Genomic DNA, 67,236 nt, shown 5'->3' on the forward strand with positions numbered 1-67,236 from the left:
CACGAGGATGTTCTGAGAGCGAGCTCAGCCAAGCCAGCAGCACAGCTGCACCCAAAGCCTGTCCCTGATCACAGCACCAGGGAAGGGGCAGTGCTCTGCCCTTTCCAGGTCACCAGAGGGAAAACCAGTATCATTTCATAAAGGTTACTCAGAGGTGCCCCAGAACAAACAAGGAGTTAGAAACACCTGGGGTTACACTGAGGGCACATTCAGGTCTGCCATTTCCAACCCGCATCTTGATCCAAAACACCTGGCAAAGTATATTTCTAGCCCAAAACAACATGTTGCAAAACAGCTTCACCCATGCTCCCATTTGCCAGCAAACAGCCCTACGCAGCTTTGTTTTTGGTATCTGGGCTGCACACAGACTCACAGCTGAGCACACCGCAGGCAAGAGTTTAATCAGAGCCATGAGCTGTGGCCACGGGGCTGCCCACCTCCACCCTGTGACCACGATCACATCCCTGCTGCTGCTACTGCCCACCTGCCCCAGCAGCTGGAAACCAAAACTGCAACCACACTCCTTCCTCCCATCAAAGAGCGGGGTGCTGGTTTGTGCCCTGGTTATGCCTGCCCACACACAGCAACACGCTGCAAGGAGAGCTCAGGTCATGGGACTCTGCTTCGCCATCTAAGGTGCTGATGCAGCTGGGAGCCCTTGGAGTGGGGGAGAAAACCAAATTTCAAGGAAAAATAATTCTCCAGCTGTGTAGTGAGCTTTGACCCAGTTGATGCTTAATATCAAGTGAGCAGCTTGGTTTTATCCTTGACTTTCTTTCAAGGCCTTACTAGGAATTTCAAAAGAAACAGCCCGAAGCATATGCTTGAGCCAAAGGCAGTCTCTGAAAGCTGGAGAACACCTGGTAGGCCATTCCTCCCAGGGCTTTGCAAACAGTCTGTCTTTGGGGCGATTCTGTGTCCAAAATGATATGCAGAGGTAAGTTACGGAGTGTGGACTGCCTGGCTTTGCTGAAAGGTCAGCTTCCAAACGGCACTGCAGAGGGTGGGTGAGATTCTCCTCTCACCTGGCACAAGCATCCCAGAGGATATGTGCAAAGCCCTGGCATTAGCCTTGTGTCTTCACGTAGTCCAAGATATCCAGCATCTCTCCTGCACTTACTACAAAAATTCTTTCATTATTCTTCCCTAATGCGCTTTACTCACTCTCTTCACACAGCAGGCAAACACATGAACATTTCCCAGCTATGGACAATCAAAACTCATAGCCAAGCCAGGGTTTAACCTACAATTATTGAAAACCTGTTGTTATGGGATGCAAGAGCCATCAGCCAGCTATCCACATTCATCACTGAGGTACAAGGTACGCATTGGTTAACCATATCGTCGCGTTACTAATAATTTGTGTGACCTTCATGTTGTTGCCCAAAGACACCAGAACAACACGCTTTCTTTCTGGGCAGCATGTCCCATGACAGTCCCCAAAAAGATCCTGACCTGCACATTGTGTATCACTGCAAAGTATGTGGAAGACAAGGTATCCACCTTTAACGCCATGCTGCTGACAAGAGCCACACAGATACCTCTCCGGAGTTAAGGTGATGGCGTAGATGAGAGGGAGAAGGGAGGCCAAGACAGGAGTCAGGGAAGCCGGAATCAGATCAAACATAAGGGCTCCTGGGGCTGGACCAGTCTGGAAGCACTCAACTGGAACCGTCCTCCTTTTCTGGTTCACCTCCACCTCAGAGGGACAGGAGACAACCATCCCCAAAGGGCAGCACAGAGGCAGTAACCACATCAGCATTTAGGAAGAGATTATCTGCATCATTACAGAGGACAAGTGCTGACCTCCAGTTAAACACACACATCCTCACCACACAGTGTAGGTAGTCTTTGCCCTGAAGGATGAGACAGATTCAGGACTAAACATGTGAAATTGGTCACTTTAAATTCCCATCAACTAGAGCTAGACAGGTGTCAGGTTCTGGCCCTTTCCAGAGTCCCTGACAGGGATTCCTCTTATTTGGGCCAAAGGAGCACATGCTATGCCAAACCGTACCCCAGCACCATCACTGGTTACAGGAAGAGCAGGAGGAAGAGGCTTGGGGGACAGCTATATCCTAGGCTGCCTTTTAGAGACACACACCATCCTCATCTCAAATAAAACTTGGCATCACTGAAAAAAGAGCCTTCCTCTTCCCACATTAGGGCTTTTATAGCTCAGCTGAGGTACACAGCTCACTTGTAGAATATAAACACAGTCCCTCTCCCAACAGAACACCCCAATTGTTCTTTGCCATAGCTTGCACAGCTTCCTTTGTCCATCACAGCCAAAACCTTTCTCCACTCACGCTACACATTTTAGTCTGGATGCCAGTTTTCCTCTCTAAACTGGATTAGACAGATGATTTTCACATGTTTTTCCACTGTAACAGGAAAGAGAAGTAACTTCCAATGCAGACAAAAAGAAGATCAAGTACATCACTGCGTCTATGCAGCTGAACATTCATGCTTTAGGTGATTTCCTAACCTAGTTGGAGGCCTACATAATTGCTCAGTGACACAGCCTGTGTCATAGAACCATAGAATCATTTAGGTTGGAAAAGACCTTTAAGATCATTGAGTCCAACCAGTAGCATTCAGGCCAGGTGTTAAGAAACCACATGCTCGAACTGGATGTGGATTACTGGCATGGGCTGGGGGCGGTTGCTCTTCTTATGACTACATAAGCCACAATGAGAGACCATCTTTCCATAAGAGTTCACATGGTGTCTGCTTTCATCAGTACCCATTATGCAGAGCAGTGCCGTAAAGACCTCATCAGCACGCTAACAGATGTGACCTGAAGAACTCTCCGAAAGGTCCCAAAGCACTTCAAAGTATCTGGCAGCCACTTGTCCACAGTAAGCCTTTGTAGTGCATACGATTATCTGTACTAAGCACTTAAACCCTGTGAAATGAAGAAGAGTCAGCAATATGTCAGGAGAAAAACCATTTCAGTCTAAACAAGACTTAAGTACTTGCTGTACCAGTGATATACTAGCAGAAGCTCCCTATGCCTAGATGGAGGAAGACTTATTTGTTCCAGCATATGAATCCTCTCTCTTTTAGGTCTAAAAACTATCCCATAGGCCTAAAATTAGGCCAATGGTCATATTCTGTTTGTCTTCTAGAATGACAGGAGACAGAATAGGGAGTATAATCTGCCAGACTACACAAACATGCCTGGGAGGTTACTGAATGCCCATGAGTCACATATGCTCTTTCCTCTAAAATAGCTATTATTCTTCAGATCAGATTAGCAGTAAGCAAATCCTGCACACAGCACAAAAAGCAGCTTAGCGTTTGAGCAGTTCTGCATCCACACTCATCGCATCCTACTTTAGGGATGGACTGGAGTAAGGTAGAAGACAACTCAGAAAATAGGATAGGGTTTTTCCCTGAGAAAACAAGCACATAAAATTATCTTCAAAAGTTCAGTATGACATAACATGGTTAACAATTGTATTTCCCAGCCAACTACACTATTTCAGAAGTGGGATGTGAAGATTTTTGGCCAGAGTCCTCATGTGAACTTTGTCTGTCAACATACCACGTTGACAGAAAGTCTAAGTAGATTCCTCTTCCTTCCCCTGAAATCCAAAGTGTTCCAACCAGAGATTGTGGGTTTGGCTCATCATCAGTTCTTGTTCACATCTGTGAGGCTGTTATATGTTAAATGCTTTGTTATAAAGCAAAACTCCTTATTTCCTAAAGTTTATGTTGTGCTGAGAGATTTTACTAAGAAAACTAGAGGTCAACAATGAAATATTCTGAACAGCCAGCCAACAACCACAACATTCATGGCAAGTGAAGGAACACTGTGAGAGATTAGAGAGCAACTATTGAGCTATGCTGTGCTAGGTCATTAAAGCTTTTAGGAAAAAATCTTGCAATTCCTATAGCTACCTGCTATAACTGTTCACACAAAGCTTATTTACAAGACCAGATGCTCCTCTTATTTCAGTATCATTAACAACCAGAGCTCAACAAGTCTCTGCCTGGGCAAGCCAAGACTTCTCTCTTCAACCAGTTGTGTATGTTCAACTGAAAAAATAGAACTGTAATCAATACATGTACTTACATGCTGTATCTAAATGATTAAACAAAGCAACAACCATTAAGTTCATAAATTCCTCACATGTAAAATTCAGGGGCACATGAACATATACTGCTAAGTCACATTGCTTCATTACCAATACAATAAATTGCTGACATCTGTTACACCTAATATGTAAAACCCTTGTTTCACAAGTCTTTCCTAGGAGGACAGCAGGTGCATTGCTTCTAATCCTGCCTGACAGTTCTTTTAAACATCCCCTCATTCTAGCTCATTCAGTCTTTGCAAAGCATAGGGCAATGAAGAAATACAAAGGAAACCAATGTTTGTCATATGACACTTGTGACTGCAACTGGATGTTTCAGTGTAATTTAAATTACTTTCATTTTCTCAAGCCATGCCCCTACCAGAAACAGCCAGTGAGAGGTCTGAAGTCAATCCACCCTGCAAAGTGACATATTGATACAACAGTCTGGTAGTAACAGCAATTTTCTATATTTCTGAAACATTTGCCTATTTCTCTAACTTCGCTTTTTTTTTTTTTTAAGCAATTAACTGTAATTCCTTCTGAAATTAATTCAGAAATGGGATTTCTTTTCTATTGTGGACAACACTGTCCTCCATGTGTTGGCTTGTGGCCATTACACACATGCTAACAAAGCAAAAAGACAAAGGTGAATCTGAATCCTTGTGTTCAAAGGGCATGATTATTCCCAGCCTGTCTGCAGGGCAAGACAAAACCCTGCTCCAGTCTACAAAAGTAGATTAAGATTTGCTTGCAAGCCATCCTACTGACTTCAACAGGTGTTGAGCTCTGCAGATCAGGTGCTCCTGGGGTAAAAATGCTGTGTTTCATCAGCAGAGATGCCTACTTTTAGAATCAAGAATTGTCAAGACTGTTGAAAGTCTTGAAAGGCTTCAGATTTTTGTAACTGCTTGCATCAAAAATAGATAGTATCCCACAGAAGCAAAGTTAACATCACAGGGAAAGGCTTCTCCTAAGTGTAATACTGAGATCACAGTTGCCACTGGCCCAAAATGTGCAGCCTGTCTGCTCCCAGGATACATTATAGTTTCAATACATGAATTAAACCTTTCCAGCTTCAGCAGAAAGTGCAACAGTTCTGTGTCATGTGCTGGAGCCTTAAATAAAACACTGTCCAAAACCATGATGTATTTTTTACAGAAAAAGGGCAACAAAGCAACAGGCCCTCAAAGGAAAAAGTAAATGCCCATTGCTCCCTAAAACCAAGCACTGGTATACCTAATTAAGGACACAGAATAGAGAATCACTTTATGGAAAGAACATTTATTTTTGTTTCAAAACTTGTGATCCATAGAAATACAATAAAATCAACATGTACACAAAACTTTAAAAAAACACTTTGGTTCAAAGAAATATTTAACATCTAAATCTTCTGAGGTACAGAAGGCACAAGACCAGGCACCCAAACATACTGAATCGCCCACAGCACTGTTCGCACCACTACTACAGAGAAAGCTGGGAGGGCAGAAGGGAGGTCAGAGGATGGCAGGGGGAACATGGAAATAACAGCAACCAAAACACAAGTATGTGTACAATGCCATTTACTTTCTTTCACAGGTGTTACATATTTTGTTGTCCTTTTTGGGTAAAGTGCCAGGACTCTTGGAGAAAAAGATGGATCATTTCTTAGAAATGAACTGGAAGAACGAACAGTAGAAAAGGAGACAGAGAAACAAAGGCCTGCAGCAGGTTGGGTTTCAGTCAACCTCTGTTCTCCCACAGGGTCTTAAGAATTCATTTCCTCTTTCGTGAAACCATTTGTTTGAAACTGTGGAACAAGGATGTGAAATTAGTTACCACCACGTACCCAGTGCGTGTATCACCACAAGCCAGACAGTTACTTCAAGTAAAATCTCATCTCTCAGTCTGAGGATCCCTGCTTATACTTCTCTACTCATCCAATGGGAAACACATAGAAAGAAGCAAAGGGCTGGGGAAGAAAGGATCTTTCCAATTGCACAATTCTGAGGCCAACGTAAAAGAGCAGTATATTATGGGTCTGGTATCATTTATAGATCGCTATACTCTGGCGCTCCAGGGGAATACCTTGGAGGCTGAGGGACATAGGTATGGGGATGGATGACACAGATCTTCAGAAGTTTTCAGCAGCTAGCAGAAACTCCCAGTGTCCAGACACTCACATTTAACTTACAAGGAGCTCTCCTCCTTTTGCAGTTAAAACTACGCACAAATCTTTGTAGGAACAGACCTGATTCTAGTCAAGTGATAATTCAAGTCATCCTGATGCTGATACACCACACAAACCCAGTGATGTTCTTACACGCTTTGTACTGTCATTGACACAAACCAAACTCACTAGAAAAGCTACAGCTGAACAATGTAGCTGCTTAATACTACAGGATATTGATGGTGGGAATTTTCATCATGGCCAAATGACTCCAGTAGTTAAAATGGCAACACCCAGGTTATTAAATGCTGTTATAGGGGTTCAGTATATCACCAGCTTTGCATACATGAGCCTTCCTTCAGGTTTTGATCCTAAAGGAATATTACTTACCCCATTTACACCCTACTAGTACTGGACAAGCTGCATGCCTTGTTCTATAATCACCCTCGCCACTTCTGAAAAGATTGTACCAAAACACCGCTGTTCCCTGGAAAGTAAAATCGGATCCGGATTAGTCAGAACCTAGTCAATATAATTATTCAGGTTACAGTAAGGGGGTGGAAATGCCTATGAATTCAGCTGCAGGCTCTTATGAAGCACTTTAACAAAGGCCACCACTGACAGCACGTGAAAAAAAAACCCTTTAGTCCCACCATTAATTCAGCCATGTTTCAAGATTAGAGAGGAGTTCTACCTGAACACAAGTTGGTTTTGTTAATAACAGCTCTACACAAACTGCTCACTTTATACGTTGTAAAACAAAGGAAGCAGCCCTGCAGACTACAAGCTCAGCTACAGCTGCCTTGATACACAGCAGCCTGTCAATCAAGTTGCAATGAACAGCACTTTGTCACATTAACTGACTTGTAAATGGATGCAGGACTGTACTGAGGAAGAGACAGTAACAGGAGAGAGAAGAAATCAAGCAAAACACAAACACTTTACCTTCTTGGGCCATATTGCTGCTCCAAAGTCTGGGAAAACTGTAGCTCCTCCAGCTTCTACATCACTCATCTGAGAAAACAAAGTCCGCAAACTGTCCATTTACAACACTTTTTGTACATGCAGTCCCACAAGCTAAACTGCCCCAAGCCCTAACAGAGAGATTTCTACTTGCACCTCTGAGGGGCACTGATGAGGAAAGGATGCACTTCAACCAGCACAAATTGCAAAAGTAACAGTACCTGCTATTGAAGGCTTTTATTTCAGCTGAAGCCTTTTGTTCAGCACTTTGTCTAGATTATACATATCTATTGCACAAACAATTAGCCATAAGAAGTTGTGTACCTACAGTGTTAATAAGCTAGTACTCTAGAACAAGGGAGAGGACTTCAGAGTAAATCAGTTTCAAGAATTTCATTCCAGTTTATGATCCAATTAGGAAAACAAGTAAGTGTCTGTTAAACCACATGTTTCCTCATAAATTGAAACCACGTTTTTAGAACTGATTTTCATTATTTAGTTTATGCATCTTGGTCAACCACTTCAAAAACTATACAAACTATTAGAAAACCTCACTTTCTGCACTGTTTCTACGCTGTTCACCAGTGATGTTACACCATTTCAAGCGCCTTATGCATCTCAAGCTTTAATACACACAGTTATGTGACTAAAGAAAAGCATGTATCTTTATGCTTTGCCCTTCTACGCTGGAATGAATTTAACCCTATTGAATTCATCAGCAATGATGGATTCACTATAAATTCTAGACTTGATTCAAAACCCACCAAAGTTCGTGGAAACACTCCCATTAAAACTAGAAAGTCTTTCCATTGATTTCAGTAAGTTTTTGACCAGATTCTAACTAAAAGAAATAAACGAGTCAGATCCAGCTCCCACCAAATTTAAGCAGCAGAATCACTATTAATACACTCCCCAGGTCCCCACATTCTCTATTGTAACTTGGATTTCTGTTTAAAGCAGATGTTATTACCACTCTGGTGTCCTCCTGCTTGGTACCTACAATAAAAGGGCATAAGATGCCATAGGTACACAGGTTTTTGCCCCTTCCAACTAGAAAGCATGTGCATGCAACTTTGCAAGTTAATACCTACGTCTTAGCAATACAACCACTCTTTTTAGTAAGGGTGTTGGTACACATATGATATGTTCTACACAGGACAGACAAGGGTAAGTTGCCTTTGACCATGTACAACTGGCAGAGAATAAGGTACATATCATTCACTCTAAATCAAGGCTTGTCCAAAAGTCAGAGAAGCAAACAAAATACAGATTGAGACAATTTAAAATTAAAGCCTCTTAGCAACAGACTATTTCACAGCTACCTATCTTATTCTGATTCTTGTTTGGGAGATTTCCTCCCCCTGCCATATCAAGTGGAAAGTATTTCTGGTTCTGTTTTGAGCTGCATTTTACACTCAAAATACCAGCTCAGTCGTAAATATTTCATCACAGAATTTTAAATCTGAAGTTGTATCACTCAAAAGTTAGACATAGAAGATTAGGTGATCCTAACTACTGATATAGTAAGTAAGGTTGATAGATAAAATGTTGTCAGAAGACTACTGTGAAAAATTTAGGCCACTAGTATCGGTGGCAGTTATATTCATGATTCCAGTGTACATGGTCTGTAGGCTGTGTAATGCATGCAACTAATGAATCTTTTCAATTCTGCATTTGTAACCCAGTTGCACCAAGTTTATTAGCTATGTCTCCTCCATTTGCAACAGCTGTGCCAGAGGAACTCTAGCTTTGACAAACAGCTAAAATGGAGGCTGACAGACCACAACATCAAGTGCTGTCAAACAGTGGTGGAAGAACATGACTGTCTCACAGTAAATGGCCAATAATCAAGTTCTCAAACAGCATACCACATGAGTACCCCAAGCACTCACTCGCCTTTGAGAAATAAGCCAAATTCTCCTCTCCCACCAACAGGAATCCAATGAAGTCAAAAGATAGAGTGGCCAAAAGGGGAAGCTGGGCCCTATATTCAAATTTTCTTCTCTGAGGTTAAATACCACCAGAATTCCATAAACTCAGATGGGACAGCACCTGATGCTGCAAGAATAATGAAATCCCTACTTTGAGATGCCAGGGAATCTCTACAAATAACCAACTGCACAAGCTGTAAACAAGATGCTGCTAAAGTTACACTCAATGCATAAAGGATCATCATACTTACATAGTTTAAAAAAGTGGCCACACGATTTCCAGTCCCTAACCGCTTGAAAGCATCTGGCTCATCTTTCTATAAAATTAAATGAGAATAACTGCAAACTTCAAGCTCACAGACAGCAGACAAACAGAGGTACTTACATAGTTAAGAAACGTCGCTAGCCTATTTCCTTCCGATTTGAGTGTGCTGTCAAAGGGTCGCTGTAACAGACAACAACTTTAACCCAAGTTCCAAACAGGCTCACACTAGAGTTACATATGTGTAGCTCTGCAGAGAGATCCTTAAGCCCAATTTAAAGATTTGGAATAGAAAGGGGATGATCGATACAGGGCAACATTAAAGCCATTACAAATTGCAGCCAGGGTGCATAACTGCATGCACATAGCACTCAGATGCTAAAAGGAGAAGTAGCACTGAAGCAATTCTTAGGGCAGAGTAGAAGCAATGTTTTCAGGGCCTGTGGCACAGATGTTATCCAAGTAAAGTTAACAGGCCATTGTTGTACTGGACACCGATCCAAAGTCAACAACTGAGGTGAATATGAAAAACTCATCTTCAGTGGGCTTTAGATAACACACTAGATTCTCATAAATGTAGTAGTGACTCAAAGAAACACTGTCACGAGAAGAGAAAATGCATTTTTTGCCAGCAGGTAAAATTGAAGAATAGCAATAATCAACTTCTTTCAGGTGGTTGCCTATCTAGGACTAAGGACCACATCAAAAAGATCAAATTATCTTTACTCTGTAGGAAACATTTTGGGTTTTGTTTGTTGAAGTACGAGAGCACGTTGGTGCCAGTTTAGAAGCGGAAAGAACATCTAGAATACCAATGTGTCTTTCCTCCCTTAAAAAAAAAGCAATTAAAAGTTTATTTACATTGCTAATAGTCAGGAAATCATTTCAGCCAGGAGACATTAAGGTGGACTCTTCTCACAAAACCAGATATCTTTAACATTTAAAGAAAATAAGAAATAGGTATTAGAAAAGACAAACAGCAAGGAAAACCACAGCCACCATCTCTAAGACATTATAGTTAAATCTACTTGAAGTATATTTCAAGGAATAAAAAGTCTTTCCTGAAATGGGGTCATAAAAAAACCCCAAGACTCTTGCATCTGCATATGCAAATTCAGTCCAAAAGAGCCAATATAAGAGCATGAGATATAGGGGATTCCCTGGTTTCTGCCACTGCTGCCAAATCCAGGTCCAGCCATACATTTCTGAACTTCACTATCAAAAGATTTCTCAAACTTTTGAGCAACCAATAAAATCTCAAAACTGTAATATGCAACTATTAATGTATCCCTATTTGAGAACTGCAAGGGAACAAAAAGCTGCAAGGCTGATCAGAAGATGGGGAGACACAGCAGTATCTCTGTATTTCAATACTGGAATCTGCGATGCACAGAGAGCCTGGAGGACCAGTCCAAAACTATGGCAAATTCTGCAATTGCCTTGCCTTAGCTGATGACTGCAGCCAAGGTTACATTCCAAGTGGAGCTCTGCCCTGGCTGCCTAATCCAAAAGTAAAGTCCACACTGGCTAATTTGATGGCTGGGTCCTTGAGTTCAAAGGCTTTGAAGAGAATTTAAGAGTATGTGCTTGACTCAGGAAACAAAGCAGTCTTAAAGTTAACAGGAAAATTCTCTCAACAGGCCAAAGCTAACGAATATGAGCTTCCACAGTGCTGAAGTTGAGGATTTTTTTTTGTTTTTATTTTTTTTAACAGTGCTAAGTTGGGTGACTTCAATTCTGCACTCAATTATTGGGTTGCGCTCTGGCTGCAACAATCCCTTCTACCTGGTAAAGCCACGAGGACAGCCTAAATTAAGCCGGATTCCATTGAAACGCCACGATTCTACTGAAAACCAAGGCATCAGGTGGATTTTATATTTGAAATTACCAGTCACCATAGCTCTTCAGTATGATTAGCATGTTCATAAACTTTTAGGGTAACAATTAAGAATCTGCCTTTTCTCCCCACTTGCAGCAAACCAGAACTGTTACCTGCCAGGTAGAGCCCTCTAGTGCCTAGTGCGGATCCAGCACCCACCCACCAGTTGTGAGTTCCTCTGCTCGCTGTGAAACTGCCCCCCTGAACACCAACCCAAGAAACCCTCTTCGGACCCTGTAGCTGCAGCCACACTAAGGGTTTTCCCAGAAGGACTGTATGCCCCATGAAGATTTCCATAATGGCTACTTTTTTGGAGGGAGGTGGAAGCCTGTCTCCTTCACAGCCAGCTCCTGCAAAGTGCTTTAAAGTATCCACCAAAGGAGGACTCATACAACCTTGCTGAACGTAATGGAACAACGCAGACTCACTACCCAGGGCTTGCAGACCTCAGTTTCCAAACGAAGTAATGGAAAGAGCATGTTTGAGTGCTGCATGACTATCTTTTAGTGTGTCTATACTGTGCAAGGAACCAAGGTGACAAAGATAAGCAGACAGATTTGTTCATTGTTCTCTTGAATGAGCTTTCAGCATCAGAGAAGGCAGTGCGAAGGCTTTTCAAAAGTCATAATCCATACATGCAACAGGGCTATACATTGTTTTAACAGAAAACAGTTTCAACAGTTTTCTCTCAAACTGTTTGCCCCTCCCCACGCCATTAAGAAATAATTGAAAGTGTGATCTTACCCTAGAAAAATCAAAGTGTGGCTCATACTGCCCTCCCATTCCGTAGTTGGCAACCTACAGCATGGAAGAAGGAAGCACAAACATGCATTGAACTGCAAGTGACTGCTACAGAAGATAGCATTTGCTCTCAGAAATCCAAAACATGCTTTGAGAAAGAGCACTTTGTGGCAAGATCGTTATCTATAGCACACTTAAATTCTCTTTAGAGTGCCAGAAATGAGGTACACAGATGAGAAGCAACTTAAGTGCTCTTTCCCCTTCATAGTTGAAGGGTTTCGCTGAAAATATTTCTCATTACCAAATGTTTCTCAATGGCAGCACTCTACTTATCACTACAACAGCCTGTTTAACACAAATTAGCAGCAATATTTTTACCACACTCTTGCTCCCTCCTCTGAAGAGGAGGGAGCTGAGTGCATGTAGTTCTCTAGTACATGTTTCCAAGCTAGGAGATAGAATTAGATTCTGTATCACACATGTATGATCCGTTACACACACGCGCGCATCTAGGAACACAGAAGGCTCAAAGTAGCTTAAAAACACCACTTTGCTTACTTTATCTGAAGATCACAGAACATGTGATTTAGTTACTCTGAGGCTGCACTTAACATGTCTCCCAGACCACTACACAATTACCTGGTTTCTGTGGATAGCCAGTAATCAACAGTACTTCAACCAGGCTCTAAAACAGGAATTCAAGGAGCATGGAGGAAGAGAAGCAGTAAACAGGGTAAGGTGCAGCCACTCTGGCAGTGCTGTACCACTTCTACTCTCCCTGCTCTCCCCAACAGTCAGCCAAAGATCAGAATTCGTATGAGAATGTACCAGGACTATGAAAAATATTTGGATCTTTGAAAGGTTCAACTAGGAAGGAGGTTCAACTTTTGCAGACTTGAAAATAAGTGGCAGGCATTTCCCTCAAAACAAACTGGTAAGTCACAGATTCCTGCACAAAGTTATCTTCTATTTCTTTGATATCTCCACCCTTCTCTGCCTGGCACACAAAGGAAAAACATCTACCTGCCAGGTCCTTACAGCTAGCAGCAGCTGGGAACACCCCCCCACTCTTCATAAACACCTTACCTACTCCGTGTGTGTAGCCAGCAGACAACAGAATCCCTAAGAGGGTCTGGTTAAGAGCCAGCCTATGTTTGTATCTGCATAAGCACCAAACCACCCTGACAAGCAGCTAATTCTACCAGGATTAAGTCTGACAAGACAAGTGTACCAACCTGCAATAGTTCAGCTGTTTTCACTGTTAACCCTGTGATCTGCTGCATTCGTTGATTCACCTTGGCCACAACAGGATCATCATCTTCCTCCAACCACGAGCTAGAATAAAGGAAGGATTAGAACATGTTATTTTGGAATACCAACCACAACAACCCATTTCCCAAGGCAGAAGGATTCTTCTGCCCCCGGTCAGATGGCTGAAAGAGCCATTTACTGTGCATTTACTTATTTATTGTAGGCAAGCTTTTGCTACATGCAAAGCAGTTCAAGTTTTCAGCTGTAGGTAACAGATGACAGCTGTTAAGCACAAAAATCTTAAAGCTAAACTCTTCTCTATGCTTACCTTTTTGATACCCTGTAGCTAGCCACTGTAAGGACACCGGTTTTGGGATCACGTACTGTGGCTCGTGCCAGCTGTGTCAAAAAAATCCCAAGGGGGAAGAAACACATCAACTACAGGTTAGGAAAAAATCTTCTCTCATCTTAACCAAAATCAACACCTGATTTGTCCAACTTCAATATATCATTGGATGAAAGTTATAGCTCCAGCCTAGAGTTTGTTCCAATTTCATGCTAGAACAGTACATGCAGAAACACAAGTGCAATCCATCACCTGCATTTGATCCTGGAAAAAGAAATTGACTGACTGCACAAGCCATGATATTCATTAAATCCATGAGTACTGTTTGCTGAACAGGTTTTGAAGGTACATTTTAAACAGCTGGAGTCAATATTAACAAGAGGGAACAACAACAAAAGCTAACAACATATGAAGCCCAAGTTCTTGGCCAAGAGAAAATCATTGGATACTCCATAAATTTAATCAACCTGCTCCTCATGTGGACTGAAAAAAACCCAACCTCATTCTCAGATGAAAAATAACAAGTGAAAACTTTTACAGAATGAGTTACAAATTATGGGGCAGGCAAACCCACAGAGGTAAAAAAACTCCTGAGGGCAACTCTCAACATTACTGTGCTCAGATTTTCCAGTTGGAAGATGCCTGGAACATCTAATTCACAGAGACAGTTTGAGATATGTTATTGCATTATAAAGGTAGCTCTGCAAAAGCACAGTACACCTATACATTTTAAACAGCAAGTAATGCATCATCACCATTAGGCCACATCACCATATTTGTAGGAAAAATTTGGAACTTGGCAAAACTGATCAGGTTTGCTGTGGTGTCAAAGTGATAGACTACTGCTAGCATAACGCAACAGGTCACTTTGGTTTTATACTTGCAGCTGAGAACAAGAACTGGGACACTTTTCTTTGACTGTAAACTCAGGCCACACTTAAATTTAACTCCTGCAAACCACAAACACTTTAAATCATGTCTCCTTCCTTCCACTTAATTATAGGTCACAGAAAGCCTTTTTATTTGCATTTTCTTCAGAGCATGCAGTCATTATTTCCTTCATTTTTCCTCAAATAAGTCTCCAGCCAGCTTTACAATCCATGTCAGCTGTCTTGTCCCTATACAAGAGTTCTTGGCACAGCTATTCCTGTAATTCTGACTCACTGTTATTTTGTTCCAGATTTCTCCTGCATAAATCACAACAGAAGAGCCAGGCTGACTGACTGTTGTTCTTCACTTGTACAACGAAGCATAGCTTTTGGGATATAATTTAGCTCCCCAAACTTTTCATTCTGCTGCCACTTTCAAGCTTGAATATGCTTGCTTGTTTCTGCACCTAGCATTTGATCAGATAAATAAATCGGATCTAAAATAAGCCTGACTACATTCATATTCCATATCTCCTCTTCTCTTTCTGATAGGTAGGCTTCTTCATTTAAGACATACAATCTATACCTTACTTGGTATAACTGACTGATAAATGTGAGGCTTCCTGTCTCAGGGTGGAGAGAGACTTATAACAAGCATTTGCTGGGCTTTGAAGAATCGTAACACACAGGATTGGTCAGAAGCTTCATCCAGTCTTCCTCTTAGAGTCTGCGTTTAGTTTAACATGTACTGCATTGGCTTTTCCTTCTGAAATGCTGCACTGCTGAAATCCTATAGCACTGAGTTCAAAGATATTAATGTGTCGCCCCCCATGCCGTATTTTTGCCTGTTCAGGCACAGCCCTATTGCCTGTAACATTCAGAATTTTGGGAATAAAGTTCTCATACTTTCACGGCAGACCTGTCCCAATGCTATCCACACCTATGAAGTTAATTTTCTTGACCCTTCCCAGTCAGCTCTGATGTATTGCCTGAAATGTTGAAACTACTTTTTGGAATTGGAGTAAAAGTGATTGCATTTTGCAAAACAAGCATGAAAACCAACTTGAATACAGCTACTCTCAATCACGTCCAGATGTTGTTTCTCTACAAACCAAAAAGTACTGGCAAGTGTAAACTGCAGATAATGCTAAAGTGCTTAGACCCAAAAGTAGAAATTTCTTGCAAATGCATTTTAGAACAAAGGAAGCGCTCATCTTTCTGAGCCCAAAACTAACACACTACTTCAGAGTTCTGTCTGAAAGCTTCCATGATTACTAACTAAAATTTCCTGGCTGAAATTAAGCTATATTTATTAAGGACCATCTCATCACAGGACTTGCATTTTCCACTCTTTCAGTAGTACTGCAGAATTTAAAGTTATTCCTGCAGCTGAGCTATAGACAGATTTAGAAAAAACAAGCTATAAGAAAATGGTTGCTTTTTTTTTTTTTAATTGAAAACTTTCATCTGGAACCTTGAGACTACAATATCTACCTACTTTTACAGGGACTAATCCCAGTTCTACACTACATAAATTATATGAAGAATTCCTGACATTAGTAATACAAGCAAAACTCAGTGAACAAAACTTGAGACTTTCCGTAAAACTTTGAACAAAAAGGGAAAACCAAACAAAAAAATTAATAGCTGCCTTATTTAGAATGTGCATAATTTGATAAAATGGATTAAGTGATATGCTGTATTTGAATGTTTCCATTTTATCTGAAGCTCTTGAAGTTTTATAGTATGATGTAATAGGAAAAAGTCTCCATTTATGGAGGTGAGAGTCCTCACTGAGACAGGAGTGTTCTGCCAACACTCCCACAGCTGGCTGGTAGTCATAGAAGTCTAGCTTCACAAACATCCCAAATTATTTATGTTCTTAGGAAGCATCAGTTTCTCAATCTGTTTCTAACTATGTTTACATTTAGAAATACATACAGAAGGGTAATTCTTGACTGGAATTGTAGTACCACATTTCATAGCAGTAGCTAGGAGAGCGCTAAAATGAACCATTCATCTATAAAAATAGAAGTGTTTAGTTTTACATGCTTGTCACACCTGACAGAAAACTAAGGTGTAGCATCTACTACTGACATCACACTGCCACACTTCTTTTTGCCAGAAAGGAAACAGACAGGAAATTCTACCTCCAGAAAAATCCGATGAGATAATTACTAGCTTTGCATTAGGTAGCTGCTTTTTTATTGTGTGCAGAGTCACGAGAATTCACACCATGGGTAACAGGTATTGCATCAAAACTAGGGTTCCCACTCAAAGTTGCTGCCTTTGAGTTGGATCTACACTTAGCATACTGAAGCTGTCACATCTGTTTTTCTGCTGCCCAAGACAGCTATTGAGGTGGAAAAGTCAGATCTGAAGTGCTCTGAGAGAATGACTGCATTATGCATTCATCCTTACAAGTACTCTGTCTTTCCCAAGTCCCAGACTGGGAATTACTTAAGAGCACAAATGATTTCTCCACTCTGTGTTAACTGTATCACATCATTCCCAACGAGCTGTGTGTGGCTTCAGGAGAACACCACAGTTCCACTCATGGATACACCATGGCATCTAAAGCGCCTGCCTCTGGGCAAGTCTAGACTATGGTTTAAAACAGCAGCAGTGGATTCCAGGTTACCCGAAGCAAAAAACCCAAACCTCTAGATGTGCTTCTAGCACAGCTTAAAAAAAAATACCCCATTGTTTCTTCCCACTTCTGTTCAGATTTGGCCTTTTTTAATTTTGCTTTGTAGTTTGGCTCCATTTCAAAAGGCAGACTTAAGGTATATTGGACACCCAGTCCTATCACTCTAAGCCAGTCAGTCATCTACCTTTTCAGGTCTACTCCCTAGTTTCCTAAAAGGTTTCTAAGCCATTTACTGAGAACTTTGCATAATTAAGTGCAACAATGCATAAATACCTTCAGGAGCCTGGGCTTTATGGTCCTACATCACCAGGCAGTTTCGAAATCGTTCCCCTTAGGCTCACAGCTGCAGTGTATCATCTGTAGTATGAAACCAAATCTTTCAAATCCTTTGCCTAGTCTTTGCCAATAGAGATTAAAGCGTGGAATTAGCACTCATTAGTGAGATGGAAAAGGGGAAAACTTACCCTTGGCTTAGCTAGTTGTTTAATTTTCTCAATTTCTTCATCAGACATGACATCATAATATCGTACAATATGAGGGCTATCCCATTCATCTTCTTCCTTAAAGGGAGCTATGAGCAGGTGAGGGTTTCTGTTTCCATCATGGTACCTACAAAACAGCCTTTTCTGTCTTCGAGGTGTCTGAAACAAAACACCAAACAAAACATTGTGCAACCACTTTTCATGAACTTAAAACAGGCAAGACAAAACAAAATGGGGTTCATTCCACAAACACTGGAAAAGCCATCAGCTGACTAGCAAATTTAAGAGGTAAGCATGAGTGATTCTGTATTTTACTGCAAATAAAAAAGCCAAGATGCCACTCAAGATATCACTGAGTAACATCTGAAACACTAACCTTTAGGAGAGTTAAACCATAATACGTTACAGATTAAGCAAATAACTACACAAACAGCCAGCTGTAAAAAAAAAAGTCTGGTTCTTATCATTAAGACTATGCAGATGGAATAAATGGATTCCTTTCCCTCCACTGAGAGTTAAAACCATGTTTGTTGAGAGGTACTGGAGACTGGTTGGTCAAAACAGTCACCTCAGAAGGACATGTCTTTAAGATGCAAAAGGGAAGGAATAATGTGATTCTGTAAGTGTGGCAAAGCATAACCAGCTCAGTGGAAAAAGCCTCCTAGTATATCAATACAACTGGCATTTCAAATGGCTGAGTAGACAGACTGCAGAGAATCAATTTTCAACAACCTTTAAGAGGTACAGTTGAGAGCTGTTTTTCTGTCTAGGATTAACATCTAAAGATAGAGAGGCCAAGACATAAGGTAAAAATCTCAGCCTGGACAGAACTACATTTAATTTTTTCTTAAAAAACCAGTTTCACAGAAGGGAAAAATTAACACCTCCCAGCATGCTTGATCACCCTTATGCATAGGCAGCATAGTCAGGAAATTCTTGCCCTTCCCTTACCATTTTTACCCCTTCACCTCTGCAAAGGGCCTCATAGATGTCACGCTCCGGCAAGTAGTCGAGAGGCCTCTCATAAGCACCACCTTGCACCACTGGTTCTGTTGTTGTCATGGTCTTGTTTATTGATTTCTCTTTCTCCTCCTCCTCTCTCTCCTTCTCCAGCAACTTCTCAAAGTACCGCAGATTACTGCCTGCTCTCTCATGAGTACTGTCTTCATTGAGAGAAAAAACAGACAGAACCAGTGATTTATGCAATCTCAGGAACTGTTAATACAAACAAGTCTTTGTATCAAGACACAGCAATAATTCTCCCCTTCATAAAACATTATCAGGCAACCAAAGACATTGTCTCCAGTCTGCACTGAAAACCAGTACTGGGAACTTCATCTCTGCAGAGGAATGGTAGGCATAGTCTGTGAAAGACTTGTTTCTGGAAGAACCTATCACAAAACTTGTATTTCAGGACAAAAGAGTAGGAGTTTTTGGTCTTCACATTCTTCCTTTTCTCTCAACTTTTCTGCCCAGTTCTACCCAAGATAAGCAGATCATAGAGCTCATCAGCAGAGATCAAGCTAGTCTACTTGTTGCACCCCTCCTCTCCACCATGCTCCTCATCTGCACTGCACAAGCATGCTTTAACCAAGGACTGCGGTGGAGTCCCAGCCACAGACTTCAGTTCCAAAGACTTCCTCCAAAGTTGGGAAGCTCAGAGGTATACGTTACCACTTAACAGCTAAAGCATCCACATCTAGATATTTGTAACAGGTTTATATGGGAGGTATCCTGGATCACTAGCATCATTGGACCTATCATTAGTGATTAATTAATGATGTTGGTATGAATCAATAAACATCACCAGTAGATCTTTACCCAGCATAACTAAGAAGGAACAATTCCGTGTTCACCACAAAGTGTTTCTAGACACAAGCACCTAGAACAGTTTCTTTCCCTTCTGACCATCCCAAACTTATTGTATTTCTCTTAGTTAACTAACCCAGAAGGCCACAGAAGTAATCACTCATTAGGAGCATAGGCTAAAAGTGGCCAGATAAGGAAGCTGAGCCCAGAGCAGAGGAAGCTGCTGCTCCCAAAAGGGACTGCCAAGTCTGTTCCACTGTTTGGTGCTGATAAGGATTTGCATTCTGCTATCAGTGCTAAGCCATACTATTGCAAAGGGAGCTAGATTCAATACATATTCATATTCTCGTAAATTTTAATCTATTAATTCCAGTGTCTGCAGAAATTAGACTGATAGATATTTTTCAATAGCAAGGCTTCACCCACTCTCAGGATGCCGCTAACATCTAAACTAAGAGCCACAGCTGATTAAAAAACCATACAAATACATAATGCAGTAGGTGTTAATTCTAATTGGAGAGGATAAACCTTCCCAGTGCAGGAAGTAGGCAAAGTTGGATAAGCAGCAATGCTTATTTGCTTACTCAAGAGAAAGCTAGAAACAGACCAGAGTTAAAAGGAGGCTTTGAGAAACTCAATCTGTTCTGAATATTCAGAAATAAATACTTCAGGATCTCAGGCAAAGTATTCTTCTGGCATCAAAAAGTACCTGCACTGAGGAATAAAGAGGAATATGTGAAGTCAGTAGGACTTTACAGATCTGCCTAAGTCCGTGGTAGCCTTGATGTCCACTTGAGACAACCCAGGCTTTAACCATTACCAAACACGACATCTCAGTACACTGAAGCAAAGCACACAGGTACTGCAGTCACACATACATTTGGTCATTGGGTAATAACAGCATGGACTATAAGACATCTTGTTAAAGATACTTCATATACAAGTAGACTTTTTTTTTCCAGGACCCATGTCTATTACAAGTCATCTGGCAGGATATCTTTCCAGTCAGCTCACCAATATGTATGGGCCATGACTGTTCTTGGCTCTGTTGCTGGCAACACTCCCCAATGCTAGAATAGCAGGGTTTTTGTTCTTACCAAGGGATATCAGACGTCTAGTAAGTTCCATGGCTCTGTGTAAATCCCCAAACTGGAAAACAGCATAGCTGAGATAATCTAGGATCTCCACTTTGCTGACTGTTGTATCCTCCCCCTCATCATGTTGTTTTAAAGCTTGTTCCATCCACAGTACTGTGTGATAGTAGTCTCCATCATTGTAAGCAGTCTTCCCCATACCAAAGCAGTCACCTACTGTCAAAGATGATCTATATTTTGTTCCTAAAACCAAAAAGATAGCTTTAAGTAATCCACACAGAAGCATCTTTGCCTTCAAACACATGGGACACATTGAGGAGTAACTGTAAATACACACTTCTATCATCCACAAAGGCTTCTGAAGACAACGCTTAGACAATATTTTAGGTTCTGTAGCAAACTGATCATCTTCAGAATTAAAGATTACATTATATCATAATTCTGTGGCATTAATTCCTTCAGAAACAAAGAGAAGTTTAACATAGAAATTAGTGTTAAGCTATTGTGTTTTCTGTTGTAGACAAAGGCAGAGCAGACTGACAGCTTAACAGATTTTACACAACCTACAAGTTAACACTGTTAGATGAGAGAAACCGACCATATGCAGAGCTAGCTTGTTTGCTGTTTACTGGAGATGTATATTAACCATCAGCCTGCTTATGCACTATTTAGACAAACTGGGTATCCATTTGACTGTAACTGTGCTCTAATTTCCAGTTGTTCCAGCCCAGCAGATGCACAGATAAGAGTTAATTTTAAGTTCATTGTTAATAACCTACATATAATAACTAAACTGTTTTGTCAGCTTGTCTACCCACATTCTATGAAGCCTATTCAGTTTGTAAACAGCATCCCGCTAGCAACCATAACCTGTTTCAGGAAGTCTCTCATAAGCAGCAGCAGCAAACATTTATCAGGACTCAGCTGCCAAAACACTGAAACATCCCAATATATCTACATACCTTCCAAAACATCTGTGGCAAAAGCTGTTAGTCCTCATTTCACAGAAGAAACACAAGCAAAGTGATTCAACCAAAGCCTTACTGGAAGACCATAGCAAACAAGAACAGAGCCAAGCTTTGTAAGAGCCATCAGAGCAAAGAATTACAGAGCAGCTCCTTCGCTTGGATCATAAGTTATAGGGGACAGGAAGTACCCACAGTATTTGCTTACACAGTAACCAGCACAAGAAAGTATGTCATCCTTTGTTGGTTTAGTATAGCGATTATAAAAAAAATCCAAAACAAAACCCAGCATTTTCTTTTAAAATAGTACTAATTAAAAAATGCTACTTGAGCTGGTCACTGCAGACCATGGCGCCTTGGCTTGGGTAGGAACAACCTCAAGGTTGTTCTCAAAGTGCCAAAGTAGATATGTCCTCAAACATCTAAGCCACATGGACTCTCAGCACCGTGGTCCTTCCTCATTACTGAAAAAGGACTTTTGGAGAGAGTTTGAGGATGTTACTACTTCCTTTTAAAGCAGATAAGACCTTTGTGCACTTACCTGGTAAGTTTCCTCGAGAGAGAGTTTCAGGATCCAGTTTGTATGTGTCCTGCAGGCGCATCAGAGCCTTCGCAGCTCCAGTCTCATCTTCTTCAGTTGGAAAAAACTGACGCTGAATTGTAAGATTTGCAATAAAGCCTTTGCAGTAAAAGGGAAAGATGTTACTTCCAGAGTTTGAATAAATATCAGTACCAGATTAACACAGAAGATGAAACATCTGCTTTGTTTTGGGAATTGAGATTCAAATAATCCAGATTTAAAGCCTCTTACTAGGCTCTCAAATTATAAAAACATTTTTTTCTGTCCCATTTTAAGAAATACAGCTCACAAGCAAAAGATAAAGGATAAATAACTAAGCCTCTCAGTCTTGTGCCACACAATTACTGAAGTACAACGTGAATCTAATGACCTTCATTTTCCTGTAATTTCTCTTTCTAGCATGAAAACTTAATAGCTTTCATCAGTTCTCTTGCAATATCCACAGAGACAACTGCAGATCATAGTACTGGACAACTATTTCAGACTCTTTACTCCAACCTGTAAAGCCATAAGAGGTTTTCAAATCTCAGCTCAAGGGACAGAGACCCTGAATCCAGGATCCCCTCAGTAGGGGTAGGACCTGACTCAGTAAGAGGCTTTTAAACCTGACAAGTAAACCAGGTGACATTTAGAAGTAAAATTAAATGCACTACACAAACATATCAAGGTTACACAGCAGGCTGGTTGGGCAGAAGTGGGGGCAATCAAATGAAGGAAGACAACCCAGCCTTTTCCAGTCATGCAGCAAGCAGAACTGGAAAAGGAAGCCTTTAGAAAAAGAACTAATGACAGAAGTACTCAATAGAATTGAGTATTTTATTTCCATCTAGGATGACTGTTCCAAAAGGCAATAAAAAATCTTGGCTGGAAAAAGCTTCCAAATGCCTAAACTTTAGCATATGCAGAGTAGAAAGGGAAAACATGCAGCGTTCTGCCTGAAAAACATAGCCTCTTCTCCCTTACTTTCAAGGAGGCCAGTAAAAATAAACCCATATTTAAAAGAAAAGCTATGGAAGCAAATTCAGGCAGATACTTTGACAATATGATGCAAACCCAAAGATTAGTACTGGAAACATTTGATTTAGAAGGATAGGTTTACAAGTAGCAATTGTATGTTATCCTGTTATCAACAAACTGACTGTAACATCTGCCAACTGTTAATGCTGGGGCTGATATGAATTCCTTCACCAGTTCAGTATGGGTCTCATTTTGATTCTTAAATCTTATCTACTGATCAACATGGTCAAAAAACAATGATCACCAAGAGAAGCAGCAGACTGGGAAAGCAGATGAGTAAGTTTTTATATAAAGGAACATAAAGCTAAAGACTAGACGTAAAACAATAGCTGCCAACACAGGCGACAACTTCAGTATATCCTCTTCGCCCCTTTTCCCCAAGCAGCACAAACCAAACAAAATGTAGCAGGCCTAAGACAGATAACAGTTTCTTTGAGTCTTGCCTGATATGTGTTTCAGTGGCAAGTTTCATGCACTTGGGTAACCAGTAAATGAGAGGCCAGTCATTAGTTTGTTTCAAACAAACTTAGCAATAATATTTGAACCACAGCTGAGTTTGCAGCTTTCCCGAATATAAGGAGGATAAGCAACTGTGCTGTAAGGCTACCTCCTGATATCTTCTCCCCTGTAACTCCTTACCATTTGTTGTATCCTGAAGAACTAGGTTTTCCAATTCCAGCCAGTCAGTATTTAAACGCTTCACCAGCTTATATGCATTTACAGGATGTGCCAGATACCCTTCTGGATCAGAGGCTGATTTGCTAGTCAGTATATCCATTTTTTCAGCCCAGCTGGAACGAGAATCATATGCCTCAGTCTGAGAACAATTTATGAATGCATGTCTTCCTTCTTAAGTCATTCTAATTACACAGCTAGACTCAATCTATTGCTGCTTTTGCCATCATAACCAGTTTTCAAGCTTTCAACTTCACAAGGATAAAATGAAGTACAACTGATTTTTTTTTTCAATTACAATAGTCTTTCTTTTAAAAGGATTTGTTTCCCTGCTTACTATTTTAAGCTTTACTCCAGTAAGCATGCATCTCACTTTCAATGAGTCTTAGCCATCAATTTTCAGCATACTGCACTTCAGAAAATAATGATATATAAGTACACAATCACTGTGAGTGTCATTTATCTATCTCTTAGTAGAAATACAAGCATAAATAAAACTCCAAGAGCTTTTTAGCTTTATGGAAACTAAACCATAAGCTTTGATTTTCAGACTGGAAACCCTCAGACAGTACGGTGGCAGTGCTGTCAGTCACCTAGATTGCACTGTTGGTGAACTTCAAAGCAGTAGTGGGAAACTTCATCCTCTGTGTTCCAGTATATTTGAACTGCCAACTACATTGCTGATGCTACAGTGAGAATTTCTTCTGTTGCCCTTCATATTATCCCTTAACACAAGCATCTGGCCAAGCTGTGTGTTCCTCTCTCCAGTACACAATAGGAAGAAAACAATTTGCTGAGAGATGCTAATAACTGAACATAAGAAATTCCCTTTGAGCCTGTAATCTCAAACTCAGTAAGCCATGAATGAACTATGGTTACAAACAACTCTATGTAAACACAGGTAAAAATTGTCAGACTACCTGGCTTCCCTATACTATGATGTTGCAACAGAACAAAAGATGGCTTTTCCAGAGATCCTTTGCAAGGATATCAGATTAACAACATATATTAAAGTCAGTCTCACCTGCACCCTCTTTTTAATTTAGACTTTCACTACTTCTAATACGTGTTTTGCAAGTAGTAAATACTGTCAAGTTCTAGTCTCTTTACACACATCACAATGTGCTTTTGAATCATAAACATATCTCTGGAACTAATAGACAGAGTGCTGAAAAGTGTTACCATATTCAGATGATAAAATCTAGTACCTCTGTTACAAAGCATATGCCTCAAACATGAGCAGGGCATGAGGGCTCAAATATTGACACAGTGGCAGAATATCTTGCTTACAAATACACCAAAATATGAGTCAACTGAAAATTTAACACATGAAAAAAACCTTATATATGTCAGTCCATGAAAAAAGACTTCTTTTTTTGAAAGAAGACCAGTTTATACATAGATTGAACTGACCTTCTCTTTAACAATACTTGAAGAGGAGACTGCTTTTCCTCAAAAGGGCAGCTTTTCAAGAAATGAACATTTGTGTATACAAATGACAAGGAGTTCCTATCATTTCACTACTCCATAGCCCTATCCCCACCCTATATCCCCAAAGGGAGATCAAACTGCCACATATAGCCTGGAGTTCAGAAATTCTTTGGAAAGCATGGCTCTATTTAGAGGCACTCAGCTCTTCTGAACCTGGACCTCATTTAGACTATTCTAGTGTCACGCCCTATTAGATATTACTTTCAGCTAGATGAGTATTAACAGTCTTCCTGAGGGACACAGAAAACATCAGTTGTCAGCAAGAGCCTTTCGAGTGAACTAAGCAATCATGATAATGTCCGAGATGTGCTGTAGCCAGGTCGGCAACTGAAGAGAACAAGGCAGGAAAGCTGTCCCTGAGGGCAAAGCCAACACAGGAAGGAAGGCAGGGATTTGGCAGCTGGCACACTTTGCCATTGTAAGCAGTGCTGATGCCAGGAAACAACAGGTAGCACACAGCACTGGCACCCAGAGGCATTAAACTCACATGGACAAGACTCCTCTGACATGAGTAGCGTCTTCTCCACAGAAGCACTGTGATGGTACAGGGACAAGGAAAAGTGGGAAGAGCCTAGCAGACAACAGTTTCTAAACAAGCAAAGTCTAAACGATATCTGAAGCAGGACTCCCTCTCTGCAGGTTCATGGGAATACGTTACAGCCAATTTAGTACCTATGGTCTCACTGTGATTACCTATTGAGGAAATACTAACAAGATCTAGCAGCAAGGAGTGGTGACAGAAAGGTGCGGTTTAATTGAACACAGATAAGCCATTTTGTCACTCTTCATTATGCAAACCTCTCCTCCTACCTTCTAATCTGAGAGAGCTTGTTCTCTTCTGCTCGGATATACTCCTTTAAAGATTGTACCAAGTCTTTCTCCGCATAAATCAGGTCTGTCATCTGACCTAAAAGCAGAGTATGAGCAAATATTAATCAGACCTAAAAATGTAACAATTTCCAACAGCACAGAAGGCAGACCTCAGATGCTCTAGGGCTATTAAAACCACCACAAAGAACAGACAAATTAAGGGCGTGCACTTCAATGCCTGTAAACCACAAAAGCTATTATACATACAGGTCTGGCATTCAAATGCTTCAAGGGGCTTTTAAAATCCCAACTTCAATGGCTCATGTAGCTTTGCTGCGACCCTTCCACTGCCTCTGAATTACTTTTAGTATTATAATTATACGCAAAACAATCAAAAGAATGGTTTGACATTAATACAGCTACTGAGTCAAAAGCAACAAAAGATCCAAACAGTTGCCAAAGCATCTGTTCTACATATGGATACAGATTACGTCACACTAATAAATTATTAGTCTAACCACTGGCATCACTTGAGATTACAGCTTTTCAATATGGGTAACTGTGGAAACACAACCTAACATTAAGTACAGAGGAATTTCAGACTAATGTTTATAGACTGACACACACACTCTCTCCTGATTAGCATTAGTGGAAATTGCTAGCATGTCAATCCTAATTGCTATGACAAACTTTTCAAAGACCAAACACTGAAAGACCGGATGAGATTTATAAATGCAGCCACAGCTTTAGTTTCAGCATTCCGAAGTAATTATTAATGAGGCATGATTAAACAGATGGAAGTCAGCAGGCTGTGCTGTTTTCAGTTAGGAAAGGTTCAGAAATAGTAAGTGTAAAGAAAAGGTGATCCTTCACAGTAACTTTATACAAAAAGCTACTTAACTTAGGGGAAAAAAGAGAACCAAATAATACACATGTAGTTAAATACTGTTTAGCCAACTCCAGAGCACAGGAGCACATGCTGGAGTTTGGTAGTGAAACACCACTCTGCCTTGCTCTGGCTGAGCAGTTCCACACCATGGTGCAAAATAAACCATTGAGAGTTTTGAGTTTTACCATTCAGAAACATAGCTCCACTGAGCTCAAAGCATATTCTGGAAAACAGCCAGTTGTAGTTATTCTCTAATATCCTTAGTGGGGGAAACTCCCAACACCATCCCACAGGAAAACATTAGACCAAGTCACAGCAGAAAACTCAGTTTGTGCTTATTTTTAGGCTCTACCACAATCACACATGGCTGTATCACAGCTATTAGAGCACAAGAACTAAGTTGTCATAAAAATAAATTTATTTTCAGGACTTATAACAATGTGAATTCTTCAGGATTTACTCAGATCTTACAAAACACACATAAGGTAAGGAGTATATTAAATTTTCCTTCCAACACCTGACTCCAGCTTTTTGAGTAGACAGGAGATTTCAGGTTCTGTGAAAGAAAATATTTCACATATTTATCACTTAAATTCTTTTCATAAATCATAAATTCAGGACTAAGCTTTTTAGCATAAGGTTCAGGCTGTGTTCAAGATGACAACAGGTGCACAATTCTTAATAAAACACAGGCACTGTCTTATTTTACTGAGAGGGCCCCCAGAGAATCTTGCATCATGTTGGCCACAGTGTGCTAAGTTACCCAACTGCAAACAAATTGCACTATGCAAGGCTTGCAATGCAGAATAGCATCAAGGTTGCAGAAGATTAGCTTTTCCTAATGTGGACAGTGCTTGATAGAGCCGTATGAAGAAAGCCATATGCTTCAACTGTAAACCTTAACAGCTTTGGCCATCACATTAACTACATCACATCGTGCATATGGTCTTTTGCTACCTATGGAGGTGAAGAACTCTGCTTCTGTGTGCCAGATCAAGAAAATACAGGTAAAGAACACCAACTGCAGCCAGGGCTTCATCTTCCAGATAGCTCAAACCTGTAACAAATTAAAAGGAAAAGAAGGAATAAAAATTATTAACTTCTTTGTAAGAAAAAACCCCAAGGCATTAATCTTCATCTTCAGTCATTTCACCCTCATCAAAATTATTTAGATCTTGAAATACTGAATTCTAATCAGTGAAGCTTGAAAAAAAGTCTTCTTCAACCACAGGAGCTGTTACTTAAGTCTCAAATGCTATCTGGTATACTCTTTCAGATTTACATGGAAGAGACTGCAGTCCATGGAAGGCCCGCACAACAGATGTGGAAGCAATGTATTTGTCCACTGAGACAGTGAGAACAAGATCTTCTGCAAGGACAGCTCAATGCCTTCCACTTCATGCATAATTATAGCTGGAAAATAGGAGAGTATACAAAGTTGTATTATATTCCAATAATAATAAAAGTCTATATTAAATGGTCAGACTTGTAGCATGCTGTGAAACTCAGTTATATAAAAACTGTCTAGAAATACAAATAGTGAGAAAGACAAATAGAGAAATATAGTCTTTTGTACCATGGAAGTGGCAGTGATGGTTGGAAAAGTTGAAAGTGAAATTTCCAACTCTGCTTATTCAAGATGCATCATCCCAGCATATTGGCCTCTGGGCACAGCCCTTATGACTTCTGTATTTCAAAGGCTGTGCCAGCTTAGAAACCCAGCCCCTTGAGATGGAGGCTGAAAGCAGACTGTTACATTTCTAAGAACACAGCTCACTGAGAGCATGGCAGGGAAAGCCAGTCTGAGCAGACAGGCAGACAAGGTAGCAGACAAGTGAAGTAAGGGATGCAAGGTCTGTACAAAAGAGCCTCCTGGAAGCTGTAATTCTCCTGGTAGATCTGATGGCCAGGACTGCCTCTTCCAGAGAATTTATGAGGAGCCTGCACTGCACTTGAATCAGCTCACAGCTCACTCCGGAGCTGCCTGTTCACTGAGCAAGAACAGTCACCACAGTCAGCCCTCACATAGGAGTACTGCAGCTCAGCAAACACTGAGCTCTTGTGTAACACCCATGCACACAGTGTCAAAAGGAAGATGACAACTGTTCACCTTAATTCAAGAAGCAATTATTCTTTTTTCCTACCTGTTGTAACTGGGTAAACTGGCAGCTGGAAATGACCACTTGCAACCCACTGTTACTCCAAATACAGTAAACAACATGCAGCTATTTGGGGCAAAATGGAATCACTTAAATCTGATGAGACAAGGGGATGAAGGAAGGGAAAATACATGGAATATCCTAAAATTTCAAGCAATGCAGCAAGTGGGAAGGTATTAAAATAAGATAATTCTGGAACAACTCTAGCTCATTATTCCCTTGGGCTCCACATATCTGCCTGCACAACATGAGATAGAAGGTGAAAGGTGGATATTGCCCTTTACTTCTGGGATTTTCAAGCCCACAGCATGATAGAAGCCCTCACCCTCAGTTGAGCTCACTGGTGCCACGGACATAAACACCAAACACGCCATCAGTGATACTGTCATCACTTCAAACATTAGAAATAGCTCTGTTCTCTGCTATGTATTATCGCATGCCAAGATGACTGTTTTTAAGTTATTCTTTTGATTGCTTTAAAAGACTACATGAGGAATCAGAAACATTTACCACAAGTTTGCAAGCATGACTAAGCAGGAAAGTGTCTCGCAGCATCATAATAAGTCTTCTCCTTTCCCTCTTCTGTTTCTCACCCCCCTGCAAACCACATATTCCCAAAATGCTTGTTTAAGTTAGTTCAGAACTAGTACATGGGTAATCTGAGAATTGAGTAAAGCTGAATGAATAGTACCATGCAGAGGTCTGCCAATACTAAAAGCCACAATAAGTGATGTAGCAGAAAGCACAGCAAGTCAAGAGCACTTGGGAAGTACATTAATTTGGATATATTAAGACACAACTGTCCATCTGCATAGTCTGTTGTCATTTCATGGAGTGGTTTTTTGGATGCACTACACAAAGCCTGGCAAAACAATTACAAGGGAATTTTCCAGTTAAAACAACACCACTCTACATTCCCCGCCCTGCACCTCCCCACCATGTTCTCTCATGGCTGAGGATATCTGCCAAGAAGAACACTTACTACAGCTAGCAGCTTGTCTTTATAGCAGATCTTTAACAGCTTTGCCATCCCACTCAGATTTACTTGAGTCAATAAACAGAAACCTCAGTAAACAGAGAAATCAGCTCTTGCTTGAACAAGCAGGACACCTGGCTGCAGGGTTTTTAAATTGTTTATACACATTCTTTTCACAGCTGTTACTCAGAAAACCAGCACAAATAGTGAATTACAGGAGGCTGAACATAATGTTATAACCACATTCTTGGACAGCATGAGCATGTGTGCACATACACGTATGCATGCCCACCCCACCACAGCTAAACCATCTGCTAACAAAGAGGGTAAGAGAGGCAGAAGGGACATTAGCACCTCCTACCTCAGTAACTGAGACAAATGTTTATAAAGCCAGTGTGTTTTATTCAAACAGAGAATGGAAGAACTTAGTTGCATAGAAATGCCAGATAAGAAGTCTGTGTAACACAAATACTGCCTACGTTTTTGGCTTTTTTTCAACAGCATCTTCAAATGACAAAGACATCATGCTGGACAGGTGAATTTAAGATCTCCTTTTATTTAAGTGATAATAGCAACATTCCTCTGCAACAGATGGAGAAGGCTTGAGCAGAGCCACTGGGCTCAGTTCAGCCTTGGGCTACAAGAACCCCCCCATGCAGGAACTGAGAGCAGGCAGTTCACATTGTCCTGAGCTAGTGCTGTAAGACGGCCCAGGACAAGAAGCGTACTGTCCTGGCTTGTCAGGCTACCTCAAGTGCCATCAGCACAGGGATCCTGAGGCCCTGTGTACATAGGAGGTGAGCACTCACACCATTGCCTTACCTGAGAGACAGTTCTCACCGCAGTGAGAAGCTGTTCCAGCAACACCGATAGAACTGAGCTTCTCTGCATACAGTAACACATATTTAATGTTTTGCTCCTTTCCTTCCCTTAAATATGCCCAGCCAGCAGAGCTAAAAAGCTAATGAAATGGATATTGTACAAGCGCTTTACTTCTTTAGAGTGTAAGACCTCAATGAATCATTGCTCCCACTGGAAAGAGTGCTGTCAGACTTCAGAGAGCACTGGCAGAAGGAAAAACGGTTCTTATAGACAAAATAGACCAGGAAGGAATTTTTCTTCACAAGTTAGACTGAATTAATTAAATAAGCTTTCTAAAAATTCTTAATCAAGAAGATATAAAAACATGGACCTGACCTATAAAAGAAAAGCTGTTTGCACATCTACCACGGTTATCAGTTTCTCACCCACTCTGAATTTCATAACCAGTCATGGGGGATTCAAGCCAGCTCCCACACGAGCCAAAGAGAGGACTTTTTTCAGGTCAGAAGAGGAAAGAAATATTTATTAGTCATCCAGTCCCTTTAGGACTCCCACTTCTGATCAAACTGATAGGCTGCAGTCTCCATTGTACACCACAGAACAAGAGCAGGATCCTCACAGAGCCTTAGTTTAGACAGGAGGCAGCGCATCTACCCACATATGCTGAAGCTAGAGGCCCTAAAAACATGAACCCCTCTCCCCTCACCCCACCAGAGCCTCAACAAGTACTATTCAGTTGGCACAATGGTGTATAGGGGGACTTGATTTGCATTCTGCAGCTTTTTTTACGAATGCAATAGTAGCAGCACACACAATAGTGCAACTCGCACCTTCAATTACCTATCTCATGGCTGATCATTCACTCCTGATGTCAGTTTTCATTCCCAGATGAGGGTGTGCTCAGAAGAACAAAAGTCAGAAGAAACCCTTCAATTGCCTGACAGGCTAACTAAAAACAGGGACTGACAAAAGCGAGTCCTTCATCCAGGCTCCAAATTTGCACAGACTTCTCATGCAGAAGAATTAAACTAAGCGGAACCAACCTAAGACCAGTCTGTGAAATTTAAAGAATAAAAGTCACACCCCTTATTCTTGCTTATTACGGCAAATCAGGCCAGAGTGTTACTCCTGCTGTATTGTGAACTCTAATTTTGATCACATGAACTCTGGAAAAAAACCACAGTATTCTTCCACTCCACCACTTAGACATGACAGCACTCCCTTTGCTATCAGGCTTCTCCAGAAGAGGTATGGAACTGGGGTGTAATTTAGCTGCTCTAAACTGCTACCAGCAAAGTCACCTCTCTTTCCAAAGACTAGGTGCGGGAGGGGGAACATTTCACAGGGTTAATTTCAGCTCCTGTGAACGCATTTCTTTCTAAATCTATATTTCAGTTCCCTGTACATAAAACTCAGATGACATTACCTCACAGCTAAAACAGGTATAACATGTAACAGACAGATCAAAAGTGAAAAGAGAGCACTAAGGGTGCAGTACTTCACTGATCCATACGAAATTACAGTCAAAAACCTGCATGCCATCGCTGGTCAGCAGACTGCCAACTCACTGCTTCAGAATGTTACCAATACTGAGCTCAGATCACAGCAGAAATCACTGCTCTGTCAGTATCTTAGTTCATCAGACATTCTCTGCTATACATTTCCTTCATGACAAATTTTAATTACTCATATCAGTTCTATTTTTCTGTTTCTTCCAGGTTTTTGGTTTGGTTTTGGGTTGGGGTTTTTTGGGGGGATTGGGTTTGGTTTTTTTTTCAGAGCATGCTGCAATGGTTTCTTCCAAGCAATTAAGGTAGACTACTGTTCCCTAGTTTGGTTCTATTCTTACAGACTCACACTTTGCTACAGGGGAATAAATTTTGTGAGACAAAGTATCACAACTAGATACTGTCAAAATCTGATTAATATATCATTTTTTTAAACCATCGCAATGCAACAACTTACAGGCTGATGACACAAGTAAGGGTTACAGCCTGTCTCCTCTTCTGTGCTTGCCTATGCTATTAAAGACACCTGAAAAATCACTGCTAAAGCAGCTGCTTCCACATGCATCTAAATTTAAAGTACCATGGTGAAATCTAACAAGCAAATCACTACTTCAAAGTCACCTCAGGCCACAGCTTGGTTCTTGGTGCATATACAGTTGAGGCCCACATGCCAGGCTCTGAAAAATGGTCCATCCTCAAACAGCAATTTGAGGTTGGACTCTTGGATGAGACAGGTCTGTTTGGGACTTCTCCAAATGCCAGTACTTTCCACCCACTGTCTTATTGCTTGCAGACACAGCAAGAAGTACTGAACTGACTGCACAGCTGGCTTCATCACCTTTCCCCTCCACAAACAATGGAGCTTCAAAAGTAGGCAACAACTTGCTATCAGTATTGATGGCCATAGACAAGGCTAATTATATTTAAGTGGAAAATGGTACAAACAAAAACCTGCAAGATTGCTTACATACTTATTTAGAGCCAAAAGATGGTCTGAATTGTAAACAGATTTTCAGGATGTTGCCAAGGAAAAGCTTCTCTCAATATCTCTGTAAGAAAAGCAGCCATAAAAAACATCTAGCTTGTAGCAGTATTTCAAGTCTTGCACATTAGCCTGACACATTAGCCGGAAGATGCCTGGCACATGATGGCACCTATGAAACTGTTTAAAAATTATTAAATACTACGGAAACATATTAATTTTATCCTAAGAAAGCAAACCCTCACCACTGGCTGAAGACTTTGAAACAAGTAGCTCAGGGCCAAAATTCATTCTCCACATGAACTCAGATGCTTCAATGTTCAACCACTCCTCTGATCCAAAGAGCTTTGGATTTAAACGCCTGTCAGTGCCCTACCCGGACTGCACTGTCATATCTTGAACCTCATGTCAGGTTTCACAACACTGCCGGTGCAACATGCAGTTACCTTGCTACAAATAGCTAGCTTTCAGTCATACCCAGGGAGACACAAAAGCCATTGCTCCCTTTCAATATTAGGTGCCTCTTCACCAGCGAGTTCTCTTCTCTCTTCATCATCAAATAACTGCTTCCCAGCCCCTTCCTCCAGTACACGTTGGATTTACTGCTCAAAGCAGCTAAAGTCAGCATCACTACCTTTCTTGCCAAAGGGTTTAATGTGCATCTGAAAATAATTATAACTGCCTTGCAAATAATACAGCATGATTGCCTCTTTTTTTTTAAGGCCAGCCAAAAGAAAAGGAGGAAAAGCTGTTCATTTGCACGCATTAACAAGGATACAGCACATTCATGCAAAACTGCATGCATTTCTTCTAATATAGAATGGCTTGTGTTATCCTTCATTATAATAATAACCTTAGAAACTATAATCATCTTGATTAGCTCCCAACAGTTTTTTAAAAACCATAGCAAAGAATATTTCTTCCGCACTCCAGCAGGCAAGAAAATTCATGCTAGTCTAAGGCACAGCAAATCTGCCTGCATCTTACTCTGCAGCATCTGCAAGCTCATCCCCTATGAAGCAGCCTAGAGTCAAATCCCACACTGTTAGCAAAGACAGCAAGACTGCATGCTCTTTTTCCACTAGAGCTTATTTTTCAGCATCAGAATTTAGAGTGCACTTTACTGTGCAAAGCCCGTAATTTTAGTACATCATGATACTTAACATAACCTTCCATATGCTCGTATAGCATTAAAAAAATCTTCCCGTTCAGAAAGAAGGGTTTTTTTAATATAAAAAGGTCTACTGTCAGTGAACTGTTTCTTTCAATTAATATTAGCAATTTAATTAAAATCAGACATTATCTCAGAGGTGCGGGCGTTGACTCTATTCTAAGATCACCCTAGAACGTGCCCCCTACCATACTGCACATTCTAATTTCTCAGACATACAGAAAACCATACACAAAAATCAGAACTAGTCATAGGAAAAATATCTATGTTTACAGCTTGCTTCTTTGGAAGTTTGCCAATATGCACAGCATGGAAATTATAAACAGACTGGATTCCTGACTTAAACCTAGACTGAAAAACTTCTTATACTAAATGGTAAATCATGCTCCCTCTGCTGTTACTGTCTTTGAAATACATAATCATACTCGATTCATACTTCCTGCACTGCTTCCCAGAGTATGATTAGCTACATTAAAAAAAAAATGAATCTCAAGAAATTATGGCATAAGCAAGAAGCAAAATTCTTGTCTGTTAGTGTCATAGCAATGCCAATTTACAACTGTAGAATAATGTTCTGCCTGTAAAATACGAGTGGAAGTTACTGGTTGCTATATATATTTACAACATACCTGCAGGATTATGCCCTAGGTCCTTAATGCCAGAAAGCTGAAGTATTACCCTGGTGAGGATGGCTGTTGTGGCCTTTCAGCTCAGCTTTGCCCTCACAGAGCACCTATAAAATTAAGGGGCAAGAGGTTATGTTACAAAAATGTCTTCTGGGAAAGCCTACCTTCAGTACTTTCTACCGAGGAACAGGGGTGATTACTGGCTAGGAATACCAAACACCACAAAGCCAGACAGCTCCAAACATAGTCTTTATTTACACAGCCTCTTTCCTCCTTGCTTCCAGGTTACAAGGACATTCTTCGGTGCTTGAAATAAAATTATTCCTGCCTGGTCAAAAGCATGTTTTGCATTACTATGCCATAGCAAGCTATTGTGCGCCAGCTGAGCTCTGACAACGCTCTAGACAGTGCCTTTAGCTTTCACGCCAGCCTGCCCTCCACTGTGTTTGCACAACCCTTTTCCACCCAGGCTTCGATTACTGCATCGTACCACTCACACACCCGACCGTCTGCGCTCTCCTGGCTTATCACCCCAGCTCAGCTGCACGTCTGTGTGCTTTGACAAAAATAAGGACAACCATTTTTTGGAAAACAAATCTCGGGTTAAAACAAAATGAGACGGGAGTAGAACAAGTGGGTTTTGAACACCTTTATGAGGGTTAAGACGTGGTCTGCTGTACCTGGAGCCTACGGCAGGCTGGAAGTGCACACACAGCAAGCTGATGCAGCTGACACACAGTAATCTATCTAAGTGGTAATATCAGTCATCTATAAACCCAGAGGGCAAGGAAAAGGGGAATGAGCCCTTCCACATTTTTCATAACAATGATCCCTCCAACGTGCTTACAGAAACCCAGGGATTTTTCCCCGAAAGGTCATTTTCGGCTTTCTCCCCCAGCTAAGCGGCAGTCCCCCGCCGGCGGGGCGGCAGGACCGACCCCGGAGGCTGCCATTTGCTCGCCCCACCAGTTAAACCCAGTAACGAGGCACCCAACCGCGGGAGCTGCTCGGAGGGAGTTGCCCGGGACCCCCGGACACCAAACCAGGGGGAAGAACGCGTTCTTCGGGGACCAGCCCAGCATTTAACCGCGGCACTTCAAACCTGGATCCCCATTTCCAGTCAGCTCCCACCCGGCTTGCCCAAACGCTCACCTCGGCCTGACGACCACCCCGATTTCCCCCCACCACCACCACCACCACAACCAGCCCCGCCGCCGGGCAGGGCTCACCGCTCTCCCCGCGCTCCTTCCCAGCGGCCCGCCCGAGCCCCGGTCCCCCCGCCCGGCTCACCCGGCAGCTCGCAGCCCCTCTCGCCGCGCTTCTAGAACCGCCCCGGCCCTTCCAGCCGCGCCGCCGCCCGCCCTCCCTCCCGCCCGGCCAGCCGGCCGGCCCGCCCCCGGCCCCGCTCCTATTGAGCCGCCGCCACGTTCGAAGCCCCGCCCCCAGCCCCGCCCCTCCCGCCGTAATGCCGCCAGTAGCGGCGCACCGCGCACCGCCCCGCCCGGGATCACCTCAGGCCCCTGAGGCGCGGCCGTCGGGCCGGCGGCCGGTCGGGGAGGCGGGGTGTTGCTGGGTTAAAAGAGGGTTCCACAGAGAAATGAAATACCACGTGGAAATTCCGCTTGCTTTCTAAAAAACTGCCTGCCCGGCTCGGAATGCCTTCCCCGCGGGCTCGCTGTTCCTGCGGCGCTGCCCGCACCGCCGTCGAGCCAGCGTGGGCTGGGGCGTCCCCATCGCCCGACGTCTTGTAAGCCGTAGGCAGGTGGTAGTCTCATGAGGAGAAGGAAGATTACGTTTAAAAGGGAAATAAGATGATCTCTGTGCTGGAACGTGACTGGGGCGTACGAGCAGGGTGTGGCGGGTCAGGGAAGGAACGGCCGGTCTCCATGTTGGCACGGGCGGCCTGGCCTCCGCCAAGGAGCGGCCCGAGCTCCCGCTGCGGTTTGCGGGGTCGCGGCGCACCGTCGGGTGAGGACAGACTCGGCGGCTGAGGCGTGGACAGAGCTGAAACAAGGCCAGAGAAGATCGTTTCCCAGGCTCACCAGAACATCTAATTTACTTTCTTTCCCCTACACGAACCAGTATTGACGGCAGTTCAGAGCCACCACCACCATTACCAGTCGTAACGATTACCTTAGCCAAAAATAACATCTTTTCAATATTAGAGTCAGAAACCGAATCAGACCATACCAGACACCAAGAACAAGCTACCTCTTGCTTTCCAGATTTACTCCACCATCACAAGTCCATTCGCTGAACAGAGATCTAGCAAAATGTGACTGTAAAAGCCAGGTTTTGGGAGATGACTCACCCTACCAGAATCCATAAAGAAAGTGGAAAATAGGGAAATAAATATCTAACATAAGGGTGCGATTTCACTGACGCTTTTAAGCAACTGCTAATATCGTAAACCATAATAAAAGGGCGCGGCTGTCCTGTCACCAGAACACCCTAACAGAGCTCCATATGTTGGACATACATACACTTTGTACATTACCATTTATTTGGCTGAAGTTAATTTCCATCATATATTTAGAAAAGATTGCATTATTGTCAATGAAAGAAGCAATCTGTAAGTCTGTGATGGCACTAAAGATACTGGTACATTTTAAAGACTGTAAAAACAGCATTAGTCTTCAGAGACGATGTGACTCAGAGCCAGATTTCTTACTCAGTTCTGATGCTTCTTTAACCTATTTTTATTATAGACTTTTTGCTCTTATGTTACAGAGAAATAGGGGTTTTTTTCTCTGTTTCAGTGGAAAGGACTAAAAATGTGTTTGTAGAGGGAACACAAGAATACATGAGTCTGTTCATGTGAATAACCAGCTGTGCAGTCCTTTTGGCTGTATATACAGACCATATGATGTAGTATTAGCACAAAGAGCTTTGACTACTTAATATTTCTAAATACTACATTAAGTGTTATCCTTATAAAGTACCAGTTTTGCTTTAGCTGTATTGGCTTTGAAATTCTGGAGCATGTCTCAGGTTAAAAACAGCTCCTTTGCTTCTGCCCCTGGAATGAGGGTGAGAGATTTCTGGTAGAAGAGAAGAAGAAGGAGACACTGCTCACTGAGCCATGGTCCAGGGAGAGGAGGGGGAATGGCTGGAGATGTTTTTTCAACATCTGATTCTACCAGTCCAGGTTGATGTCCCTTCAGTACAACCCCAGCTAGCACTTGTAGAGCTATGACACAGAGATCTGGTTTAAAACCAGGAGAACCAAGCATCCTGTGAGTGTTTCAAGCCCTTACCTTCCTTAAAAGTGAGTCAAAATCCCTTTGCAGAGATTGGCTGCCAAATGCACACACAAGTATTTTTGGATGCCCCCTTGTCTCTCAAATTACAAGGCTTTTGTCTGAGACCTTAGCAGAGGAAATATTAAAACTATCTAAGGGTACTTACATAGCACACTATAGTATTTCCCATAAAACAATGCATTGAGTCAGAACAGAGGAGGCAGGGATATGTCGGGATAACAGAACTCTGACCTCAGTGTAGCTCAGGTTTCTCCCTGACAGCGTAGCTAAAAAGTACGTGTGTAAATAGACCTCGTACATCAATAAATTCTAAACTTAGCTGTGTGTCTGTTGCTCTTCCTTTGTTTTTTGTGAATGAAAAAACAATCACACCAGATCCTAGAAGAGCAAGAATGGAAGCCAAAAACCAAGGCATGCCAACATCCGATCTGTGCTGTTCAAAGATTCAGCCAAAAGTCTGACCAGTGTCTTTACATCTACCATAGGTAAAAGATCATGCTATGATACGGAAGTGGTGTCTGCTGAAGTATCATCTAATTAATAGTCTTCCTTTAGTGTGTGTGCAGGTGGATCTTACAAGCTGAGGATTTGACACACCAAAGGAAATAAAAGCTCCATTGTCGATGACGGGCAGAAGCAGGGGGAGAGGGTACAGGACTCGGAGGAGTCTCCTGTGCTGGCTGCACCTGTGGGCTCAGTGCTGGTGTCACTCAGTCACTGTCTGGTACCCAGCTGACAGCAAAATCATGGAGCATTTGCTGATAGCAAAATTCCTGAGCGTTTGTCAGGAAGCCATCCTGAATCAGAACCCCTGAGCATTAGAGAAACATCACCAGGAAAAGTGTGACTAAGACGCAAGATTGGGCAAACGTGGAAAAGGCTATGTGGCCAGACATAGACATCTCACTATGAACAGACTTGGGTGCAATTTCCTCTTCGAATGATGCACTGTGCGCAGCAGCAACGGAAAGCTACACCAGGTTACTGCACATCCACAGTGCAGCACCACAGCCCACACAGCTCACTGCTCCATGCACTCACGCTGCTCCTCCACTTGGCATCTGCTCTCTGGATTGCAAGTAATTTTGTCCAGAGCCAGCTCAGGCCAAGCTCAGGGCTGCCCAGCACGGGCTAAACAAACCCACAGTGTCTGAAACACTGAGGTGTCAACTATACCAAGTTTTGTCTAGGTGTCAACTATATCAAGTTTTGTCCTCTGATAAAACTCAGAGACCTTGGCTGCAAACAAACTCCTGGCCTGAACACTTCCCGAGCAGTCAGACCTGCGCCAGGATCCTTCTGGAATGGGCAAAAGGCCCTTTGCACTTAAGACCGGTTTGGGAGCTCAGTCCCACGAGGTCCAGAGCCACACTGATGCTGGTGCACAGCAGAGCTGAGCAGACTGGGGAGGCTGCAGGCAGCAGTCAGTGTTATTCAAGACTGCACCCCTTGAGGACACCAAAGTGCAACCAGGAGAAATGAAAGGATGGGATTTATGTCTTAAATTCTGCTGCAGATAAGCTAGATGAGAGTTAACATGAGATAAACACACAGCGTGCAGATGGAAAAGGTCTGTCATACAGAGCGGTAGCTCCAGCTGTCTCTGTGCCAGGTTTGGGAAACTAAAGCTGGATTCGCCAGGAGCGTGGGGAAGACAAACCCGGGGAGGAATCCGACGGCTCGTGTTCCTATTTAACGTAATTATGGTACGGTCGAGGCTGGTCTGGCAGCGCTCTGAACCGTGCCCAGCTGCACGTTCACAAGGTCATTTAAACTTCTGCAAATATAGAAATAACTGGTAATTGCCTGACTAGCTTATTTAAAACTAAGTGAACCCATACAGAATTAGAGGTGTCTGACTACAGGGAGGGGAAAAAGACACATATTCTCCCTTTCTTACCTTATTTAAAATGATACGGCCCATATTTTAATTCGATTTTCCAAATTGTCCAGGGATGCCCAAAAGAACCAGGGGATGTAGGGATGCAAATCGTAGCCCTTGCTAAGCACTGGAGGGGCTTGCAGGGAGTGAGGCAGCTTTTGTAAATCATGTTCTGATATTCTGCTCCTAAATCTGTCTGTGGGCACTTAAGACAGACAGCTCTGTGAAAGCACTGCGCAACTGCAGCCCCAATCGTTTACATGCATAGGAGGCACTGTCCAGGCTGAAACATTTTTTAAATCATATCCATGTTTATGCTTTTTAATCAAAGTTTGGCCCCCTCCTCAGCAAATGAGTAAGCTCTTTTGTAAACTTGGCTAGCAGGAATGATGAATCACCCTGTGTTCCCTGTTTGAACTAAGAGGAAGATACGGCAAGTCCTCAGAGTCCAGGCGAAGATGCTGATAGCTGCAGCGATGTTCAGCAGCAGCCCCAGCTGTGGCAGAAAGACACATTCCCATCTCCCTGTGTCACCGCACCCTGGGGTGTAAGCGATGGGGAACGTACCTGGGCAGCTGGCAAGCACACAGCTGCTCAGCATCACCCATCAGACCTCTACCTTCGCTGCGTAGCAGTAATTTTCACTGTTAAGTGAAAGAAACGAAGGCTTTGAAGTAAGGCAGCTGGATCACCCCGGCCAAAGCTCAGAAAACAACACGCATGGGATTTAGCCTTGCAACACATTTAATGTAGAGGTTTGTGGAGGAGAAGCACATTTTGACACAGAATAGAGAAAGTCCGAGAGGGAGTGTGGAAAAGGACTCGGGTCATGCCACGCTGCGCTGTGCAAACCTTCCTCCCGGCATGCCCTGGATTTTAACACAGATTTTGTACAAGACTGAGCGGCCAATGTAAAGCAGGCTCTATGAGTCATTCTTTCGCAGACTCCAGCATAAATCAAATCCAGAAATAGGAAAGGCCAGCCGGTCACATTATTCCTTTTAGGTTTAGGGAAAGATGTAGTTAAGAAATGTGGGTAAAAGACATTACAAAACCATGAAAAAAAAATATCTCAACCTGTATTTTATTTAGGCTACTAATTAGTGGATGAAAAGCCAGACCTTAAAAAAACACATATTGAACCAGGCTGAAGGCGGATCAGTATGAAATTTTTCTCTCCAGAGAGAGGATAATTTGCAGTCACTGTGCTTTAGGTGGCTATCATCTTCCGGGCATAGCTCCTTCTATGTGTGTGGGTTTTCCACATGGAACTGAGATGTATTTATCCAGAAGAGATTCCACAAATGAGGAAAGGATCACCGCATCTCTTTTTTTGTACTAAAGAGAGCAGCCCAGGCAAACACTGCTAGCAGGCTCTGCTGTTTCACTGCTGACTAGCTCCAGCACTATCAGCTCCATATCGTTACTCATTCTGCATCAGCCTGTGCTGGCTTGTCACATCCCTTCTTCGCACACAACATATTTCGTAGACACCTTAGAAGGGAAACCCAGCTGACGAAAAATGCTCATGCAGAGGACTCTTTAGCTTTGTGCTGAGATTCTGAAATCTCAGATCTCAGAATTAAAATCCTAGGGAGGATGACAGCGCCCTTCCTAAATTTGATTGATCACAGGTGTAAGTTCCACTCTGACAGAGCAATGTTCACCCACGACCTCCAGGCCTGGCAGCAATGAGCAAGCAAAGGGAACATATCTTTCCTCCACCTGCAGAGCACTCAGTCCTTCCTTTGTGTTTCGTATCATTTGTGGCTCATGTGCAGCCTCCCAGGCCAGAAGGTGCTAGGGTCAGTCTTCATCCCAGAGGTCTCTCCTCTCCCGTCAGAAGCTGCTCCTGCAAAGCATCTTTTCTGAATTCCCATTTCAGTGTTGAAGCAGGGCAACCCTGGCAGCGTGAGTCCTGATCCTTCCTCTAACCAGCAACATCTGCACAGCAAAATGCAGCGGTGGAACTGTTAACTTCTGGAGTTCCAGAAATCCTTTCTGGCACATCACTCGATTTTAAAAATATTTGGCTGTCTTGAACAGTAGATCTTTATTCCTTCCCAGGCAGAAGAAGTACAGTGTGTGCACTGTATACTCAGCATAAGTAAACAGTGAATGCCTGAGCATGGACATTCACTTAGAGGTATTAAATAAGGCAGCGAATTCCTTTCACTTCAGCTGCTGGAAGGGGAAAGCACATCTTCTACATATGCCCATGCTCTAATTTCATATGTAAATTCACACTGTGCACTTGCTAGGGTTATTTCAGAGCAAATACATTTCCTTGCTCGGCCTGTGATAGGACACACCAGGCAGTACATTTCTGGCGTGATCCAGGGGAAGTGCAGGAGTCAGAGACTGCTCCCATAATCACTGGTTCTACAGTAAAGAGCGTGTGGTGGAACCACTATTCAGCTCCTCATTTTCTAAGCACATTTGAATACACCAAAGAGCTTAAATCAGGATGGGGTGTGTTCTTCCCTTACATTATAAAATCATCAACAAAAAGAGAAAGAAAGTAGACAGGCAAAGGATTTAAACTGCAACTGCAAGAAATGTAATTCCATATCTGTAAAGAGTATATACATTTAACAATTGCTGACATTTGAGCAGATTCAAGGGTTCTTTATAGGCATTTGTATAACTTCTGATATAATTGTGATGATATAACTGTGTGTTTTTATTTCCTAGTCTGCTCTTTGTTATGTATGTCTTTACTTCAGCTCTATTTAGCAATTACTGAGCTGAAGCATTCTAGTTAATGAAGATTTAAGCTCCATGGTTAATCCAGAAAAATAATATGTTTGGAAAACATCTATTAATACAACCAAGAGCCTAAGTAACAATATCTGCTGTAAACATAAAAAATGTCCCTTGGCTTTTTTACTTTCTCTAGAGCTGGATGCAAATTCAAAAGAAAATGAAATTATATTTTCTCATTTCTAATTGAAGAAACACATTATAATACCATAAAATAAGTCTTCATTCACCTTTCCAGTCTGCTGAATCTGGCTTATATTGCATGTATGGGTGTGACAGTGGAAACTTACCATGTGAAAATAATTTTGGCCCTACAGACAAATCTTCAGCTAGTATAAATTGTAAAACCCTACTAATTTCAGGAGAATTACTCTTCTTTAATTAGCAAAGTTTCAAGCCCCAAGAGATGAAGCTATTTTTAATTAGCTGTGGATCAGACCCTGCTATTGTGGCCTAACATGCTGTCCCTGTAATGATTTTGAGGAGCCAAAAATTAAATGAATCGCCCCGGGCAAAACTAGTATTTGTGTTAGGTTTTCTTTAAGGACGCAGCTGCGGTTTTACGCTGCAGTGCACACGCTGCCGATGGGCAGGCAGCAGCGAAGGGCAGCCCAGCGAACACGGCCACGGCTGCCCAGCTCCCGGCAGGGCCTTGCATGCCGGCATCTGCCCTTTCCACATCACTTCTAGGGATCATTTTGCTGCAGGAAATTCAAGGACGCTCTCGGGCTATTGGAAAGTTCCCTTAGAGCCATTTGGCTGGGCAAAGCGACTTTTCGTGCCTCGCTGCGGCAGTATGACCGGTTTATTTCACAGGAGCCGTCTCAAGGCAACGCTGTGGTTTCAAAGACGAGCTCGGCGTGGCGTTGGCCCCGCGCTGCCGCCCAGGTCTCCGCAGGACCCTTGGGAAATGTCCTCAAAATGTCACTGCTCGCCAAGGGCTCCAGCTGCATTTCCTCCCGTGGAGGAAGGTGTTACAGCTGTTCTCCCCCCAGGCCCCGGCTTCTGGCCAAGGCAGCCTACCAACCCTCTCCCAGGAGGGCAAAACACCTCGTTTTTCATGGTGCAGAATTAAATAAGGTTCCTAATACTTTATTAGCTCATTAGCTGTGCCTCACTGAGCTGTATCTCGGTGAAGGCTGGCACTAATCTTCACCCCCGGGGCCACAACCAGCGCCGCTTTACATTCTGCTGGGGACCCATTAGCTCCAACCGTAGCCAGGGTTACCAAAAAACACATCCATCCACAACAGGACACTACACGCACCGGAGAACCACCCTGCCTCCTGCGGGTCCCAGTCGCCCTCCCTTTCCCCTCCGGCGGGCCACGTCCTCTGACTAATTCCCTTTATTTCGAAGCAGATTTGTCCTCACCCTGTTATAATTATCGACCTCAGACGAGCCACGCAGCACCCCAGCGAGCACCCACCCTCGCCGTGTCCCGGAGAGGGGCGAGAGCACTCTGCTTCGGCCGAGGCCATTCTGAAACCTCCTGCCTTGGCTGCCGGGGCTGGGCGGGCAGAGCCGGGGGGGGGGGGGGGTCAGGGTTTTTTTTTTTTGGGGGGGGTGGTCCTGCCAGCAGAGAGGCTGCAGGGCAGCCCGGGATGCTCCGGCGGCTGCCGGGCTGTGATTCCCGGAGCGGCCGGGAGGGAGCACGCCGAGCTCGGGCCGTGGGGCGGGCGGCGGCTCCGGGCTCTTCCCTCCCCGCAGCCGGAGACCGGAGGGGCCGCGGGGGGGGTCACGGACACGGAGGGAGGGGGTCGGCTGCCCTTGGCAAGCTGCAGCAGAGCCGGGCATCGGGGGAGAGCAAAGGCTTGGGCTGATGCCCCCCCCCCCCCCCCCCGCAAGGCTGGGGGGGGGGGGGGTATAAACAGCATCAGGTTTAATTTGCAGCAGAAGAGATTAAGCTTGAAATTATTGTTTTAATATCAAGCTGCCGGGGGTGCAGCTCCTGCAAGCAGCACGAGTAACCTGCCAGCCGGCTTTCGGAGGAGTTGGGGGCTGACGTCTTCGGGAAAGAGCAGGATCAACCAGATCCCTGATCAACCAGATCTTTCACCATCTGGAACAGGGTGAGGGACTGGATGCCTTGTCTAGCCCTACATTCCCATGCATCCATTTCCAGCCTAAAAACTTCCACAGCTGAAACTGAACGTTGAAATAATGAACATTTTTCTTGCTGTAGGTGCTCAGAACAAATCCATTCTGCCCCCCCCCAGTAGTTGTGCTGGCTCCGCATGGCCATGGTAAAACAGTTATTACCCCCGAAGGGAAGAGTCTCAGCTAGCCAAGGAAGCAGAACTGGATAATATGCAAGTACTTGTTACCTCACACCAAACTTAAATATAAATTCACATTTTGCCAACATGTTGTGGCTACACATGTAAGCAATATATTTCACTATGCATTACACGAATAATTTTTAACATGATACCAGCTTCTACTGTACAGAGCCTGGGTACTAACAAAATAACTGGCACAAAATTCAGAAAGTAGATTTAATGGTTCCAATGGTTCTGTTATAACCCAACTGGAAAATGACGGGTATTTCTGTATTTAGGATGTGTGCCTTCTCTTAAAGTAAAAGAATGGAAATGTGTTCTGCAAAACCCGAGGATCCTGCCCTTACCATTAAAAACATTAAACATACCCAAATACAGACCGGTGATTGACTCAGCACCTCGATGCTGAAACACAGAATTAGTGGGATCAATAGGCTCTCAGTCACCCCGGGATGGGTAATGCCATGGTCACTCTCCTGATCTTGACAGAATTATTTTGGATTAATCTGATTCGGCTGAAAGAGAAATCTGCTCCCGCCAGGCTGTCAGTGCAGGAGCCCAAGCTGGCTATGAAGGGAAGACTGTTTGTGACAGCCTCTGTGAATCACTGGCACAAGCAGAGCAATGTCTGGATGGCATCAGCGGCTGCCACGGCTCCTGCTAAATACAGCCTTTGTCACCACTGCACTAGAGCAGCCAGGAAACAAATGAGCAGGAAAGAATGAGCTCCCCTTTGGCACTCACCCCCCAGGGACCTACAGAAACTGTGTGGCCCAAAAAAGCCTGTTTCTAAATTGATTTACTTAAACTGGCACTGGGTGGGAAATCAGGTGAGCGGGAAGCCAACGTTAGCTGCTCTGCATCTGACCTCACACCGGCCAGCCAGGAGTTGCATCACAGGCTCTGCTGGCTGGAAAACCAACCGAGACACAGCAGGACTATTCCTTTGCATGGTCTTACAGACACTTTCTCAAGGAAGGCAAAGTGAATTGACACCAAAGTTCATCATATTACTGCGTGGACTTTACCCTGCATCTCCGCGCCTCTTTCAACTGTGAGATGAGCACCAGCTCCTCTCCCCACGGCCAGGCGCCGCTGGTCCCAGCTCTGTAGAGCTGTGCAGCGTGGGCTGCACATAACCGGGCCCCGACGGAGCCATCACCGATGCAGGGCTCTGAGCCGCTGCGGCAGCACCCCGCAACCTCCTGGCCTTGGTTTTGGGGTAGCTGCGGGAGGAGGGTGCGAAGGAAGCGGAGAGGAATCGTGAAGAGGGAGGAGGGATGGAGTCACCCGCAAAACCCTATGCTTGCATCCCGGAGCACGGTCAAGCCGGGGGGGACCCACTGCCCGCCGCCCTGGGTCAGATTTTCCCTCTTCTCCCCGCGGCTGCCTGGAGCGTGGCCGCCCTCGGCTGCTTGCTCGGCACAAGCAGAGCCCAACACATGCGCACACTCCGCATGTAACCTCCACCCCTTCGGAGAGGGCAGGGGAGCCAGGGCTGAAATCCTTCTTGAGAGAAAGAAAGTGAAAAAGAAATTTAACATGACTCCTGAAAACTGACACAGGCAGATAGTGCAGGGCTGAAATCCTTCTTGAGAGAAAGAAAGTAAAAAAGAAATTTAACACGACTCCTGAAAACTAAGACAGGCAGATAGTGCAAAGGGCAATGAATATGTTATAAATACAGCAGGAATTTAGCCAGTCCTGTGCAGACACTCCTGTCAGCTGGGTCTGTTTCTCACCGCAGTACAGTATGTTTAATACACCCTCCCTAGAAGATTTTTTAAAAGCATTTTTAAAACTCCTGTGGAAAGTGGCCAGCAGCTGTGACGCTACCTAATAAAGGCAGGCCCCGCTGGGAGGGCCTGACAGCCCATCCATAAGCCCGCTCCTCCTGCACGGCCCCAGCCGATAAGGCTGACTCAGCCGGCTGAGGTCTTGCTCAGCACCACTGTCATGGGCCTGCAGCTTAAAGCCGAGGGAGTCATGGTGTGATCGCCCCACCCTGCCTTGGGAAAATCACTCCTCCGTGCTAGCTCAAGCTCTTTATTCCTCCTCCTCTATTGATACGATGTTTGGCTGTGCGTTTCGGTGATGCATCACAGATGTGGATGTCGTAAGCCAGCAGAAGACCGAATTCCCACCAGCTTTGCAGAAACAGTAATTTTTGAGTCTCCACCATGGGGGCTGTTGGGAGCCCACTCCTCACTGGGTGTTTTCCATGCCTTGACGCATATGGGGCAGCGGCCGAACTGGAGCATCACTGCCTTGCACTTGCCTGCCTTGCGTTTGTGCAGGTGGAAATGCCCCAACAATGGAATGATGGGAGCTGGCTCCTTGCCATGGCCTCACTCCAAAGCTGCAGAAGTCCATAGTTCGGTTCTAATCACATCAGATCAGCTACACATTAGCACAGGGTGGATCCCAGTAGATGCTGGTGGAAAAGGACTTTGGGGACAGAGGAAGCTGGGGCTGGAGCTGGGAGTGATGCTGAGCTCTGCTCTGCCAGCATCAGCATCAGTAGGAACCAGCCCTGGCTATTTAAAGTACCTCCTTCAGCACCGGGGAGCTCGGCAGAGTCCTGCTGTCTGCAGGACACGTGTGGGGCAGTTTGACCTTCCTACTCCTCCATGGCCTGGCTTTTTTATAGCTGCAGATGTGCTCACTAACCACAGAAGTATTCAGCTCCTCTTTGAATCCTACTCATTCCTAAATAAAAGCAACCTAGTGATAAGACTGGAAGATGAAAAGCCATTACGTCTAACATCTGGGTACAGACTGCAGAAGGTCTCATGCATTTGTATGTTAACATAAGATATTTATGTGGGCTGAAGGTGAATAGAGTCTTTCATTGCTTGGTGAAGTTTTTTACTTACAGAAAGTCACACAAACAGAGAAAGAGGGGAATACATAGTCCCATTTATTAAAGCAAGTACATGAAAAATCATGTACAATATAAGATTATATTACGAGACAGTCATAAGCGGGACGATTTATAGTTAAAGGTCAAAAGAAATGGAAGACTAACCCACAGAGCAGCTCTTGGCCTTTCGTGTCTCATTCTTTTGCTATGTCATTGTTTAAAGACAGAACTCTGGGCATCCTCCACAACAGGCAGCCTTCCGCCTTCTGATGTGCCGTATTTCTGGTTTGAGCTCCTGTTCCCACGGCAACAAAACTCAACAACATTATTGGTATTTTCCATACGATCATGCAATTTCCCCTTTGCCTGGGGACGGAGGGCCCCGTGACCGCCAAGGGGATCCAAGCATGTGGGCAGGCAAGTATTCTGGAAGTGTTGGAGCAAACAGAGCAACAAATTGGAGGCTCAGCTTTAGAGAAATCCAGCATGATGGTGGTAACCTCCAGGCACCAAGCTGAGGCAGACAGGCAGAGCCTGTGCAGCTTCTCTATGTTGATACCACAGCCCAAAGTTATCCTAGACTGCTAAGGCAGCTGAGAACTGCCCCACCTCAGTGCAGCTCAGAGGGGGAAGAGCACTGAAATCAATGGACTTAAAGGCTGTAAACCAGATATAAGTGATGGTGGTCAGCTCTATTGTTACAGTTCCATCTCTAGTCGGTTCATTAACAGCATCAAAAGTCCTCCAAATACCTACCTTGGGATAGGTATGTGGTTCAAGCTGCTCCCTCCACCATGAGAATCTTTGCGGATGGGTTATTACATGACACATCCCCAGCACAGGACTGTGACCCACAGGATGAAGCTGCCCTCAGAGTGGTTATAGTAAACTCCGATTTACACACGGAGATCTGTAAATGCCACTTTTGCTCCTTAAGTAAAGGCAGATTTTTTTAAAACCAAAAGCACAAGGGGGAAAAGTCTGATTTTGAACCTCAGTTAGAAGCCAAAGAAACTGCGAGATCATGCCCAGCGTGCCAAAAAGTGGAATTGTCGACGAAAGGCTGTGAAAGGTCATTTACTTCATGTCTCTGCCCTGAAAAGGACCAGCTTGCACAATGCACAGCCACACCGGCTGGGGCCTCTCCCGCAGCAGGCACAGCAGAAAGGTTCCTTCACTCGTCTCGCATAAAGCTCTCCTGCTTATGCTGCAGTCCCGGCAGGACCCATGCAAGCTGGTGATTTATTTGCCCCCCACCTATTCTCACCAGAAGCGACTGGTTGTTCTTCACTTTGTAGCTGTGCAGTTTCTGTACTTGGTATGTGTCCCCACTGAGCTGGATCTTACTTATTTCAGACGTTTCTCTCTAATGAGTTTGCAGCCTCTTTCAGCTCTGTGTCTTCTCCAGCTCTGATAAACAGGCTGCCTGCCAAGACAGTACCTATTGCATTGCCTTTCAATAAGGGCACTCCAGGCTGGAGGATTTTTCTGTTCCTCCCTTCCACTGGAGACAGGCTGTTTCCTGGGTGACCTACGTACGGATGCCAACACCTACGGCCAGACAAACCCCGCTCCCAAGAGCCCGTGCTTCTCAGGAGTCAGTCCAGAAAGACTACCCCAAAGCAGCCGTGGTTGCACAGTGCTAACCCGTAAGTCAGCGAGAAGGCAGCGAGTGGCCAAAATTAAGCTGCTGGTCTAACACCTCTCTCCATCCGAAGGGATTTTTTTTTTTCCTGGGGGTTTCATACTGGATGAGTCACTTTTCCTTTTAACCTCACTACTCTAAGTGCATGGATGTACATCTGTCATCATGGCCACAGCTGGGGTAATGCAGAGGTCAAAGGGATAAATAGCAGAGAGGCTTTGTGAATGCCCTCCCCCACAAAAAAAAATCCCCTCTTTGTAGCCAGGAAATAGAAATCACATAAAATCCATCAAATTGCTTGCTTGCGTAATTAAGACATTATTGTGAAAAATACCCCATATTGACTTTCTTTTCCTTTTTTTTCACCTCCTTTCTAAAAGCCTGTGGAATAGGATTCCCTGTTTTCCATGGTCTCTTGACACGGTGCCAAACAGCAGAGAGCAGCTGAGGCCGTATTTTGTCAAATAACCCAAAAGCCAACATACTTGGCAATAAATATGCACAAGATGTTATGGTCATTTTGATACAATGAGTGGATTTCATTCCGGGCCAGTCTGTTTTCATTGGTCTTAAAGTTTTCGTGGCAATGCTCTGGCAGGGTGATTATTTTCATTCACAATCAAGTTAGCAATTTGGCCCTCGCTAACACCATTATTACGCTAAATTATCAGGAGAGCTTGCAGTCCCTGCTCACATCTGCTGTCCACCTCGGAGACCAGAAATATGGCCCCAGCGCTCTTAATTTTGCATGGTATTGAGTCTGGAAGTGGAGTCGAGTGCATTTCTGCCCCTCTAAATCCTCCTGACTTTATTAAAGAGAAGTTTGGAAAACGAGGCAGGGAGCCGCTCCAAGGAGAGCCGCTGGGAATTACCAGGGTGCGGAGCTGAGGCAGGGGAGCCCTCGCCCTGCTCCTGCAGAGGATGAGGATGAGGATGAGGAGGAAGCCCTGTGTCCCGCAGGGAAAGGGAGGAGGAGGCAGGGCAAAGGGCTGTGATCCGCCCCGGCTCCTGCACCACCACCCTGCACTTGGCACACCACGGAGCAGCCCGGCCGTGCGGAGCCGTTTGTAGAAGGCGACGTTTGCAGCGGAGCTGGCGATCAAACGCCGTTCGGACGAGGGGTGCTAACCCTGGAGGGGAGCGGTGACGAGGGAGGGCACGTTTCCCTGCCCTCTCACAGCAAGCAGCCGGGGCCAGCGCGCCTCTGCCTTCCCCAGCCCGTGCCGTCCCCGTCGGTGCACCCAGCGGGCTCCTTTTAGAAACCCGCTTGTTTTCAATGCAAACGGTCATCCTCACGGATCGTGGTGCTTGGTCAGGCCTGTCCTCTCTGCCACGTCCCAGTTTCTGTGTCAAATGGATACACTCAAGAATCCAGACTCCTATGCCGTCTTTGCCAATAAAAATCCACATTTAAGAACCACCGCCGATTTTCTCAAATAAATAATTAGCAATGAGTCAATCGACGCGTGGGGCCAGAAGCTTAGCTGAGACAAATTGGCAAAGCTTCATTAGCAGAGGCGCTCTCCAGACTTTAAAGCAAACAGAGAGTCCGAGCGAGCTGCTTACAGTAGTTGTGCGAGTGAGTAATTCGAACGGCGCTTTCCAGCCGCGGGGAAGGGCGGCAGAGGAGCTGCTCCCCGCGCTGCTCCCCGGGGCTCGGGCAGCCGTGGCCGGCACCGCTGGCTCCAGCTTCTCGGAGTTGTTCTCCCAAGCCAGGACTCACAGCTGCAACCACCGTGAAGGTGGTGACAGGAATTTGGGGGTTCTGGCTAAAACGCCTCCATGTATTTCACGCCGGGGCATCGGCAATGTGAACAGCTGGAAGGCAAGGAGAGGGCAGCAGCGGAAAATAAACGGTGTTGAGCCAGAATGAGCACAGCCCAATAACAATGAAGTGATGTAAACCCAAAGCATATCTTCAGCAATTAATTAATGTGATTCCATATAAACAACCCCAGTGGTAACCCTAGCTTGCCTTCTGCTGTAAAAGCAGACACTGACTCACAAAACACTGCAGTCCAAGATTTGTAATGGCTGTTTTGGCTACTGTCACATGGAAAAAGGGCAAAAAATTGCAGGTTGAGCTCAAGGAACAAATAAAGAGCAAATACTTATGAACCTCAAAGCCTATTTAAAAAATAAAATACATTTTATTTTAAAACTTCTCTGAAACACAGTGTCTTTGTGGAGTTTCTAAATAAGCTAATAATCCAGAATACTGTGGTTTATTCTGGGAGGCAGACTCCAAAACAAAGAGGCTATTTCAGAGGATTTTTATGCCCAGCATAGCAATAGCAACAGTCTAAAATGCTGCTCCCTCTCTGTGGATCTCCATGTGTTTTCCAGCAGAAGCAGGGTGGGAGAAACATGGGGCTTGTGCAACTCCACAACAGCAGAGCCAGGACCGGAGCTGATGCTCTCGGGTCCCAGCCTGCGATACCCGGGGCTGCGCTAATTGCCAACCCAGGCCACGCAGGTACTCAACAGTCAACTCCGGGCTGTCCCCCTCTGTCATTTTAATAATGCAAGGAGCATGGATTCCTTTTGTTGTTCTGAAATGGGGAAGTCTGAAGGGAGGCTGGTTTTCTTTACATGTGGAATTGGCTGATGCTCAGCACAGGAGAAGCCGACATTCATTAGGTGTCCCTCATCCAAAGACTTGACCTCTTATTACTAATAAGCTGATTTATAAATTAGCTGGTTTATAAACTGATTGCAGAGAGAGTATCCTGAAAAATCCAACATTCATGAGAGATGATGTGTGGCACTAATTGCAAATGTATGTTGGATTTCAGCAGCTGTATATTCTCCTTCACTAAGCACTGTGATAAGGAAGAGCTGATACATCCAAGCGGAAGATGCACTCACTTTAATGAAACATTTATTTGAATTAATTAGAAAAACAGATTCTGTAGAGCATTACTGCTGCCCTGAATTCAATTACGACAGTGTATTCAGTAGTCAAACTCAAATCAATCAAGATGGCTGAGTTCAACTCATGATACACAAGATACACTAAGAGTTGTGGGAACATATTTTCTTAACAAGATCAAATTATTTTTCTGGTCACGTTGTTATTAATACTAGCATTACACTAATGGTGTAGATCAGCGTACATGCACTCGTGAGCACCTGGTCCTAGAGCATAAAAGCAAAAAAAGCCTAAAGCTGAAAAAAAAATCCTTGTATTTTTTCCTTGGCAATCACAGCAAGTGGAATATATGATTTCTTCCACATTTAGAAAACAACAGGTTTCCTCAGGGTTATCCTGAAGTGAACTCAATTTAGGGCCCCAACCCAGCCACAGCAAGTTAAAAGACGTCTTTCCACTAACTTCGGTGGGAACCAAACATTTGCGAAGAAAACGTTGGCACATCTTTAACAACACAGGAATTTTGTACTGAGTCCTTTAGGGAGTAATTCCCTCATTAAATACAGAAGAAATATAGGACTGTGTGCTAGTTATCGTCCGTGAAGAGAAGCAGGTGCTCCTAACGTGACTTCCAGACACCGAAGGAAATGAAGACCCAGCGCAGCCCGTAAGCTCTGGCAAGCAGGCTTCATGCGGAAAACGTCCATCGCGGCGTGCTTGATTCTCCACGTGCTTTCGAAATACCCAAGTGGGAGAGCAGCGAGTGCCAGGGGAGCGGAGCCGCGGGCCCCTCCAGGCGTGACACCCCCCGGCTGGCTTCTGGCACCCGCAGCTCCCGCGCCGCTGCTCCTCCAGGAGCGGTGCCGGCTCCCCGAGCGACCGAGGCACACCTACACCCAGCCAGAGGGGAGCAGAAAGGATGGGTCTGTATGAATTCATGGGATTGCAATTTGGAAGACACGGAGTGTGCTTTTGTTCCCAAAGGCGTCTCTAAGGTCACTTCATTTCTGCATGTCTCAGCTTTGCAACCTGAAAAAAAGCTCTTCCTTCTCTCCGTCTCGCAGCAACGTTTCCAGCCTCCATCCGTTAGCTCTGGCAATACCAGCAAGGGGGACGTACCAGCTCCTACCCCGTGCCAGGTCACGCTGGCTGGTTTTACCCCCACTGGTGATTGCAGGAGGCAGGAGGATGGGACGGGGCCAGGGCCGGCTCAAAGGGACGCTCCAGGGGGCTTGGGGGAGCCACCAGCCAGGAGCCACAGAGCTGCCCTGGTGCCAAAACACTCCCTACAGCTCCGCCGTCAGCCCCGCAGATGGACGATGCTATAGAAACAGGAACTATCGCCACAAAAACTTCTCCTTACACTAAAAGGCCAAAGCCACAGTATCCTACTCACATCCACCATATGACTTTATTCACTAGAATCGTATTTTATGACATGGGTGTGTTTTGCTTCTGGAGGAGACGAAGCACCGCTCTCAACGAAGCACACGCGTTTGCACTAACTCAGAGATGTTACACGCCATTTGCCGGTCCAGCCGTACTTCAGGGTGGAGTACGGCGAGTTTCTGGCTGAAAAAGGCCCATGGAAATTAGGACTAAACATGTGCTGTGACATGTTCGTGGCAGCGATGGGTCTTGTGCCTGTATGGGCTACACCATGCTAGGAAGCGTGCACTATGTTTGCGCGGGGCGGACGCTGCGTGAACGCACCCAGCATCACCCAGCGGGTTAATGCTCTGTGGCGAGGTGAGCCGGGGCCGGGGGTCCGGGAGTCAGGGCTGTGAGAGCGGGGCTGGCCTCTCGATAGTACCTGCTCAGTGGTGGTCTTAGGGGGGAATTTACTTACAGGCAATGGAAACCAAATGGGGTGGTTTTATATGTCACATAATGCTGGGCTATGAAAAGCAAAACAAAGGCAAGAACTTCATTATGCTTAGAAACATCCCTGTTTCATTAGAAACCAAATACGTTTTGTCTTCAGTGACTATAAAGCAAATGCCTGGGAAATATCACAAGCAATCCATTCCTTCTTCTGGCCTGCTCCGAAAAGCCACATTGACGGGAAGGCTCACGTGGGTTGGATCGGAGCCAATACACAAAATGTTTAGGGGCCCCTTAGTGCATTCAGCAAAAGTAAATCCCATTTAGGCTCCAGCCTCACTCGGAAACTTCCCTCTCAGGCACCTCCAATGGACCAGAAAGGTCTTTTCTACACCCCAGAATTATCTTGGGGCATCTGTGCATGACATATCACCTGGAACTCGTGTCTGCCTGCGTCCATCCACCTAAAATGTCCTGTTGCTTTCAGTGAGTGGATCAGCCAAGGAGGGACCACGCATCTGACAAGGAAAACCCAAGTTTTATACAAAGCACCATGAAAGTGTCCTTATGCACGACAGGGCACAGCAGCCATTTGTTAAGTCCCCAAGGCTACGCTGACTCACAGCGCGTGAGGAATTGACCCTATATATTTTATAGATTTATTTTTTAAGAGTGCTTAGCATCTATAACTAGGAGCTGCAAATTTTCCGTGCTGGGAGGATTTAGGAAATCATCAGGCTGAATATTCAAGGCACACAGCTTTGCACTTTTGTTCTCCCATGGCGACGGGTGCCAGCAGCCGAAGGTTAAGGCACCTGCATTTCCTACTGACTTGCAGGCTGGGAATGTGGAGGAAGTGCCTGGGAAGGGCGATGGAACAGAACCAGGTTTCTTTATAAACTAACAAGCCTCAAATGAATGTTCAAAGGAAATTACTTTAGTTTCTTGCATAGAAAGCTTTAGGTGAATGTGATTTGACTGCCTATGAGAGGGAAAAAACAGGAGACAGAAAAAAACCCTCCTGAGAACAGTTTATAACCGAGTTACACAACCCTGGGGGTGCGAGCTGGGAGAAGCAGAGACCTCCAGCTACAGAGAAACTGTGTCCAAACCAGTGAGATGCTGGGATGCAGGAGGGGGGAGACGCGAAGGGCCGGATCCGCTCCGGCCACGGAGGAAGCTCTGCTGAGCAGCTGCAGGACCGGAGCTGCTGCAGCCTAAAAGGTCTCGGCCACCAAAAAGCCACCGGGGACTGCTGTGCCCCCAGCCAGCTCCAACCGGGACAGCCTCCTCGCCCCTCTCGCAAACCAACCCCCCCTACAAAATTAAGGTATTTCTTTATCACTTACAACAACCACTCCGGTGTTAAGCCCTCTATTTCTGAAAATATCAGCACTGCAACAGAAGTTAAGAGTCTTCTCAGTATAAGAACATGAAAATATATGAGGCAAACTGTTAGCTGGCATAAAGCAGCAGAGATGAATACCCTTGGACACAGCAACGCAGACTGACACCAGCCAGAGATCCAGCTTCACTGATTAGCCGCCCACGAGGAGGATTATATAAAAGAGGCTTTTAAAAACATGAACAATAAATTTGCCACCTGGGTATAATTTGTGGATTTTGGTATTTGTTTAGGTCATCGCATATTTTGTCTCAAATGAAGCAGCCATAAAGTAGCATAATACTCTGTCTAACATAAAATAACTCCATAAATGGAGATAAATTAACAAGAGTTCAGTTCAAACCAGAATCAGGCTTTGTGGTTTGTTTGGGCTTCTGCATCCAGCCTGCTCTACTGCTTGGGTGCGATTCAGCAGCGGAAAGTCTCTCCCCGCCGTCCCGCCTCGAGCTGATGCTCAGACCTAATGGGGTGTGCAATTTCATCACTTTTTAACTTTTTACAGCAGGTGACCCAATCTGATGAGCTAAGAGGAACCCTACATCATTACAGAGGAGAAAGCTCTGTCCGAGACTAAAAATACCATGTTTGATTGTCCAAAAGGAAAGAAAAAGTATGCTTCCCTAAGCATGTTGTAACTATTCAGCTGGACACCGGCCGTAATGGCCTCTTACTCATGAATTCTGTCTTCATAGTCACAGAAATAGAGAAAAGACCTAATAAGCTACCTCACTCGTTCAGTGAAGAATATTTTCCTGACAGCACTGTCCAAACTCTTTTTTGCCAAGTTCAGCAAAGGGGCTTCCACTATTTCCTTTGTGAAATCCCTTGCAGGATCAGAAACTCTTAGGGATTTTTTTCCCTGGTATCTATTGTTGTTAGCTGGATTTCATCCCTGCCTGACAGCACGGAAACGGCGTGTGAGCGAGGGGGTCTGCGGGAACAGTTGGATGGAGGCTGCGTGGTGGATGGGGACATGCTGCCAACAAATCATTTCCAAATGAGTCATCAGCAGTTGATGCTCAGTGACTGCGAGACACAGAGAAACCTCTCTGCTGTTGAACTCAGCTACGTGCCTGCTCCATCCCAGCTTCAGTTTAGGAACCATCAAGAAGCTCGAGGTTTCAGTGGCATTTCAAGAGCGCTAGACATCTCTCCTTCTTCAGCTCGTCAGACCCCATCTGACTTGGAAAGGGGATCTAACTACAGAGCTGGCCCTGCTCTGAGCCGGAGCTTGGGTCCGATGATCTCCAGAGGTCCAGTCCAGCCTCACATGCCCTGTGATTCTTCAGGGTGTTTCGTTAGTGTGTGTTGGCCAGCGTATGCCAACGAGTGCGTCTCTGAAAGGTGAGTGCGGGTAAGGCTTGTGGCACTTCCAAAAGCTACAGCCTGGGCTCCCACAGCTACATCTGCACTACACTCCTGGACTGAGTTAGCCAACACAAAATAACTGTGTAACTGAAAAATCTTTCTCTAATCAAGCTTTTGCGATGAGCATCCATTGTGGACAAGTGGAGCAAGGCCAGGGGCAGTCGTTCCTGGGCAGGGAGCATCGCCCAGCACCCGTCCTGCCACGCTCCCCATTCCTCACTCCATTGCTTCACCACCTTTGGGCCACCAACCACTGGAGACATCCAAAGCGATCTGCAAAACTGCTGCCAAAACCCACCCAAACTGATACACACACATTTCTGCATTTGAGTGAAACAGGGGGAAAAACACAACCCCCAAGGTAACCTCTTTATTTGGCTGTAAATTAAAACCATTGCGCCAATGCTACACAAGAAATCCAATGAATTTTTATTTCCCCCAGAAGGTTACATTGACCTCTGGTGAAGAGGATTTGAGAAATACTCACTTGACACATACCTGAAAGGCATGAAGAGGTTGGCCGTGCTGTCCCGGAGGGATGCTCCCCACGGCCGTGCCGTGGCCGGGCTGTGCTTCCCACGGGAGCCAGGTGAGGGGCTGGAGCTGGGCTGGGCTGCCCCCAGCGCTAACTCAGCAATTTCACTTCCTTTGCAAAGTACGGTCTAACGAATACTTCTTCTCCCCAGAATTATTTTTTCAGTCTCTTTTAGAAGAACAATAGTACACCTATTTCAGAAATTCTACAAAAGTACAACTTGGAAAAACACCTGGGGATCCATAAACTAAAAAGCTTCCTTGAACACATGTTTAAACTATTCATGCTTCTCCTGAGACATTCCGAACAGTCACAATCGACTCTGCGTCCATGAAAACAGAAAAGTAAACATCGACCTGTGCCAAGTATTTGTATTCTCTCTCCCTCCACAGCGACACTGATTGCTTTAAAAGTAGTGCTGAAATTAAGATAGTGAAAGAAGCGGTGAACAGCTCTTGGGGTGAACCAAAGAAAAATGATGCAATTTGGGCCTGACGAGGTTTTCCTGAAAACAGACAAGCAGAGGCGATGCCACGGTGCTGTGCAGCTGCGCGGCGGGGGCAGCCGGACTGAGAGCAGCCGCTGGCCACGCTCAGCTGAACCATCAACAGATCAACATTAGTGTTGCTGAGAAAAACTAACGAGCTTTAGAGCACCATTAAGATTTAAAGCCAACCAAAAGACCATATTAAATCTTCAAAGAGGCACAGAGGAATTAAAAAGGCTGAACAATTCATCCTTCTGCACCTTTTATGAGCCCCCAGAATGCTAGGATTTGTTTGATCTTGTGACACCTCACCGTGCATGCCTAAACATCCATAAAAATCCCATATTCTTTGGCAACCAAGCGTTATTTTGTATGATACCTTTAAAAGATGAAATCGTTTACTTTTGGTGGAATACCATTAGCTTCTCCTGCTAACTGGTGGTGTATCCAGATGGGGCAAATGATGGGACAGAAGAGAACCCTCAGTCCCGCATGGGTTTTGCAGACACATCCATCTTTCGCTTAAACCATAGGAGAGTGAATTAGAAGATCGGGTACGATTTCTAGCACAAGCTGGCTGTTTGTCTTGGAACTTGTTATTTAACCATTCAATGCCACAGTCTTACTGATTTGTTAGAAACATTATTTATCCTGTCTGCAAGGACAAATTTGGAGATTATATTTGCAAAAGGCCCTTAAATGCCTCAGTTAGAGAAGCAGATGGGAGTTACTTTCTCAATAATAAATTAAAGTTCAGATAAAGATTCATTACCATAATGTAATACTCTGCTTGAAGCAGGCAAATACTTCAAATGTTCATAACATTTGCTTTCCATGCTCCTTGAATTTTAAGTGTTTTCTGTTATTTTTTCAGAACATAAAGCATCTTTAGTCCATAGTCAGGTCATGCCCTTTCCTAAGAAAGCCAGAAAAAGCCTGAAGAACATAAGGGGCTCCACGCATTAAAAAAGAAATAGTGAGATCCCACTCTTTATTAGGTGGAATCACTGATTATCCTAATGCCCACTAAACACTTGGAGTAACAGCCAAGCTGCTTATTGAAATGACATTCCCACCATCACTGGTGGGAGCTTTTCTGTTGACATCACTGAATATTGGATCACAGTTTTCAATGCTGTTAGACACGTTTTTGTACAATATCACCTAACAGCCTTGCAGGTTCTTAAATATCATTTATTTTATTTAAACTCTGAGGGCAAATTCTACTCCAAATCATGCAACACAGCTCTCTCAACCTAAATGAGTTGCCCAGATGCAGCCGAAGGCAGAACTTTGGCCTGGCCAATGCAGTTTCTGAGTAACACATTTCTTTCTCTCCACCTCCTTGCGCTCCAGTGAATGTCAGACCTATTTCTCTGAGTAATGACAAATCCTTCAAAATACTTTAAACGTTTGTTTCAGGCTCAGGTTTTCCACGTCCGAGTAACTGCATGCTTGGATTGAGGGGGAAAAAGAAAATTAAATTGCCATTTGTGCAGAATTCGTTTCTTCAGGGAATATGGTCCAGAAGGTAACCTAGTGCCATGCTCGGAAGAGATCAGAGGAGCATCTTCAGTGGCAGGAGCCTGCAGCTCATTAGCCACATAATTCGGTGTCAAGAACCTAATGATAACGGAAGAAAGGGATGGAGAAAGATGTGCTTGAACTTCTCTGAACGGGGATGTTGATGTGCGCTGTTCTCTGACTGCAGCCATCACGTTCTTGGTCTCAGCCGAGACCGTGCCCGTTTTAACCCTCATTTCAGTCCCCAGGAAGAATGCCCTATGACGAAACCTGTTAAAACTAATCTTCTTTGACTGAAACCTATTCATGCAACCAGCCAAGCAGGTACGGGAAAGGTGCTGAGGAACCAGAGGGGATAACTTCATCGCCCACACAGCTCTGGCTGAAAAGGATGGGCAACTACACCCACAAACACAGGGGAAATCCAGACAGCTCAGACCTGAGGGGGCAGGTACGGAGCTGTAGGCAGGCAGCTGGAGGGCCTGACAGATGAAAGGAGCAGTGATGGATGGTGTTGTAGCAACAGTCACTGCAAAAGCAGTGAAGGAAACAAAAGAAACAGGATACGGCTGTTTAAGGAGGTTGATATGTTGCATTCCTGCAAGCATTTATGAATTCCTGCTTATGTTCTAGAATACAAATATTGGCCATTACTTTTATTTTTTGCCTACTCAATAAAGTTACTGCCTGTATTCAGGGTTTCTGAATTTGTGCTGTTACATTTGTGTAATCTGGGTGCACAAATGAAAACTTAGGGAATATTAAGAGAGAAATAAGACCAGAGACATAGTAATCCATATGACCAATCTTGAACTGTTACGGCAATCCTGAAAATTGTATTTGCATGTTATTTGCCTGCTTTTGGTCTCACTTGGTGCCCAGGAGATTCACCCCCAGAAATGGTGAGATTTGGACACCAAAACATCTTAATTGTGGCCTGCAGGCCCTGGTAGTGAAAGGAAGGCTTAGTGCATTTGTCTTTTTACAGTCACCAAAAAATGAGCGCTGAGCTAAAGCCCATGAGATCAGTAGGGAGTTTCTTCATTCAGTGTTACTGTTACTGAGTTTCTTCATTTAATGCTCATGGATGATGAATGCTTATTCTTCTGTCTAGCTTGAGCACCTCATAGCGTTTCACCTCAAAGTTCAAGCAAAATATTTTTCAAAAGATTTTTGGAAATCCTCCTCCAGCAATCCGATGAACTCAGGAAATTGGGAGAGTTCACATTGTTAAACACGCCTCTCACATCCAGAATAAACACCACCAAATATGCTCTGCATTTTCCATTTAATTCTAGGGGATGTTTCCATCAGTTCCCCCACGGCAATAAGATGTGATGTTGTGACTGTGTATTAGTGGTTCTCACCTCTGGTGTGAAGATGCTTGTGCCTCTATAGATAACTTCTGCAAAAGTTCTTTAAAACATGACAAACAGCCTCAGAGGAGGGAGAAAGCATCTGTGCTAAGTAATGCTAAGTACTGAGCTGAACTGTGTGCCTTACGTCTTGTTCTCATGCTCTAAGCGGTTTTATCGGCGTTGCTTTGCCCTTGCCATGAATGCAGTTTACACTTTGCAGACTGGAGCCTTTTACACTGGCTGAGGACTGCTCACTCCGGATTCTCCCTGGGGCAGCGTATCAGATACAGATACCCTCGGCACAGCGTGAATGCCTTAGCACGGGCCAGCCGATGAATTGGGCTAAATTAATTCTGGCAGAATGCACGGGGATAAGACACAACAAGGCTTATCCCCTCATTTTTTAGCGTACTGTTTGTGCCTCTGTCCCTAACAGTTTAAGGCTGTGGGACATTCTGAAATGAATGGGGAAGCTTCGGTGAAACCCACCTACACAAACCATTGTGATTACTGAGGCTTAATACCGGCATTTGTGGAACTCAGCCTTTCAAAAACAGTTAGTTTGCTGTACTTATCTCTGAACGATAAAAGGCAAACTTTCCTTGACCTGCATAAATTGGGAACATTCAGCTTAATTTTCTCCAGTTGTCTGCATTCTGGAGCTGTACAACACCCAAAAAAGGAAGCATCGCTATCAACGGAGTCAAGAGTTAGGGTGATAAATCCTGAAATCCCAAAGAAAGGCTGGGGACCTCCTCTGCTGAATAGGTACAATCACTTGGTTTCTACTTTATGAAATAGCGATACTAAAAATGTACCAAATTTGTTTGCAGAATATACCAACAGCTGACATCTGTCATGATTTCACAAGAAAAAAACCCAAAAGCTCAGTGTTTAGCTGCTCAGTGAAGTGACTCACATTATACCAGAGGTTTTGACTTTGTTCTTACAGGCACCGTTTCTGACGGGAAATCAATCAGCTTAATCCCATAATGGGAACAATTAGCCTTACAGAAAAAGCAGACCACTTGTAATCTCATCTTCTGCTTACAATATTAGGCCAATATTTCTTCGTATTTTCTCGACTGCTGCTCATCGGTCACATTGCCGTGCCTGCGGAGAGGTTAACAGCTCATGTAGAGGAAGAGCCAGGGTTAATCCTGCCCTCGCTGTCCGTGCCAGGGCAGCAGCTGAAGCCGTGGGGAGGAGGTCACGCACCCCCAAAGCAAACAGACCAGCTCCTTGCATCTGCTCGATACATTCCGGGCTCGCAACCTCACGGGTGAGATGAAAAGGAACCGAGCATCTCCTCCGGTGGCCCAGCAGCGGGACGGCCCCGGCGGTGGCAGGGTCCCCACCTGCCCGCTCCACGCTCCCCGGGCTCGTCACTGGGTTAGTCTTCGCCTGGGGATTAAAGGTTGGGAGTAAGATTAGACCCGAGCTAACGGGCACTTGCTCGTTTGCTCTGCCACTTGAGATGGAAAGTGGGACTGAGAATGGGGTCAACACGGAGCCAGTTCATTTCTCAGCAAAATTGATAGGGAGCAGGGAATATAAAAAGACTGTGTTTTGTTTGTAAACAGTACGACGGAACATTTTGTGAGCTTTCCGTGAGCCCCGACGAGCTGCCTCGTCCTTCTCCACAGCCTTCCTTGAAGTTGCCCTTCATCAGGAACAGGCTGCTGCTGTGCTCCGACACGAGCCGACCACGCCGTGTCATTGCTTCCCGGTGTTCCCCTTCGGAAATCCATCCGCCGGCTCTTATCTTGTGTTTAGTCTGCAACGTCTGTGAGGTAGGGATTTATCCTTGCTGTTCAGTGGGTTGCAAAACCCCAGCCGTACGAAGTACTGGTAGATGACCGGTAGTCTGATGAGCAAGGATTGGAATAATGTGTAAAAATTGTCTCCTTAATGTTTGCCAGAACAGAAGAATAAACTGCATTTTGGGTCAGGCCCTGCTGCTTTTCACCCTCTGAACACATCTTACAAAGACAAAGGATTTACCTTGGTCCTTACTGTGAATCTGCACCTGCTGCACGGTATTCAAAGGAATCAAAGACAGAACTGACCGTGCACAGTACAGCTTCTTGCATACAGTTTTCTCCGCAGCAATCCTACAAAGCTAGAAAGCCTTGGGAGGCAGCAGCCTGCTCCACCTGAAGGTGATTACAGAAGAAGAAATTCTACTGGGCCAATGAGATTTCTTTCGTTATCCTAATGATTTCTATCACAGCTGGATTTTTCTCTGTGGGATGCTTAGATCCACAAGATACATTTTTTTAGAAATGATTTAGACAAACAAATAAATTAACTAGAATTCAAAATGACAGCCCCCAACACTTGGGCATCTGCCAAGGAACTTTCAAAAGCCAAAATAATAACTCAGATCTGAGAGATCCTGCAAAGCCTATAAATTAAGTAATCCTTTGGAAACCTGCAGTTAAATCTGCCATAGGGTTGAGATATGCCTGGACTTAATCCAGATAATGAGTTTCAAAATTAACTGTTTTCACAGGATGTTGGGGTTTGGGATGTTTGGGATTTTTTTAACTATTAAGTAAAGAAATAAACTGAAACCCTTAAGAATCTGTTGTACGTGAATCCCATTGGGTTAGGAAGGCACCAGAAAGGACTCATTTAGGCAATGGAAAATAAGATGAAACTGTTGAGGACTACTGACTGATGTAAGAAAGGAAAAGATGTTATACTCTGAGAAACACTGGCTACTGGGAGGGAAAATTGCATAAATGCCATGAAACATTGCTTGGAGTCTTTACTCCCACAAGAATTTTGAATTCATGTGATCAGCATTGCTTTCAGGGACCATTTCCAATCACAAATACTAAGAGGAACAACCAGCGTTAGAACCTACAAATGACCATTCACAACCAATAAGTTTCAAATACAAACCATGAGCCACTGAATCTGAAACCCAACGCACAAGCTCACATCTAGTTTGGTGCTTAGTGCTACTTTTAAATATCAAATGTCTGTATTAAACTGTTTACAAATGGTCTAAAGGGGCGTTATTGATTGTTCCACTCTGCAGCCAAGGAACTATCTTAGATTCCCACCTCCATTTAAAAATTAAATATGGATGCTTTTATGGATTAAAAAGGGCATCCTATGAAACATATATGTACATTAGTTTAAAATATTTCCAACAGCAGCTACACTGAAAGAGAAAGATCTTGTGCCTTGGGTAACCACTGTGAGTTGAAACAGAGGGGCTGTAAAAATATTTTCCTTACCTTAATGATAGAAGTATTTAAACTCTCAGGTGATAAAATTAACTGGAGTTTGGAATTTTACATTTGCTATGTTAGACGTCAGTGCAATAAAAGCTCTTTCAGAGAGGTCATCCACCTGGAACCTCTGGGTAAATGAGCTGCAAGAAGTATTTCTGAACTTGACGAATGTTACTTCAGAACAAACTTTTCATCAGATAGGAGTTTGCTACTTCAATGAGCAGTATGGGGAGTTGCGCTTTCTATTGTAGGAAGGAAGGATGTCTTCGGGCTGGTTAGTCACGAGTCCTCTCTGCCACTCGGCTGCCTTGCTCCGCGTCCCCTCGTGCTTGTAGCTGCGCCGTGCCCAGCTCCGGCACACGGTCCGGCTCGGGGGGATGTCCAAGGATTCAGGCGGCAGGAGAAGGACCAGGGGAGGGGAACGGGCATCGCGTGGGCTCCACTGAGAGCTGACTGTTGATAAAGGTCATCTCTGCGTTATGCACGAATATGAGGAGAGGCGTCTTTGTAATATAAACGTATTACAGACCTCTCTTCACCCAAAGGTGTGTGAATGCAACAGAAGTTCAGTTATTACTTTTCACAAGAGCTTTCTATGTGAAGTATGGACCTGCCAAATGAACCCTTATTAAAACTTTTTTGCAGTTTAATCATTTGTACTAGTACCAAATAATCACCTTCCCACACTTCAGATGCCCTTTTAATCTATGTCTTCAGCCAAAAAATGTCTGACTGCTAACTTCATCTTCAGATGCCATTCCATCAATGTACTGGATTAGTGTTTCCAAATGTGCCCTTTCTAGAAGGTAAATTAGGCATGACTGATGGATGAGTGAAAACTGTAGTTCCCAGCACATTCCCAGTCACAGGTCACATATCCTGTTGAACAGTTAATAGTGCAGTGAAACATATTCCAGCTAGAAATGGAGAGGTAGCTGGTGTACCTACCGGATAACAGAGGTGCCAGCAGTCATGCTGGGAACTCCACTAACATTTGGGTGATTCTTCAGGAAGATGCTGCTGGTTTAGGGGAGTCATAAGTGCCACATGAATGTAATGAAGCCACTTCAAAACCCAAGCTGTGCCCACCAGGAGTAAAGCAGAAAGTGCTGAGCATCTTGTAAAGTTGAGCTGTACGCAATCAAGAGAGATGCCCCTGCTCTAGCAAGCAGAGTTGTATGGACAGAGAGTTTTAGGCTCTCACATTCAAAAAAAAATCCATCTATAGAGTGGCTGAATTCTACCTTAAACTCTGAAAAACAGAGAAGCTTTATCTTAGCAAGCCTTTTGCAGACCTGTCTGACAAATGTAGTCAATTATTGAACTTACAAGGTTTATCAGGTATTTTTTCACAGTTTAAAAATAAAATCTTTCATGAAGGGCCTGAGGGCAGTGCAAAGAGGACAGCGATTTATCATGGGCTGATAATCAAATTGTGTCTATCAAGCAATTTATGAATGACTAACTTCTATCCTAATAAGAAGGAAAACACTGAAGAAAATGTTCATAACAACCCACATATCAACTTGTCACCCTGATCTGAAAATATCAGAGGATCTCATTTCTACTTCCACTAGATCCAGGCTGCTGCTATAGAGGACTCTTGACTAACTTCAGCCTCCTGAAACCTCTCGAAGAAACAGCCATAGTCGAGAAGAAGGCAATTTGTAGAGCAAGAAAGTCTCCTGACCTGGAGAAGAACTATCAAGCCATAACAATGCTTGAAATCATTCTCATGTGGGCAGATGTTCAAAAACTGCATTGGGGAGGGTCATTACCGGGCCTCCCAGATAAGCCCGGGACCTCTGCTAGAGGCTGGGAGGGTGGCAAATGGAAAACCTGAATGCTCATTCAAAATGGGACACAAAGCTGAATATCCGTAGTTTACCCAGTCGGTCTGTGATAACAAAGGAAGGAAACCCAGAGTGTCACCAGCAGCAAAGGAGAGCCAGAATGGAATATTCAAAAAAGAAACAAAGAGGTGATAAGACTTTGGGGTGGAAAAATACTGGAAACAAACACCGAGGAAAATATTGGGGGAAAAAAGATAAAGCGAATGGAGTGATGAGGTGGAATTCATCAACATGTTTGACCTCTCTTTTGAATAATGTGTGGTCTTTGTTAAAACTTGCTATAGGGTTTCAGCACTCGGCAGAAGAATGAGCATGTTGGAGACACTGTGTTTTAGCTGGGTGTTAAGGCCTGCTCCTACAGCAAGGTTCATATCACCTTCTCTTGGTTCTGTTAATTTCTCATCCAGAAGTAGAACTCCCATTAGTTTTTGGAAATGACTTAAAATATAATTTTAAAATTCTCAAGTTATCAAAGACAAAACCAGAAATCTATGAGCCCACTTTGGCTGATTGAAGTGAGAGTACATCTGGGTCCTTTGCAGGCTGCAAAACTGTTGGCTTTGCTCGAAGAAAGCACATGTGAAAAGGTGTGTGAGCAACGGAAAGAAAATGAGGCATCTGTGAAAATGCGGAGTTCTTTAGCTAATGCTCATTCCCCAAATCCTGGGAAAAAAACATCTATCACTGATAGAGGGGTGCCCAATTAATTCCTGATGCAGTTCTGAAACCTGAGGGCTGTTCTACACGTGGACACTTTCCATCAGGAGCGATTCAACCGCAGATACTTTTATTCAGAGGAAAACTGCCTCTACTTCAGCTCAGTTTAATGTATTTTGGAATACAGTCTCATTTGGAATAAGCACACCCACAAGTTTGTACCAATTT

The 67,236-nt window shown here is 43.9% G+C and overlaps 1 protein-coding gene across 5 annotated transcripts; it reads right to left on the reverse strand.

The window, feature by feature from the left end:
• Positions 1-5,627: 5,627 nt before the first annotated feature.
• On the reverse strand, positions 5,628-36,549 carry P4HA2 (prolyl 4-hydroxylase subunit alpha 2). 5 transcript variants are annotated; one of them, XM_029998279.1, is made up of 17 exons: positions 36,470-36,549; positions 35,183-35,286; positions 27,893-27,992; positions 26,047-26,143; positions 23,710-23,861; positions 22,015-22,152; positions 20,512-20,751; positions 18,557-18,768; positions 17,588-17,764; positions 13,587-13,657; positions 13,243-13,342; positions 12,011-12,064; positions 9,511-9,570; positions 9,377-9,442; positions 7,177-7,245; positions 6,622-6,718; positions 5,628-5,871 (listed from the first exon to the last, which is right to left on the reverse strand). In XM_029998279.1, exons 3-17 carry the CDS (start codon positions 27,972-27,974, stop codon positions 5,801-5,803), a joined length of 1,686 nt encoding a protein of 561 aa, XP_029854139.1. In that variant the 5' UTR covers positions 27,975-27,992; positions 35,183-35,286; positions 36,470-36,549; the 3' UTR covers positions 5,628-5,800. The 5 variants fall into 5 exon arrangements, 4 of the variants coding, with proteins under 4 accessions (XP_029854139.1, XP_029854136.1, XP_029854138.1 ...); XM_029998276.1 differs by lacking the exon at positions 9,511-9,570; XM_029998278.2 differs by lacking the exon at positions 9,377-9,442 and having other exon boundaries at positions 36,470-36,544.
• Between the last annotated feature and the right edge of the window lie 30,687 nt (positions 36,550-67,236).

The sequence above is a fragment of the Aquila chrysaetos genome, chromosome 22 (assembly GCF_900496995.4).
Source record: "Aquila chrysaetos chrysaetos chromosome 22, bAquChr1.4, whole genome shotgun sequence".
NCBI lineage: Eukaryota > Metazoa > Chordata > Aves > Accipitriformes > Accipitridae > Aquila > Aquila chrysaetos.

Coding starts and splice junctions, on each gene's coding strand:
- P4HA2 (XM_029998279.1), bottom strand. CDS start 27,974: ATGAAGCCCTGGCTGCAGTTGGTGTTCTTTACCTGTATTTTCTTGATC. Junction 17,765..18,556: donor GAGGTGAAGGGGTAAAAATG/GTAAGGGAAGGG, acceptor GTTTTGTTTCAG/ACACCTCGAAGACAGAAAAG. Junction 13,658..17,587: donor AACAACTAGCTAAGCCAAGG/GTAAGTTTTCCC, acceptor TTTTTGACACAG/CTGGCACGAGCCACAGTACG.